This window comes from Enhydra lutris, unplaced genomic scaffold, assembly GCF_002288905.1.
Source record: "Enhydra lutris kenyoni isolate GAN:26980312 unplaced genomic scaffold, ASM228890v2 scaffoldscaffold22, whole genome shotgun sequence".
NCBI classification, from domain to species: domain Eukaryota; kingdom Metazoa; phylum Chordata; class Mammalia; order Carnivora; family Mustelidae; genus Enhydra; species Enhydra lutris.
In genome coordinates, this window is record NW_019154106.1 from 18,792,295 (window position 1) to 18,862,971 (window position 70,677).

General features: G+C 54.1%; 1 protein-coding gene across 1 annotated transcript; it reads right to left on the reverse strand.

Moving 5' to 3' along the window:
• Positions 1-4,999: 4,999 nt before the first annotated feature.
• Positions 5,000-54,325, reverse strand: LOC111150116 (CD82 molecule). Its single transcript, XM_022507481.1, has 9 exons — positions 54,172-54,325; positions 27,943-28,025; positions 23,580-23,652; positions 19,206-19,330; positions 19,005-19,079; positions 10,004-10,105; positions 6,697-6,903; positions 6,186-6,269; positions 5,000-5,932 (listed from the first exon to the last, which is right to left on the reverse strand). Exons 2-9 carry the CDS (start codon positions 28,003-28,005, stop codon positions 5,855-5,857), a joined length of 807 nt encoding a protein of 268 aa, XP_022363189.1. The 5' UTR covers positions 28,006-28,025; positions 54,172-54,325; the 3' UTR covers positions 5,000-5,854.
• Positions 54,326-70,677: the final 16,352 nt, after the last annotated feature.

The following is a 70,677-nucleotide window of genomic DNA, read 5'->3' on the forward strand; positions in this document are numbered from 1 at the left end:
CATCTGAGGTGACATTGGAGGGGGAGGGAGGAATTTGCTTCTGGGACTGACATCGCCCCAGTCCTGAAGGCAGGTGTGTGGGGGGGGCGGTGGGAGAGGTGGGAAATGACTTCAGAGGGGGCAGCTGGGAGTGGGGGTGGGTACTTCCAGCTCAGATGGCCTCCAACGGCCCCTCCCACCTCCCACGACCTGCACCTGCCCCAGAAGCAAGGAGGTCCCCCCGCCTTCCCCGCCCCGCCGTGGTGCTCCAGCTGGCCGCAGATTGCTTCCTGCCCCAGTCCCAGCCTCTTGGACCCATCCACAGTTTGCCTTGGCGGCACCGACATTCTCCACTGGCCTGTTTCTATCCAGGGAGGGCCAGTGCCGAGGGATGCGGGGTTCCGCTGAAGCTCGGAGCCGTCACGGGAAGAGGCTGCCCAGGGAAGCAGATCACTGTGTCTGTTACCTCATGTGACCACCACAGTTAACACCGGGAGTTTGGCATGACAGCCTCCATGTCATGGATGAGTCCGAGAGGTTGCTTGCCCAGGAGCAGGAGCTGCCCAATTTGTTTCCATGGGGAAGGGCTGTCTGGGGGTGGCAGGGGGCGAGGGTGTGATTCCTGCGGGAGTGTGGCCAGAGGGGAAGGGGGCTGAATGTGAGAACTTCCGCACCCTTTCCTGTTTGTCCACTCGCTGTTCATTATGCTACTTCCTTCCACAGGACGACAGAGCCTCTGGATGGGCCCCAGGGGGTCCCTCAGCAGCAGTCAGCACTGACCAAGCTGGGGGTAGTGATGGTGGCTCCTTGTGTGAGCGGCATGTGTGCACACATCTAGGGGTATAGGTGTACGAGATCCCTTATATTCACCAGAACACAGGTGCCATACAGTCCAGGATCTGCTTTTCTTCACTGCTGTGTTCTTGGGAGACTAGAACAGTACCTGGCACAGATGAGGTGCCCATTTAAGTATTCATGGAATGAATGAATGAATGAATGAATGAATGAATAAACAAACGAATGAATGAACAAATGAGTGAACGAACAAATGACTGAACGAATGAACGAACAGTGACCAAACGAAGCTTAGCCCACAGGTTCCAGAAATTCCGGAGAGCAGCCAGATACCTGACCAGAGGCAGTGTGGCAAGTTGGGGAGGAAGTGGTGGCAGTCCTGGCCTGGGAGAGGCCCTGGGGGCTGGACTGTCACTAGGGACACTAGCCACCCTCAGCACCTGGCTCCTTGGCCCAGGAAACCTGCTCACTTGGAAGACCCCAGGGACGGGACTGGAGGAGACTCTGCCAGGAAACAGGCAGGATGGGGGTCTGCCAGGGCAGGTCTGGAACATTCCAGGCTGGCAGACATTTGACCTTTCCTGCCTGCCCAACGCTGGCCACAGCTTAGTCGGAGGAGATGATCTGGGTTCCCTCACAGCTAAGAATGGACTGAGCCTTCAGGGGGTGACAAGGCCTGTGGTTGGGTGTGTATGTGTGTGTGTGTATGCACACACTGGGCTGACATCCGGCAGTACTTGCCTATACAGCCATAACAGTTACAAAAGTACTGGAATATTTGTCTACCCCAGGCCACCCTCTGGTCTCCCCCACACCTCCTGCCTATCCACAGAGAAGGAACTTATTCCGGTTCCAGTCTGGCTCCCATGCCCATAGTCAGTGTCCGTACCAGACCAAGCCCCTTCCTGGACACTGCCATTGACCTTCCAAAGGACCCAGAGAGCAAGCAGTACCCTGACCCCATGCTTCCTGCCTGGTCCCAGGGAGCCATGGGTGGGCTCTACCCAGGGGCACCCTTGCACCTTCCCGCCCTCTGTCCCAGCAACCAGGCCATCATGGGGCCCCTGTGGCCATCATCTGAGCCACATGTCTCTTGGCTAGGACATTCATGGCAGAGATGACAGCCTAGGGGTGCCCCCTACCCCCACAGAAGGCCTCACAGCCCCTCAGCTGGTCCAGCAGCCCATGGAGGGAGGCAAGAAGGATGGAAGCCCCAGGTGGGGTCGGGATGGAGGAGCCAACTTGGGAATTGGAGAAGCCGGACTCTGCTCCTTCCCTACAGAATCTCACAGGCCTGGGGGCAATGGTGGGGAGTAGGGGGTGGTGGAAAGGAAGGCGGTAGAAACTGCCCACCCCCCCGGCCCGGGAGGTAGGAGTGAGGGTCCCGGCAGACTCAGTGCTCGCAATGACCAGATGTCACTGAAGTCATGCCGCGGTCTGGGTCTGACAACACAGCCCAGCCTGGGGGTGGTCCCAGGAAGCCTGGGAGGCAGTGGAGGCAGGAGGAAGTCTAGAGTCATGTCCATGGAGTCCCAGGGCAGGCTCTGGTACTTTCCAGCTGCAAGGCACAGGGGAGATGCCTCAGGAGGAAGCTGGCTGGGGGTTTAGCCCATCTTCTTAATAACTTCTGACATTTTCTCAGCCTTCTTTAAAGTAGTTTGCAAACACAGATTTGAGCTCACCCCTGCTCTCTGTGGACCAGGGTCACACGGGAAGACTGAGGAACAGCTAGATCCGACCCAGGTCCCTGGACTCCCTGCTCTTCTGAAGAGCCAACCTGAGAAGCAACGTGGACCCTCCCCAAGGGTGGAGATACGAGGCCACCACTAAGATGGCAGGACCCTCAACCAAAGGCTGGGTAGAACCTTCTACCTTCTCTCCCACCTGCCCACCTGGAGGGAGGCAACCCAAGGCCACAGAGGGGAATCTGCTGCTGACACCCACAGCTGGTCCCATTTAATTTGGGGGCCAGCAGGTAGCCTGGGACAATGGTCCCCCTTGCCTCCTCCCTGCTGCCCCACCCCCATCCTTGAGACTCCCAGCCTCAGCCCCAAACCCCTGGGCATCTTGGCCAGCCGACACCCGCCCGCCCCTGCTCTTTGGGTGGAGCTCTCAGCTTTCTGGGCCATCCCAGCATCCCCTTCTTCCCCCCACCCCGGCCTAGAGGGAGTAAGGAGGAGACACACACATGGGGGAAGGGGCCCCCAGTTTCTCTGTGTTCATGATTGCTAGCCCCACCCTGGGTACTGTCCCTAACACCAGGGGCCTGCTGGAGACCACAGTTTGGAACACACAAGCCCCCTGGTGCCTGCTTCTCCCCAGGTCTCATGCCTGGAGCTCCCCACAGCAGGCATCATGGAACAACAGGAAAACCCCACCATCTGGTAGCCTACACTCTCCTTCCCCATCACGGCCCAAGCCATTCTCAGAGAAGCCCTCCCCGAGACCTGCTAATGGGGAATGGTCACGTGGGCACCAAGGGACCTCCAAGCTGAACTGGACTGTGTCCCCACCCCACGCAGCTCCTCATCTAGCTGAAGCCCCGGAGTCTCCTTATCTGACTGGGGAGCCTGGCCTATAGCGAGGGACCAGGCTTGTCTCTTAACTCAGCCTTTCTCCCTCTGGAAGGCCATCACTGGTGCAAGGGTGGCATGTGGGTCCCTTCCCTGTGCAAGAGGAGGAAGACAATAAATGTGGGATGGCTCCCAACTCCCCAGGCAGCAGCAGAATGTGGAGGAAATTACTTAACCATGTGTTCTTCATTGTCCTCATCTGTAAGTTGGGGATAATGAACATGGGCCTCCCAGGATTATAGGGAGTCCGTCAGTTGACAGTCAAGGGCACTAGAACTGAGCAAATGCTCTTCAGGCCCCAATAACTATGTACAATTGTCATCCAATCGCTTTGCAGGCATTTGCTGGGTCTTCCTGCTTCTTCATTGGCAGATGCACAGCTTCTGTCCTCACTGCCCTTAACCAGCACAAGGTCAGGCACAGGGGGCTTGTTTATGCTTTCTGCTCCAGTCATGAAGAGATATCAAAGTTTGTGTGTTTGAGGGCGGGCTTGAATGCTAGATTCCAGCCAGCCACAATCTTCCTAGTAGCTAAGCTATGGAAGCACTGGGAAATGAGAGCTATAGAACTAACAAAGTTTCCCTTTTTGCTTTGGCCTCCAGGAAGTTCAGAGAGAAAATTACTTCAATTCAACTGAACAACTAGAGCTCAAAGATGGCAACTGCTTTCATGTCCCAGGCCAACTGGATTGATGGACAGTACTGAACTGGTAAGGATCCTGAGGCTACTTGGAGCGTGGCCAGGGGGCCTCTGGGCTAACGAAATGAGAACGGTGATCAACTAGTGATGTCTGCTGCGAGTACAGCAGTGAAGAACACAGGATGTGCACAGCGTGGATTCGCCATCACCAGGTTGGCCAAGTCGGCTGGCCTCATTTCACCCGTGTCTGCACTTCCTCGTAAGCTCATATTTTCCCTGTTACGGTTCATGTTTTATTACACGTACTTGCCTACAGAATGAGGCAGGTTATAAAGGAAATAGGCTGGGATGGCTTCCCTCCGAGCCCTCAGCCCTCTGTGCAGGCTGAGAGCCCCGGGGAGAGCCTCTGATTGCAGCAGAGACCAGGCTCTGTGCAGCTTAAGGGTTCTTCAGCCCCCTGGGGCTGACCCCGCGTCCTCCACAGGCCAGAGCGTCAGCCACAGAAAGTCTCTTGCAAGAAATTAATTAGGTTCAGATCAACAGTTGCACTGTCCCTAAGATGCACCTCCTCAGTGAAGTCAAGGCGGTCTGGCTTGCATACCCCTCCTCTGCCCTGCCCATCTCTCTTGGGGGAGCCTCTGTAGCTACGACTTATTGGGACCAGAGAATCTAAAAGCAACACGATTCAGGAGTCACTTGCGGGAGCTGCTGAAAATGCAGATTCTTTGTCCCCAGCCCAGATCTGCTGTATCAGAATCCCCCGGGGCCCAGAACCTGCATTTTCACCAGCGCTCCCGTTGGAGTGAGAGACCCTCAGGGCTGGGGCTGGTGAGGAGCCTGGGGAAGCCAGTGACTTTGGGCTCTGCCAGGCTCCAAGGCTGGGCAGCAGCGCCACCTGGTGGGCCCTGCGGAAACACCTCCCAACCAGTGCCCCTCCCAGCCCCACTTGAGGGTAGACCCCCTCTTACCAGTTTGTCCTCCGGACTCCAAAAGCAGCATCTCCAGGCGGCAAGCTGGATCATTACAAATCCTCTTTAATGTTACTTGTCAAATCTTGGACGTGTTTTATAGAACTGTGCACAGAGCCCCTTCCCACTCCCTTACAAGGCACAGTCTCACCCACCCATTCCCTCGGGGGCAAAGGACAGGCCCGCCTAGCTTCTAGCTTCTCCGGGGAAAGCGTCCTCCCCTCACCCTTCCCTGGACAACTCAGGATCCTGGCAAATGCAGGACCAGCTCTGTGTCAGGCCCCCGGGGTTCATCCCCCTGATTCCCTAAGCAGCCCAGAACCAGTCCAGATTCCCCGGCCCAGGGGGCCCCTTCTTTGGCCCAGCTCAGAGCCTCATCCTCAGTTGATCTGAGCTGGCCTGAGGATGGGCTGCTGCTCCTAAGAATGTGAGGTAAAGCCCACCTTCTCCCACTACCTTCGATGAAAATGTGAAAACCAAAGATAGAAGCCTTATAGTGGAAAAAAAAAGTTTACCCACGCAGTGGGCAGCCCCGGTGCCTTCTCCAAATCCCACCCCCATCCCCAATGTTGAATACACCTTTCCCCATGCCATGTACACAGCTCCCAAGGGGGGCAGAGACCCCGTGCCCCTGTGCAGGGACGCCACGGGAGCGTTCTCTCCGGGGGCCTACGCGGATCCCAGCAGGCAAGAAGCGAAGCAGCCACGGAGCCGCTGGGGCTCAAGTCTGGAGGCAGAAAGGTAGGGAGATGGGTCCAGGCCCCAGAAAGCCTCCTCTCTCCAGCCAGCACAGGACGGGCACAGGGAGTGAGGTGGGCGGTGAGCCTAGAGCAGAGCCTGGAGACCCTGAGGAGCCTGGAGGCTGGGGGACTGGCAGGGAGGTGGGGGACAGCAGTCGCCTCAGTACTTGGGGACCTTGCTGTAGTCTTCAGAGCGGACGTGCCGGCATAAGCAGATGGACAGGAGCATCCCCAGGAGCTGTGGGGGCAGAGGGCAGGAGTCAGAGGGAGGACCCAGGGCAGCATTTCACTGTGAAGGCTGGCGAGGGTCCCGGGGCTTGACGGGATGGAGCGGACCCACAACTGAAGCCTGAGGACCAGCCTGTGGCTCCAGCGGCGGAGGCGCCCAGGGAGGGGACAGTGGTCAGGCCGGCCTGGCCTCCCTGAGGCCATCAGCGGGGATGGTAGGGCTGGGGGCGGGGCGGAGGTACTGGAGGGGAAGGGATTCAGACCTCGATGACAGCGACGCCCACACAGATGCCTAGGATGACGCCCACGTTCTCCTGCAGCCAGGCCTGGACCTTCTTCATGCAGCCCTACGAGGGGAAAACACGACCACGTCACCCCACCACGCAGCCTCCCCCCGCCATGCACAATGGCCAGGAGGCCCCCCCCTTGACCTGGCCCAGAGGGCCGGCAGAGCGGGGTCTGTGTGTTCCCTGACTGCATAAATCAACAAATATGTTGATGCAGGTACAAATGACAAGCAAACAGGTGAATCAAAGGCAGGAACAGCTAAGTGAAGGAAGGGAGGGGAGAGGGAAGGAGGGAGGGAGGAGGAGGGAGGGAAAGAAAGAAGGAGGGAAGGAGGAGGGAGGGAAGGAAGGAAGAGGGAAGCAAGGGAGGGAGGGAGGCTGGAAAGAAATCGGAGCTAAGGTGCGGCCCAGGCAAGCCTGAGTGGCCTGAGTACCCAGACCCCAGGGTGCCCCAAGTCCAGCCTGGGACCCACAACCGTCCACACACCTCATGGTACACAGGCCAGTACTCGGGGCTGTTCCTGCTCTCAGTCCTGTTGCTGTCGAAAGCCTCACAGAAGCCCTTCCTCACCACGAAGTTGTCCTCCTCCTCCCTCCTGGCCTCGCAGGAGCAGGGGTAGGTGATGTTGGTGCGGTTCATGAGCTCCGCGTTTTCCGTCCAGTTGTAGAAGCTGACCCAGCCGCAGCACTTCACCTGCGGGGAGACCGGCTGCTCACGCCCACAGCTCTCAGGCAGGCGGCCCTCCAGGGGGAGGGGGCATCTCCCAGGACGGAGGCTCAGATCAACCACTTTCAGGCCCCACCCTGGGCCAGGCAAACCACCAGGATCAGAGTTTAGGCTTCACTCTGGCTTCTGGGAGCCGCAGGGAATTTAAAGGGGCTTTCAGGAAACATACATCATAAACATTAAAACAGCAAGAGACAAAAACTCAGGGACAGTAGAAATACAAAGCAGCACAGGAGGGACATTCAAGTTGAAAGACAGGACACAGATAAGTGGGACAGAGCAGGGCAAACAACACACAGTTAAGAGTGGGGGGTCTCGGGGAGCTTGGCAGGCTCAGTCCGTAGAGCGCGCAACTCTTGATCTCTGGGTCATGAGTTCAAGCCCCACATTGTGTATGGAGCCTAGTTGAAATAATTTTTTTAAAAAGAGCGTGGGGTCTAGAGTCCAAATCCCAGCTTTGCCAGGTATCAGCAGCTTAACTTTGGTTAAAGTGCTTTCCTCAGTCTCCTCATCTGCGAAATGGTTCTAAGTTCTAAGTACTAAGTTCCTAAGTTCCTAAGTCAAAGGGCTGCTGGGAGGACTCCCCAGGACGAGGCAGGCCAAGGGTCCAGCTCTGATCTGGACGGCTCGGGAAAGGCCAGCTCCACTTTCAGCTGCTGTGTACATGTTAGAATTGAGATCTGGCTGTGAGCTTCCTGGTGGTCAAGGTAAAAAAGGAGATATGGCCAATTCTGCATTTTGGAAGAGAAAATGTTCTAGCTCCAGAGGGGAAGAAGGCCTTTCGAGGCTCCCTGGGCCAGAAGGGGCCTCCGTGGGGCTCGTGAAGGGACCCTGAGGGGCTGTGGATCACATCTGGACTTGAATTCCTGACAGGGCTGGGATGTGAGGAGCTAGGCCTGTGCTAGAAAGGCCCATGGGAAGGTGGAACCAAGTCGGGGAGGGCCTGTGCCAGCCGCCAGTCCCGGCTTCCTCATGGAAAAGGGTTAGCGAGAGCCACTCTGCCAGGGTCCCTGGGAAGATTAAGTGGACTCGCAGGGTGAGCTTCATGTCCCCCCCGCTGGGTGCGTGGGTGGTCCCCCCTGCTTCCCTCCCAGCTCGGGGTGGCGGTCCCTGACCAGCAGCCCGGTGACCAGCAGGGGGCGAGCCAAGCTCTGGCAGTGGCTGGGACAGCTTCCTTCCTTCTGTCCTCTCATACCGATGCTTGGCCGCTTCCAGCCTGGGCCAGAGGCCAGCACCGCTGAGGGGCGCACCCAGGCCCTCATACCCTCATCAGAAGGCGACAGCACTCCTTGGCCACCACACCAGGCAGAGTCCCCAACCCTGCCTCTTGCCGAGATCTGTCCCTGGCCACCACGTGCCCTGCGTCTCAGGGGTTGCGCGGGACCAATAAACCCTCATCACCGACAGGCCACCAAAGCGTTGTGTAAGCGCCACGGGCTTCACACACTCCTCTCATACGAGCACGGGTCCAAGGCCCTGTTTGCCAGACGGGCACCCAGGCTCCGCAAGCAGCAGAGCTGGTAGTCCCAGCCTCAGGGGCCTGACTCAGTCAGCTTTCTTAACCACCGTGCCAAGCGGCATCTGACAGACATCAGAATGATCTAGAGGCCTCACGGGCTGCAGAAATCCCCCAACCGGTCAAGTGCTTCCCACGGCAGGGTGCGCACCATCTCTCAAGGGACCCGCCTCTCCCCCAGGCTCCTCGAAGGAGGGACGTGTTCATCCTGGGACATGAGGGTCCCCCCAACCTCAGCAACTGTGGGTCAAACTGAATGTGTGAGGAAAACATCTTCCCACAGGCACTGAGCCCCACAGCGGACACAGGCCCCCCGTCCCGGCTCTATCTGGTCCTCCTCACCAAACACTGTGAGGCAGGAAACACTACCCTCCGCTCTTCACGGCCCAGAAAAGGGATGCACCCATGTGGTTTGGACAGAGTCCCGTCTCCAGACACCCTGCTCTCCTGGTGCTGTGGAGTCCGCCTACTCCCGCTGCCCCCACCCCTGCCCCTCACACCCCACAGCCCCCTGCCAGGCAGCAGGCAGAGCTGCAGGCAGGCCCTGAGTGACCGCTGTGGCCGGTGCCTCCTCGGGAGACAGGAGGCCGCTGCGGCAGCCCAGAGATGCTGGGTCCCCACCAAGGGCATACAGCCTCTGGGACCTGATCCCCGAGGTCCGTTCATGTGTGCGGTGACTGGCTCGCCATCAGGGCATGCTGGGAACCCAGTGGGCCAGTCAGTTATTCTGTCTGTCAGTCAGTCAGCCGGCCCGCCATTCATTCATTCATTCATTCATTCATTCATACAGTCAGTCATTCTGTCTGCCAGTCAGTCCATCATTCATGCATGCATTCATTCATTCCGTCATTCATTCATTCAGTCAGTCAGTCAATCTGGCAGCCAGTCCATCGTTCGTTCAGTCAGTCAGCCAGTCACTTTGTCGCCAGTCCATCATTCATTCATGCATTCATTCATTCAGCCTGTCAGTCACGGAATCTGTCAGTCATTCTCTCATTCCTTTATTCAGTCAGTCTGCCTCTCTCACTTACCTGAGGTGGAACACACGCACACGCACACGCACACGCACACGCACAGCTTGACGAAATTTTACACATAGACTGACATGACTGCCAGTTGGATCGGGATTTGGATAGAACATTCCTTTCACTCCAGAAGGTTCCCACGGGCACATCCCATACCAATACCCTCCCAGAGGTAGCCTCCACTCAGACTCGTGTCAGCACGTCAGCTTTGGCACCCAGTTCCTTAACCCCTCGAAGGGACTCCTGATACTCCCCAGCCTGGCTTGAGAGGAGGGCCCTCCCGCTCTGACCATAGACTGGGGGCACCGGGAGCCCCAGGCAGCCTCCAAGACCCTGGGCCCCCTGAGAGGCTGTGGTGGTAGCTGGGGTGCTAGGCAGGGGTACGACTCAGAGGCCCCTTGCTCCCAACAGATACACACTCATACACAAACTCTCTGGAATATTCAGTCAGGCAGACGACACCCAGACTCAGACACACTGGGCCAGGACCCTCATGCCACCCTGACCCCTGCCACCGTCGCCTTACCTGGGCCTGCACGTAGTCCCAGGCCTCCTGCAGTCTGTCCTCGTGACTGTCCTTGTAGTTCTGAATGAGGTTGGTCACGATGTTGCCCATCTCCTGTTTTAGCTGCAGACAGAGGGGAGAATAAGGGTCAAGGTCGGATTTCCTGAAACCCATTCTCCACCTTTGGTCACATCTATTTAAACGGCCTCTCTCCTCACCCACCCTAGCCCTGTGGACATGCTCACACTCAAAAGCATCCTACTGTTCATGCTAAGCTGCTTTTCTAGTGCTTCTAGGGTGCCAGGCCCCTGCTGGCCATCACAGGAAGCCCGGGGCAGTCGGGGCCTACCACAGCTGTGCTGTAGTCTGTTCGGCACTCAGAGCCCTCCGGTGGCCTGTCATCCCTCTCAGGAAGAAAGCCGCCATCCTGTCAGTGGCCCACAAGGCCCATCCTTGTTTGGCCCCCGCTCTTCTCAAACCACTGTCTGTTTTTTACCTTCTTCTGCTTCAATTACCCAGATCTCCTTTGCTGTCTTTCTGCTAAGCATGCCTCAGGGACTTTGTACTTCCTCTTCCACCTGTCATCCTCTTCCCCCACATATTAACATTGCTCACCGGTCCACTTCCTCCAGGGCTCTGTTTAAAGGTCTCCTCCTCAGAAAGGCCCTCCTGGACCATCCTACAGAATATATCCCTTCCCTGTCCCCTCCAGCACCCCCTCCCAGGCCCTCCTCAACCTGCAAGGGTGGGCCTGCTGTTTCATAGGATTGTCATTACGAGCTCATTCCTTTTCAGGATGTACAGTGTCTCCCCTCCACTAGCATGTCAGAGTCATGGGAGCAAGGACCATACCTGGTGAAGCCTGGCCAGGTCAGACGTGAGCTGTACTTGAATAACAGACGGCTGTACGTTCACCGCCTAATGCCGCACCCCAGGGCAGTACTCACACACTCTCCCCATTAGTCCTCATGCCTGCCCCGCAGCCCTGCGAACTCCAAATCCTGACTATGTGGGGGAATTCAGGGTCCGCTGGTGAGGGAGAGAAGCATCTGCTTTTCTCAATGCCACCAAGGAAACAATGATTTACAAAGAAGGCAGATGAGGGGCACAAGGAACAAAAGGACTCAGCCCCAAAGGCCCCCCCAGGGGCGGCTCTCAACAGAGGATCGCACCCAGGCAGCTTTTCAGGAACAAGTCAGCCGTGCAAAGGGAGGCAAACCCGAAACCAACCTTGAGAACTGAGAACAGGGCCCCGCGCCCCAGGTAGGAACAAGGCACCCGCGCCACCCCCGCCCCCCGTTCCCCTCCACCCCGAGAGCCGGACCAAGCCTGGCCCCGCCTGGCCTCTCCTGTGGACCTTGTCCAGGGGCCTCCCTGGCATGCCAGACAAATAAGCGAGTCACAGCCACCTGCTGTCACCACAGAAGCCCAGGGTGAGAGGCCAGGGTACCGAGGGGACGGCCACAAACCTGTCCCTGGGTTCCGGGGAAAGGGGAATTAGGATATAGGACAGATACTTCCTGGCAGGGGTTTTCAGAGCCCGGCTCGCAAGGCGGTGAGTGGCCTGCCTCAGCTCTCCGTAGGCAGCTCAGAAAACCCACATCCTCGGGAGGGACCCGCAGCCCTGGCTCCTTGCCCCCTCCCTTCACGGCCCTGGGAAACCAGCCCCGCTCCCCAGGCCCGCTCTCTGCCCCTCTCCCTCTTGACAGAACACCCAGTGTGGTACTCTTCGGTTCGCTCACACTGAGCTTTACAATTTACAAAGCCTTCCTACCAGCAACGAATCACAGCGGCTAAGTTTTATCAAACACTTGTTAGAAACCAGCCATGCTAAGTACTTTTTGTGCATTAATTCATTTCTATCCTCAGAGCGGACCTAGGGATTTACCTCGTTCCCTCATTTTAGAGATGCAGGAAATGAGGCTCAGAGAGAGTGATTATGCAGCAACATGGGTCACATGGCCAACATGTGAAGAGCTGGGATTTGGACCTGGAACCCGAGTTTTGACCCGTGAAGCTCTATCAGCACTGAAACCACTTGGCCACAGCCTGAAGGAGGTCAGAGCGTGTGAAGGAGTGGCCTGGAGAAGCTAAGCGGCTAGCTCCCGTCCTACAGCTGGGGCTGGCTCCTGCAGGCTTGGGTCTTTCTGCCCTGACCCTTCTCTGCTCTGCCTCTTCTCCCCGGGGTGGGGGGTGGTGGATGATCCGGAAAGAAGGGGGCTGTCCCCAGGGGCATTTGCATGGACAGCTGCTTCTCCCACAGCTGTCCTACCTGCCCTCCCCGCACCCCACCACCGACCTTGTCTTTATTTATACCCCAGCCCATACTTCCCTATTTCGGGTCCCCTGACATGAGAAAAGTAATGGAAGCCCAGTGGTTTCCACTGAGGCTGGGTGGTTTCCATGGAAATACCACCTCATCCTGCAGCCCAGAAGGGAGCTGAGAGACCCAGCAAGGCCACAGGGACGACGGCTGCCACAGGGGCTGGCTCAGCTCTCAGCAGATGCCTTGGGATCCCTATGCCCAGGAGGCCAAGTCAGGAGCTCAGGGGCGGTCACCCTGGCAACCAGGTCATGCCTGAGACAAGAGCAAGCGGGGAGGGGAAGGGGTAAGATGCCCACTCTCTTCCTTCGTCCGGGGTTTCTCCCTGCGCTGCACCCAATTCTCCCTTCTAGAAGCAGCACTTCCTTTCCTTAGGGGTAACCCCCCCAATCCCTTCATGAGCCCGGAAGCCCTGCCCCTCTCATTGCCACGGGCAAATCCCAGGCTGCCATTGGCCACCTCCCCAACACTGGGCACAGGGAGTGCTTCAAGGATGGGCATGTCACCCAAGGTGACCTTCTCTTTCTGCTCATTGGGCAACATGAGGGCCTGCGGGGACTGCCTGCCTGAGAAGGGAGCTGACAGAGAAGAGCCAGAGCCAGATCAAGGGGCGGAGACTGACAGAGTCCCACAGGCAGCCTTCAGAAATCTAGATCCCGCAGAGCCTCCAGCCAGCTCTGGCCCATCGTGTTACTATCTATGCAATGAAGAGTCGTGCCCAGGATTTAAAACAAACAAACAAAACAACCAGTCCTTCCCAGGACCAGCAGCATTAATTACAGCCCAGAGCAAAATGAAAATGCAGGGTCCCTTGCTTAAAAAGGATTACGAATTTCAACACAGCAGCATCAGAGTGTAAACCAAGCATGGACCCTTTGAAGCAGAGGGCCCTGTGTAACCACTCAGGTCACACGCCTAGGAGGCCAGTCCTGGAAAGCTGCCCGGTCCCTCCTCCCCATTTCCCAGAACAGAGAACAGATCCAGAGGCTCGACTTGCCAAGATCACACAGCTAGCGAGCAGCAGAGACGGACTGTAACCCTAATTGGGGGGCCCCAGAAGCCTGCGATCTTAACCGCGGCCAACCCCCACTGTTTCCACACACCCCCCCCAGATCCCACTGTCCCCTCTGGGGCGGCTCCCCACTACCACCGGGCTGGGCTCGCACTCCACCTTGCAGCCTGCTGTTTCACACAGAGGCAGGATTAAAAGAGACCTCAGTAAGAGCCCTTCCCATACCTTCCTGGGCTCTGCTTAAATTCTCCCCGTATGGGGAACTCAGGACCCCACAGAATGGCACATTGCAGGGGTTGGGAGGCTCCTGATACAAGCAATTCAGTTTAAGTTCCAGAGGGGACCAGTTGAAACAAATCGGATCACTCTCTCCCAGGAGAAACCATTCGGATATTCAAGACCAGACTGCGTCTCCCTCCACCCCCTCTCCTCTCTGGCTCCTCCAACCACTCCTTGGGATGGTGTCCTGACCACTCTCCATGCTCTTTATTCGAAGTATCAAATTGCCCTCGAGAACGAGGTGCCCAAGCAATGAAACGGACCCACATCTTCCTGTCCTCTCCCGGGGATCCCACAGGACATGTTGCCAGGTGCTTTGCCAGAATGCAGACACAGCGGGTCTGAGGCTTCAGCCTGGGATCCCAGTAAGAAATGAGGGCCCTTGTTGGTAGTGGTGGATGCAGAGGGGGTGGTGTGTTTAGTCCTAGTCACCGCACCTGGGTCTTTCCTGAAAGTGGGCAGCAAAGTACATAACCAGCAACCCAGAACTCCCCAGGCTCCAGTTAGCTCCTTGAGGGCGGGGTCTGAGTCACGCTCCACCTTCCACTGCCACGGAGCCAAGGATCCACACAGGCACCCAGCACCTTAAGAATTTTCATCCCAGGGCACCTGGGTGGCTCAGTCGGTTAAGCATCTGCCTTCAGCTCAGGTCATAATCTGGGGGTCCTGGGATGGAGACCCAAATCGGGCTCCCTGCTCAGCCAGAAGCCTGCTTCTTCCTCACCCTCTGCTGTTCCCCCTCTTATCCTCTCTCACTCTGTCAAATAAAATATTTAAAAAAAAAAAAAAAAAGAATCTCCATCCTGCTGCTCTCCATGATCCCCTTCCAAAAGGAACGCCTGGAGGCCTTCTTCCCCTTCCCCAAAGGGAAGACAAAGGTCACATGTCTCTGTCCTAGCTCCAGCTGTCCACCCCCAAGGCTGGTAGCAACCCGGGCCAGGGGATCAGGAGGTTTCCATCACAGGGAGCAGGCATCTCACAGAATGGCATTGTCCTCGGGGAACCCGTCTTACCACCTATAGGTTAGGGCACTGGGACGCATGCACACTGGCTCCTCTGAGCTTCTCCAGTAGGAAAGGGAAAGAGCGGGGAGGGCATCACCGTGCTCCTGACCTCCCCCAGGGTGAGGAAAGGCACAGGAGTGTGGCTGGGCCACTACCCCCAACCCCAATCCCCAGCACCCACCCAGCCCCACTTGAGGTCCTTCCCCTCCAAGCCCTCAGCCCCCCGCTGTTCTGCTCAGCCCCCTGACATCATCCACTGAAGCCTCAGCGGCCTCACCCCTGTGCGCCATTGGGCAGGGGAGCAGCAGGGCCTGCGTGAGTGTGCCAAGGCCAGTGCCTGGCACGTCCCAGCAGAGAGTGCTCCCTTTCTTCCTCGTGACCCTCTCCCACTCTTCTCTACCTGGAGAGGACAAGCCAGAATCCCAGAGCGTCAAAGCTGGGAAAGGCCCCCGAGATGTCAGCTGGCACTCTGAGAGGCTGGGCAAGTTGTCCAAGCCCCTAGGGCAGCCAGAGGCAGACGCCAGCCTAGAACACAGGGCCCTGGAAGCCCAGACTTGGGCCGGGCCCACCGAACTTGGGCTGGATATACGTGGTCAGATGAGGAAAGAGCTAAAGGAATCCCCACTCCCAAATCCTGGCCCACAGCTCTCGCTAAAACTAACATCAAAGACAACAGGAACAGCTGCCGTTTACTGAGCCCTTACTAAGCGTTAATGAAGTTAGTGATGGTGACCACCAGTGAGCCCTCCCAAGGAGTCCAGGAGGTGTCTGCTCCGGGCCAGGTGCTACTCAGGCCCTTCCCATTGGCAGGGCTCTCAAATCCACAGCAAAGAGCTAGGAGATGGGCTTGGGGAGACGGGCCTTGGGGCCCGGGTGCTTTGGCACTGAGCAGTGTTCCAATTTTAGAAAGGGATTGGGGTCTGGGTCACACCCCACACTCGTTCCCATTCATAATTCCTGAGGGCCCCCTGAATGGGGTACACAGAGGCCACGAATAGCCTGGCTTCTCTTCAGGTTTGATTCTGCCACTGAACGAGCTGCAAAGGGCATTTTTGCTTTTCCGAGTAGTTCTCGGATTTCAGAACTGCGGCTAAGGGGAGCGGACCTTTATTATTACCGCTGTCTGACCAGTGACATGCGTGGAGCACAGAGAGGTTGAGTAACTTGCCGAGGGCCTCAGAGCAGCGATTCTAACACGGGTGGTTGAGTCCTGGAGTTGAGGCCTTGGCCCCTTCCCTATCTTATACAAGTGTTGCGGTCTGTGCTCTCTTCAACTCTGGGTGGGAGTGGGGGCCCAGCCACTTTTCCCTTCAATTTAGAGACACAGAAGCCCGGGCTCAAGAGGCCATGTGCCTTGCCCCAGGCCCCCAGCCTCCCCTGTTGCTGCCCCGGGAACCGTGGCTGCTGGGAACTCAGGGCAGGAGGGACAAACGGCACCCCCAGAGACCACTTTGGGCAGGGGCAGGGCGGAACCCCAGTGGCTTGGTCCCTTCCACCTGCCCAGGAGGCCTGGAGGATGAGAGAAAGGACAGCCCATTGCCTCTAGAAGTTCTCTTCCTCTAGGCTCAACAAGGCCCACCTCCCCAGCTGGACCTCATCGGCAGGAAAAACATCATCAAGGACATGTTTAGTCTTCCACCGGGATTTACAATGTGCTGGGAGAGAAAAAATAAATCATTCATTCTAACTTGAGTGAGAGAGCACTGCCAGAACATCCCCAGCAGAGCCAGGAAATGCCCCTCTGCCTTGCAGGAGAGGTGGGCCAAGGTGAGGTGGGCTGGGACCAGGGGGCAAGGGGTATGGAGCCTGGTGGGGAGGAGGAGCGTGGGAGGCAGGGGAGGGAATCACGGGGTAGGACGGACAGTTTGGACTGGAGTCAAGAGTCCTGATTCTCCAAACAAGCCTTGCTCTGGGGCCGTGGGACGCCACTGAGGCGTAGCTGCTGGTTGTCAGCCAAGCGGAGATCATACCAGCCCACAGGGAGGCAGGGTGCTGGGAAGGGAGGCATGGGCCTTGGGTCAGAGGGATGGGGATGGAATTCTCCACTCTGAAGCATCTGAGCTATGCGTGGCTGTGGCCAAGTCATTTTGCTGCTCTCTGCCTCAGTTTCTTAAAACTGGAAAATGCTTGTAAAACTGAAGTGTGTATCAAGTTACTAGCTCAGCTCCTGGCATGTGGTTGGCATTCAACAGGGGCCAGAGATGGGGGCCATCGTTATTACTATGAGATGGGGAAATCAGACGGTGAGAAGGCAGACGGCCCGAGACCCCTACAGAGCCGACCGCCTTCTGAGTCATGGAACCCAACTCACCAGGGCCCAGTTCTTATCCACCCTGATTATGACCTACCACCAACTGAGTCCCAGAGAAGCCCCAGGTGGCACAGGGAAGAAATAAAGACCAGATCCTACAATCCTTTTACTGAGAAAAGAGTTGCCCTCCTTTAAATGCTGCCTCCCCATCTGGTAGCCAAGCGAGCTCCTTTTCATCTGCTGAAATCACTATTTCCCCTTTTGCCTTGGCTTCCAGGAAGCTCAGTATTCAAGTTAGCCCTCAGCTACTGTGTCTAGTGTCCTGGCGTCAGGGCCACTGCTTCTCCTCTTCCAGTGTGCATTCCAGTCCCTCTCGTTTTGACTTTAGTTACCCGGTGCCTATGTTGGAACTCAACTCTACTTCTGGGAAAGAGGCTAGGAGTGGATTATAAAGGAGGAAAACAGACTCAGGTGGGAGCCACTGCGATGAAAATCACACCAGTATGAACCAGGAGCCGCCTGGGTTCAAAGCCTGGCCCTACCGCTTACTCGCCGTGTGACCTTTGATCAAGGGGCCTCATTTCTGCGTTCTGCTTCCACATCTGAAAATGAGGGTGTCATGCTCATGACCACACAGGACCCCAGGGGGAAAAACTGAGGGAGCACAGTCTGCCCACCACAGGGGGTGGCAGCCTTGTTCTAGGCTTCACAAAGTGTTAGTTGTTGATGTTGGTGTAATGTTTTCTTGCCTCCATTCTAAGAAGTGATCTGAAGCAACTGGACCTTCGAGTGGTAAAATTAGGAGCCCACAAGCCACCAGCTCCGCCTCCCCGATCTCTAGGTAAGAACTGTAGTGCCGGAGGAAAGCGGTGTCCCCCAGGGGCATCCGGGGCATGGCCATGTGCAGTGGGTCTGGGGTGAGCTCTGGGCCCTCGCGTGGCCCAGCCACTGGCTGACTGGGTGCCCCAGCCCCTCACCTGTCGGATGGGGATTCTCATGCTACCCTGAGAGGGAAGGCATGCGGAGCATGTGAGAGAATGAAAGCAAAGTGGCCAGCATCATACAGTAGTACATGGTGTGCACTGAACCAACCGCAGGGATGCCGGGGGTTCTAGTCCCTGTATTACTGACAGTATTGTTCGACACCTCTCTGAACACCTGTCTCCCCTGTCTATGAAACACAGCGCCCAGCTGCCGGAAGGATAAGACAGTGTGTGTAAAGCTTCTAGAAGATACTGTGTGCACACAGTAGGTGCTCCATAAGTGCTAACTTTGATAGTCACAATCAACTGGCTCACCCAACAGCTATTCCTGGCTTCCCTTCTCCCTTGTGCCTGTGTCTCTAGAGTCCCCTTGAAGCCAGGGTACCTTTGTGACCCAATCTGGAGAAGACTGTTGGAGGACTTGCTTTTCTGATCAAAGGGATGGCCCGGGGCTGGCACTGCCCATTTCCCTCTGTTCTGGCTACAGCAGCACAGATGGTGCTCTGACAGCCATCTTGGAACCATGAGGTGAGTGGAGTGATCTAGTGAGTGGCATAGTGAGGATGATGAACAGACAACCAGAAGCATTGTCTCTGATTCCAGCCTGACTTCTGATTAAGTCAATAGTGAATGTCAGCCTGATAGCCTTTCTATTCCTTAAAGCTGAGTGCCTTCCCTGTGACGCAAAACTAATTTTTTTTTTTTTTGACAGTCTCCTCCCTGTGCCCCATCTATGGATGAGTGGCATGGATTTAGTACTTGCTGAGCTGCTTAAATAAAAACAAGATGAACAACATCTATTGGGCGTTGACCATGCCAAGCACTGTGCTGTGTTTTTACTAAGATAATCCCCCTGAATCCTCATCAGAACCAGAAGCTAAATTTATTATTGCCCTCCATTTGCAGAAGGGGAGACAGGCCCCAAGAGGCAAGCGGCTTTCCTACCGTACCCCAGCTACAAGGTGCTGGGGTAGAGCTGCGTTTAGGCCCATGGCAACCCTGCCCAGAATGCTGCCCCCCTCGCATCTCACTAGGAGATCGAAGGGACCGGACCTTCTGGGTTTGTCTGAGACAGCTGAGAGGCCCCTGGTCTCTCCTCTACCCCCTGGGACCAATCCCCCTGCAGGCCCAGCCCAGCCCAGCCCAGTCAGGGGCCAGGAGAGTGCTTACCTTGCCCATGTTGAAATAGAAGAGGGCTCCTGCAGCCACCTGGACGATAAGGATCAGGAGGAGGAAGGCAAAGTACTGGGGACACAGAGGAGCAAGGAGTCAGCCGCACGCCCAGTCCCCTAGGGTGCACCCACCCTGCTCACCCCCGCAGTTGGAACCAGGGCAAACGCAGGTGCCCCTCAGCTGGCCAGCAGCACTCACCAGCCCCAGCAGGCAGCGGACCTCCTTGATGGCACCAATGCAGCCCAGGAAGCCCATGAACATGGTGACGGCCCCCACGCCGATAAAGACGCAGGCCCCCACCTTGAGTGAGCTGGAGGAGGTCTCTGGGGATGGAGAGAAGGACATTCAGTCGGGCCCAGCTGTCTCACCCTCATTAAGCACACCATCAGGGGGAAGGCCGAAGGTCGAGCACTGCTCCTCTTGGGCTCAGCCCCCACCAGACGCTGTGTTAGCTGCTGGGGAGACAGGAGTCAGAATACTGAGGTCCCCAAGGCCAGGAGCTGCCACCCAGTGGGGCGGGATGTAGGGACAATACACAGCATAGATCCCCCAGTTGTGGGGAGAGCCACAGGGACACGGAGGCTAGCTCCAGTAGACAACCATGGGGCAGGGAGTGGGCTGGGTGGCTGGGAAAGGCTGGTTTGAGCAGAGGAGAACCTAGAAGCAGCCTAGTGAAGCTCTGAGAGGGGAAGGCATTGCAGGTGGGTGGAGGAGGGTAGGGGGGGGGGGGGAGGGGGGAATAGCAAGGAGGAAGGAGCTAGGATGTACTTAAAGAAGGCGAGACAGAGTGGGCCCGTGTGAGTCTGACCTGTGATATGCCTGAGACATAGAGAGGTGCCTGATGACAAGAGACCCTCTCTGGGGCCGCCCCTGTGGGCAAAGGTCTGGGTTCCGTCAGAGCACTTGGCCAGCAGTTCCCAAGAAGCCCAGCACATCGCCTGCCAGAACACGGCGCAACGCACGCCCACCTCCAGTTGCCCTGTACCCAGAGGCTGTCAGACACAGAAGAGCCAGGGCAGATGGGCCTCCCCCTGGCAGGGGGCGGCAGACTCCCCCAACAAAAGCCCTTGTACTCTCTGGGAGGCGGCGGGGGCAGGATGTTTCCAGAAGCTGGCGAGCAGCCTGGAGTGCATTACCGGATCAGGGGAACCTGTTAGGGAAGTAGATTCCTCGGTCCATCATAACTGGACAGACTTTCCTGGGAGGCCACCAGGGACCTGCAATTTTAATGTGCCAGGCAAGGCATGGCCAGAGCTGGCACAGTGGCTGTCAGCAGGGAGGACATGGGCCAGCTCCCTGAGGGGGCCTGAGAGAAGCTGAGATCCCCACCCCAGCCACCGAGGGCCCCTGAGCACCCTTAAGCAATCATTACAAAGCTCAAGTGTGGATGGACAGGAGGGCCGGTTTCAGCCCCACTTTCTGGTCACAGACAGAAATGTTCTGGAGCTCGGGAGGAGCCCTGGCCAGCCCACCCCGCTCTCAGGGTGCAGGGTAGGGCTGCCTACCCCCCAGCTCCACACAGGAGCCCCCAGGCAGGTTGGGTAGGGAGGGGAGTGGGGAAGCAGTGCCCCTGCTGGGGTGAGCGTGGGGGGCTCCTGGCACTGAGCTCCCATTTTCATTCTAGGTCCTCAGGGCCCTGCTCTCAGCAATTGGCATAGTCAGGAGGAGGCCATCCAACGCCACTTTTTCTAAGCTTCCTGGGTTTGGGTTCCTCCCAGGGATGATTCCCAGAGAAAAGAAATTTGGCAGAGTCTGGAATCCACTGCGTGCCTGCCAAAACAAGGCTCTCTCTCCGGACCATCCCTTCACTTCCACATCGCTTCATGTCCACGCCAGGCCCATGAGGGTGGATTTACATCCTGATTTGTCCCTAAGGGCCCTGACGCCCAGCCAGGCTAAGAGGCCACCCACATGCCCAGCAGGCAAGACCCAGGGCTGAGACCTCCCCAACTCAGCTTCTCCCCCCGGAGGCCAGCCCAGCTGCAGGGTCTCAGCTTCTCAGAACATCCAGTGGACACCAGTCCCTGACCGCACCCAGGATCTCAGGCTGGCCCCGATCTGAGCACCCTGACTTAGGAAGGGGCCAAGTGGACATTCTGGGGAGGCCCTCCACTGTGCATGGCAGAAACGTCTGGGTCTTGCCGGGCCTGGCGGGTGCCAGAGAGGCAGAAGTGGCCCCAAATGAAAGGGACCGGAAGCAACAAGAAAGGGGTTCCCATCCCAGCTCTCCTGCGAACAGGGTCTGAGCCTGGGCAGCCCATCCTTTGGCTTCTGTTTCTTTCTCTGTGAAATGGAACTAAATCCTACTTCTTCAAGATGTTCTTACCAACTCCATCACTTCCGTAGGGTTGACTAGTTACTAGGAGCTGTTCTAAACACTTTTCATTTCTTACAACCACCTTATAACATAGATTTGATGATTATCCCCATTTTCCAGATGAAGAGGCCCAGAGAGGTGAAGTAACTTGCCCACGACCACTCAGCTAGGAGGTAGCAGGGCCAGGATTTGAACCGTAGCAGCCTGGCTCCAGAGTCTGTGCTCCTGACCACAGAGCAAGATCTGATTAAGGCAGGACTGTGTAGCGAGTGTGAAAACCCTGCAGTATATTGGGGCTCCGGGTATGGGGGCTCAGGAGCCATGCCCCTGTTCACACCCCAGCTCCCACTCCTGGCTGAGTGTCCTGGGACAAGTTAACTTCCCTTCCTGTGCTTCCGTTTCCTCCACTGTGAAACGGGGACAGACACACTTCACCCCATGGACTCCCAGTTAGGGAGTCCTCACCAGTTAGGTTGAGGGGAGAGCTGTGTCATGTGGGCCTGGAACGTCCGTAGTAGGTCAGAGCCCTGGGTCCCAGCCCTGTGTGATTCTTAGCAAGTCTTCTCTCTCTGCTGGATCAGTGCTTCAGAACCCTGGCTGCCTGGAAAATCACCCGGGGAGCTTTTTAAAAACCACAATGCTCCAGGCCCCCCGCCCGCACACCAATGGAGTCTGATCCCCTGGGGTGGGCCCGGGACTCTTGTATTTGTGAAAACATTCTGGGTGCATCTACCAGTGTATCTAGGGGACCTCTGCTTTCTAGCAGCTGGAGAGTCTTCCAACTGAACAGGGAGGAGGCAGGAGGAGCAGGAAGAGGTTCCTGGAGCCTGGGGCAAGGTGCAGGGGACAGATATGCAGAGGGTGAGCAGGGAATCTAGACTTTGCCCCCTGGCGCAGTGCCTGCTGGGTGTAGCCCAGGACAGGAAGTGGGGAGCTGGGGCCTAATCAGGGCAGAGAAGGGTGCATCCCAGGCTGGGAAGGCGTGGGGAGCATGGGCATCCCACTGGGGTGGGAAATGCAGAGCCTCACCCCGGAACAGGGGAACAGTCTGCAGCCCCCCAACCCCCAGCAGGAGGCAGGGCCAAGAGCCCCAGGCTGCATCGGATGTGGCTGGAGGGTGGCTCATCCTTGCTTCCTTTCAGGTCCGAGGGGAGGCCTAGCCCCCTTGGGGCCACAGTGACAGGTGTGGCCTCTCCATCACCCATCCCAGCCTGGTTCCGCTTTATTCAAATCAAGCAGCTGTCATGGGCCTGAGTCCAAACCTGCTGCCTCAGCGGCAGCTGGGAGGGAACTGAGCCAAGGATGCACTCACTGAGGGCAGTGGCATCACTGTGCTCCTTGGGGCCCTCAGCTGTGCCTCCTGTCCACCTCAGGGCATCCATGAGGTCAGTGCAGCAAGCCTGGCAGGCTTCCTGGAGGAGGCTGGAGGTAGATCGGGAAGGGCTCTTACCATCTGTGCAGGAATGCCCTGGGCTTCTTTCCTCCTTCTTCAAGAGTGAGAGAAGGGGCTTCCATGCTATGGTTCCCTTACCACGGGCAGCATTTAGGACCAAAGGTCTGGGGGTTTAAGTCTCATACCTATCACTGGAAGCTCTGGGAACGTGAGCCAGGGACATCACTTCTCTGAGCCCTGTCTCTTCATTTGTCAGGCAGGTCAGGAACAGTTCCTACCTCACAGGGCGGCCGAGGGATCAAGGCAATTTTCATGGGCAAAATGCTTGGCCCCTTGCCAGACCCATAATGAGCCCAGACTGTGGGTGCTATGTCCAGCGTCTTCTTCCTCAGTCCAGAGGCCCAAAGAACCTAGCTGGTGTCAGGCACAGAGCAGACACAGCTTGCACTTCTGACAATTTGTCTTTCCCAGCCTTTCCTACATTTCTCTAAACTGACCGGGGACCAAGTGTGGCCCACATCTTGCTGAGCTGGCAAATGGAGGGACAGAGACTCTAAGAGGCTTTCTCAAGGTCAGGGCTGAGGGAAGGGGTCTGGGCTGGGACAGCAAGCCTCCCTCAACCCCCAGTGTTCTCCAGACAACAGCATATTTGTGTGGGGAGGGAGAGAAAATTCCTCCCAAAAATCCCTGCAGAGGGGGCGCCCCGGGGCAGAGTAGTCAGCACAGGACCTGGGCGAGGCCCCAAGGACGGCTAGAAAAGCGACCTGCTTTCAGGTTCAAGTTCTTGTGAGGAGCCTGAGGGCCGCCCTGGCCCACTGCTCCAGGGCCAGCCAGGCAGGGGGATCAGGGGAGGGACCCTTACGTAGCACAGAGATGAAACTGCTCTTGTCGGCCAGGATCCACACCCCGAAACCCAGGATCACCGCGCCCAGGATCTGGAAAGAGAAGGTGCAGTCAGTGGGGGCCTGTGGGGGCCCCTGCCCAGCTGCCCCTGCACCAGGCCAGGAGGACCTGGGGGTGGGGGGGGTGCACCACCTCCATCCTCAGGCCCCACACCCCAAGTTCCAGCCATCCAGACAGCAAAGCCGTGTGTAGGGAGTCCTTCGTGCTTCCCATCTCACCTACCCCACCCCCATACATAGTCAGACCAAACTTATTAGCTTTGAGGGGTGCAGCCTCCTCCCAGGGGTGCCCCACGACTTTACCTCCTGGCCCTGTCCTGTGCTCACCCGCTCCACTCCAGGACCCAAGCCCTAATAGGCACATTGCAATGCTGTTCCTCATCCCCAAGCGAGGACCTCACTCACCCTACCCTACCCTAGTCGGGCCCCCTTAAAGACAACAGCGGCTGCTGATGACCCTACATTCTTCCCCAGTGTCTCCCAGCAGGCCACCTGTCCCCTCCTCCCTCCTTGCCAGGTGGGCCCTATTATCGTCCTCACGTTACAGATGGGGACACAGAGGCCCCAACCTTGCCAAGGGTCACCCATTCCATCCTTCTGGGGCTTGCAGTCAGGTCTGACTACTACCCTGGGCCAGACAGTGGCTCACACTAGCTGCAGGATACTTGGACCTGTCCTGGGACGTCACCTGGAAAGCCAGTCTCTGGGGACAGGGAGGCTACCGAGGAGCCATTGAGGGGATGGGTCTGCCCTTGGGTGGGCGTGTCTCAGATGACGCAGCTTGCCGGGATGAAGGGGGACTTCATAGAACAGGGGAGTTTGGTTCCCAGATTCCTGAGGCCCTGCGCACCCCCAGCCTGCGCCTCACGGCACAGCTGGCCAGTGGCCAGGCGTTGGGCCCACAGTCTGCTCTGTGCCCCCAGAGCCCTGCAGCAGAGCGCCTGACCTGCTCACCTCCTGCAAGGGCGGGACAGAAAATTCCCTCTGGGCAAGCAGAACTCCAAGGAGATAGAAATCCAGGACTGCCCAGCTAACCTCCTCAGCTCATCTCCAAGCACCCACGAAGGAAGTCCCCAGCAAGAACCCAGGGGGGCCTCTGCAGTTTTCCCAACCAGAGACTGCCATCTGGAGTGGCTGGACCAGCCCTGAGGCGATGGGCCAGCCAGGAAGAGGCCCAGTCAGGCGGCCAGCCAGAACTGGGGAGGCACATGGCCCCCTCTTTCTCTGTGAACCCAGACTGGAACTATGGGGCACCACCCTGCCCCCCGCACTGCCCACAAACCGCCTCAGAGCTCCGCCAGAATCTCTGGACAGGGCTCTGCCAGGAGCCGGGACCCTCACACTGGCGTCCTTCCCCTGGAACAGCAGAGCCTCAGTAGCTCCTGGATTTCTGTGAACCTCAGAAAAGCTGACGAGGTAATTTTCTGGAGCGTCTGGGGCCAGGAGTTTGCAGGCAAGGATGTACACGTGTGCATGTGAGCATATGCGAGCACGCGCGGCCGCCAGAGCAAACTTTCCAAACCACAAGTCTGATCACGTAACCGCTTCCCGATGTGCGTAGAATAGAGAGCAGGATTCTTCCTGGAAGGCCGGCGCTGCAGGCACCCCAGAGCCCCACACTCCGCCCCACTCCCCCACACTGGACTTCGATGCTTCTGCTGGAACTCCCCCCACCGCCATTGCCTCTAGCCCCAGGGAGCTTCTGCGGACCATCCCGACAAGGTCGCCTTATAACCCGCTCTCCTGGGGGCCATAACCTTCATGCCCAGCACCGTGCACAGCTGCCGGAACCCATCCCCTGCCCCGCACAGAGCCCCCAGAGCAGAAAGCACGACTCCCCTGTTGGTGAGTATCCGCCTGGCACCCACAACTGGGGTCTGCACACACAGAGGGGTCAAATACCCACTTGGTGGATGAGTGGTGAGTGAACAAGGAGACGAACCAACCAAGGTACACTGTCCCTGCTCCCCTCTCCCTGCACCCTCCTGTGATAAGAGCTCCCCCTCGCCCTGCCCACCCCTCCCCGTATTCTGGTGGGCCGTCTCCGGCCCCAGCACACAGGGAGTTAACACCGGACTCTAGCCAGCCCCCAAAGCTCTGGCCAGGGACCAGCTTTTCCAATCTCTGGCTCCACAGAGGAGAAGGGACCCCCTGGGCCAAAACCATCAACCCTGGTTCCTTTCTCCATGAAGTCTCCACCCCTCCCTCCCACTGCATGCGGTGAGCTGGCTGTCTGGGCCTCTGGACTGCAAAGCCGCCTCTCTCCAATCCTAGGGTCCCTGGGAACAGAAGCACGGCACTGTGACCCTCCTGTTCCCCAGTCCCGGCCAGCTGGCCCTGGAAGCCTGGTGGAGGCCCAGGAGCCAAGCACTTGCCAAGAAAGTCTTGGCTCTGGCTGTATGGCCACTGTTTTCTAGAGCCCTGGTCCAGCCAGGAGGGACCTGACTATCTGGCTGGTAAAGCCCAGGTGCCCTGCCCCCAGCAGAGCTTCCAGACCCGGCTGCAGTCCACAGAGGACGAGAGCAGCAGCAAGGCCTTGGCATGGTCCTCAAGGAGGGTACCAGGGCTAGAGCCAGGGTTGGACAGCGGCAGGGCAGGGGCACCTCAGCGGTCCATAGGAGTGCCGGGAACACACTCATGTCTGTGTGTTGGGGCACAGTTAGAAGGGGGAATTGAGAATGATTATTTCCCAAACTGTCTACGACCCTATGTAACTTGCAACGTAGAACAGCTTTTCCCCAGGAATCCGTGTCCGCTGTAGAAAATTTGGAAAAGGGGCAGGAAAGCATAAAGAATAAAATCCAAATTCTCAGGAATCCCAAAATGAACATTCAGAGGGACTTTCTTCTCTCAAAAATATCCATGGATGTGTGCACTTTTTAAGAGTAAATCTGAATCATAATAAACATCCTATTTCTCAGCCTGATTTTCTAACAGTAGGGGGTAAACCGGTCACCCAGAGGAGACAGCCCCCAGCAGCACCCTGTACCCAGGAAGGCCTCTCAGGACTCTCCCCCCCGCCCCGTCTCTCTCACACATACACACACACACTCATGCACACACACACACACACACACACACACATGTGCAGACTCACACATGTATCACACGCTCTCCAGCCCCATCACACACACATTCATGCACATACACATTCACACATGTGCACACACACCCTGCCCCATCACACACTTGCACACACATACATTCACGCACATGCATACTCATACATGCATCACACGCTCCCCCTGCCATCACGTACATTCACGAACACTCACATGCACACACGTGCACTCACACATGCATCACATGCTCCCCCTGCCCCATCACACACTCAAGCACCCACAGATACATTGACACATGTGCACACTCACACGTGCATCACACACTCCCCCTGCCCCATCACACATACACTCATGCACACATATTCACACATGTGCACACTCACACATGCACCACTCTCCCCTTGCCCCATCACATACACACACATACATTCACACGCATGCACACTTGCACATACATCACATTCTCCCCCCCTCCCCCAACACATGCATACGCTTATGCACACACATACATTCACACTTGCACTGACACACGCATCACACCCTTCCCCTGCCCCATCATGCACACACTCATACACACACACTCACTCACATACACAACCATACATACACACACATACACACACACTCCAAGCAAGAGGAGTCAGTGTCAGGCCTGAGAGGAAAATTGAGGTCCCAGGAAAACCAGTTTCAGATGTGCACCGGCCTTACACATCTGGGCAGCCCTATGCTCAGGGACCTAAGGAGGGGCCTGCCAGGGTGGGTCTGGGGGCGGGGGGGTGTGTCCCCACTCTGGCCCCAAGCCTGCGGGTCTCTTGCACACCCTCTGGGGGGTGTGGGTACATCCCCCACGGGGGGTGTGAGGGTGGGGGAGGGGTGGCAGCTGTAACAACAAGATCTTCAGAGGGGATGCAGGAGGGTCGGGGGCCAGCACAGAGAAGTCTCTGCTGATGAGTTAGGGGACACCCGGGGGGCTCTTTCCCACCCATGCCTACCTCCAACCCGGACCAGCCCAGCCCTCAGCGCCCCAGAAGAGGGGACAGCGAGGATGGGCATCCAGCATTCTGCCACAGAACCAGCTGGAATGCAGGCCATCTCCTGGCTGGCCCCTCCCAGTTCCATTCACTGTGGTCTGTCCTCAGCCCCCACCCACCACCCCTGACCACCACCCTGCGGGGCCTGGAGTCTCTGGGGGGTCTGAGCCTGGGCAGCCCCAGGGGAGGGTCTCTGTGGGAGGCGGTGGGCTGGTGCAGGTCATACTTACGAAGAAGAGCAAGTTGAAGAGGAAGAGAAAGTATTTGGTGACTTTGATACAGGCTGACCCCATCCTGATGGTCCTGGAGCTCCCTGGCAGGAAGAAGAGAAGGCAGGTGGGTCAAGGCCAGGAGGGAAGAGGAACAAAGCTGACAGGCACCCGGGACCCGCCGACCACAGATCATCCCAGAGGGAGGGACTAACATGAGGTCCCATTTTACAGCACCCTGAGTCCCAGAGAGGTTAGATGACTGGCCCAAAGCCACACAGCTAGGCAGTGTAGGCCTACAGGCCATCTCGGTTGCTTGATGTTTGACAGCTGGGAGTATGGACAGGCCCCTCGACTGGGCAGGGCCTGGAGGGAAATGACATAAGACCTTTTCGGGCTTTGGAAATACCCAGATGGATGCTGGTCAAAGCCAGGAGGCCAGGAAGTTAGCGGGTGACTGCTGGAGACCCAGAGGGGAGACAGTGGCTTGTGGCACAGATCCGTAGCCCTCTCTGGGGCCAGGGGCCTGCTGGGGGAGGAGGAGAGTTCCAGCCTTTCAGAAAAGGGACCGAGAGCTCCCTCCACCATCTCTTCACAAAGGGCACAAGTGTGCATTGTCGAACATCCAATGAACAGAACATTCAACAGAGTTAACACAAATTAAAAAAAAATTTTTCTCACCCCAGAAATAAAAACTGTCCTCATTTTAGTAGCTCAGCTTGCAGCATGTGTGTTTCACAGATGGTTTAAAAAAAACTGGGCTCTTAGCGTATGGAGGGATCCGTAACCTGCTTTGTTCATTCGACAATACACTCTGCGTGTACTGGTAAAATGCCCCACAATGTAGCTTCACCTGCTGCGTAGGATTCCATCCTGTTGATCGTTTCACATTTTGGAGGGTCAGCTTCCTCCAGAAAATTCAGGTATGGGCACATTTTACATATAATGTCCGAGGGTTCAGAAGCCCCATTAAGCCCATTCAGGAGCCCCCAAGGATCCCAGGGTTAAAGTCCCAGATACAGATTTGTCCCAAAGCATGTAGTCAGTACTCTACATTAGACACACGGCTGTTGCCCATTTTTCACTGTCATCCTGGGTGACACACTCGTGCTTTTGAAACGGCGCAGATCAGGCTGGAGCACGCTGGTGTGTCTCTCCACACTGACGGACCTCAGGCCAGGGCAGGACTCAGGGAGGAAGAGGGAAGCTGGCTGCCCTCATCCCTTCCCCGAAGCCACACAATCCTGGAATGACAGCAGCCAGCTCTCGGGCCCTGTGGGGTGACAGGAGCCAGTGCGGGGCAGCTGGGGACGGGACAGCTGCATGGGACAGCTGCTCAGGCAGAGTGGGGCTTGGGGGCAGGGAAGTAGGCATCGGGCCCAGTCCTGTTCCCACAGGCCCTATGTCAGGGGGAGGGGGAGAGCAGGGCACAAAGCAGAGTGAAGGAGAGCTAATGGGTTGGTTTCACCCCTTCTTCCTCCTGCAAGGGTAGAAGGCTGGCCTAAGCCTTGTGAATCTCCCCACTCCATAAGGAAATCCCCTCTGCCTTTTTCTGAAAGTAACCACCTTCTATTATCCTTGCCAGGAGGAGCTCAGCTATGACTCCCTATACCTCCAGGGAGAGGAGAGAGGGCCGAAGGGGGGAGGCCTCACTAACTCCCAGGGGGTCCATTTCAGGGTTCTGACATCTCAATTCGGGAGAATTTTCTCTAGCTGCCTTGCTGGGGTTCAGACTGGGGCACAACATGAAGCAACGCTGTCCAAAGAAGGAAAAGGCTGTCTGGGATGGTAGTGAGCACCTGTCACAAGCGGCATGGAAGCAAAGTGTGAGTTAATACTTTTGGGATTCAAGTGCTACCTGGGGACGTTAGACTAAATGACTCTTCCAGTCTACCGGGGTCCAAGGCTTGGGTCCAAGAAACGGAGGGACACCAGGGACTCTGGGAGCCAGGGAAGTCTGCCCTCGGCAAGTCCACCTGGGGCTGACCCCAGACCCAGGGTGGGGCAAACAAGGGCAATGCTGTGTCAGGAGATCCCGAACCCAGGCTGGCCTGAGGGAGCCCTGCAGCGAATGGTCCGCATAAAAAGGAGCGTTTCTGGTCTCCCCCAACACAGCTCTGGACAGACCACAGGCTCTGTGGACACTTGCACAGAACAGAACAGCCGCAGAGGAGAGATCCTCTCACCGAGGGGGCACGCTTCTCATGCCTACCTGGACCGGCTTTCCTCGCTGGGTCTCCTCCCAGTAAGTGACACAGGAGGCCCCAAGGGGGTGACCCAGGCTGCACCCCAGTCTACACAAAGGTCACCCCTTTACTGGGAAGAACCTCACTGACTATACTCTAGGGGCAACCAAGGCCCTGACGTCGTGAGCTGGGTTCTTGAGCAACTGGAAAAGTACGCAAGCGGTCTTTGGCAACCGTTGCCTGCTTCTAGAAAGTACGGGAAGGGAGTTTCTACAGGTTCCGCTCCCACATCCTCTGCTCAGGCTGGCCAGCCAGGGCAGCCTCGCAGGGTTGGGGGTGCTCAGAAACGGGCAGTTTGTGGACGAAAGTAGATTCAGTTGGAGCCCCTGAGGGAGGAGTAGCTGCCGGTGAACGGGAGGGACCCCAGGCAGCCACCAAAATCTGTCTGTCATCCCCTTCAATCCCCCCAGGCCCAGGAGGTGAAATAACTCATCCAAGCCACACAGCTCGCAAGCAGGGGTGGGCTCCAGAGCCCAAGGACTGTCCACTGGGAAGTGCCTCCTTCCAGAGAGTGATCTTGACCATATAAAGGGATCTTCGGGGATGGCTGGGATTCCCTAGTGGGAAAGAAGGAGGCAGAGGCTGCTGAGCGGTTGGTTATTCCTTGATGCTCCAAGACTCTGAGCAACCTCTCTGGTCTCGGGCACTCACACAAACTGTCCTAGACGTTGGGCAAAGCCCTTCAGTGTCCTACGAGCAAACTGAGGCACCGAGGGCTGAAGGAGCTCGCCCCAGATCACCAGTACATGGACCAGCGAGGACAGACCCAGGCTGCCTAGCCCCTCGGGCTCCCCGAGCCTCTCCAGGAGGCATCTGGGTGAGCTCCGAGGCCAGAACGGGAATCGAGGCAGCCCCATGCCTGGCAGACAGTCCAGCCGATCCGGGCAGGCCCAGAGGCCACCTGGGAACCACCTGCAGGGGGAGAAGGTGCTGAGAACCAGAGCCCGGGGTGGCAGCTCCTGGGCATGTTGGCCAACATCCAAGGATTTACAGTCTCTCTTCCCTCCAAGTGCAGATGTTTCCCCCTCAAAGCAACACGGAGAAGACGATGGGCAGTTCCAAGAAGGCTGGGGGGTCAGCTCAGGCTGAGAACATGCCCAGGTGGCATCACGATGGGGCGTGGTGTCAACTTCAGGGACCCTACCCCCACCCAAAGTTGGACTCAGATGGCCTGGGGGATCTGAGCCTCAGTCTTCTCATCCATGAGGTGGCAATAAGCGCTGGTGTAGGGCAGGGGTTGGCCAACGGGGTCTTTAAATCAAATCTAACCTGCCACCTACTTTTTGTACCACTTGTGAGCTAAGAACAGATTTTACATTTTTAAACCGTCAGAAAAAAAATATTTTTTAGCACAAGAAATTCACTTTTTAATGGCCCTAACTGAAGTTGCACAGCCATGCTCCCCCCAGCTTAGGTCTTGTCCCCAGCTGCTCTGGCATTGAGGTGGCAGAGTGGACATCACGATAGAGGCCACTGGACCCACAAAGCCTGGAACATTTACTCCCTGGCCCGTTCTGGAACAAGTCTGCCAGCCCGCAGTGCAGGGATCCAATGACGTACACCCGCACGTCTGTAAGAGGCAGCAAGGGTTAGGACCGCCGTTAGCTTGAGATCTGGGGGGGTGAGTGATCTGGTGGCAAGAAGTGAATGTAAGGAATTGCAGTGAGGAGAGAGAAGACAAAGGACCCCCGGATAAGGGTCCAAACACTGGCTCTGCCAGCACATGACAGGGGAGGGCCTTGAACGTCTTTGATCCCCTCACCTGTAGAGTGACGGTCCTAACCAAACCCGCCGCTATGAACAGAGTAAGGTCGGTAGCTGGTGCGGTCAGGGTGCAGTGGGCAGGGGGTGGGGCAGACCCTTCTCAGCACTTGTGGAACCAGTAAGGGCTGAGGGTTTCATCCGCAGACAAAATTAAACAAAAGGAATGTCTCCAACGTTATGCTTCCGGGTATACACTTTCTGTAAACACCGGAGCGTCAGCCTGTACTTTCCTGTGAGCTATATAGACCGCCAACAACACAAGGGAATGACACGCATGCATATCTAAGTGGAAAATTCCAGAGCAGCTGCTGGCAGCCGTCTGAGCAGAAGGAAGGAGGTCCTGATTTTATGTTATACTTTACAGTAGGGAAATTGATAATTTCTAAGCAGCTACAATTTAAATTGACCAAATATATAATTTAACGCCAAATCAATTCGTACAATGAAATTACTGCGCTGGTATTTTACTAACTCCTACTCATCCCTCGGGACTGACTTCAGAGATCACCTCCAGGAAGCCTCCTTTTCCAGCCAGCCTCATCCCCATCACCCTGGCCCTGCCCACAGGCATGCTGGTTAGCCACACTCCCTCTCTGCTTCCTTACAGTAGCTTTGGATACTGGATCAGTTCTCAGAACAGGCTAGGGCATTGGGCTGCCTGGGTATGAATGTAATTCTCTCACCTCCTAGCTCTGTGATCTTGGACAAACGACTTACCCTCTCTGAGCTTCACCTTACTCATCTGTGAAAGGAGGAAAAGAAAATCTATTTGGAAGATCTGTCCGGAGATTAAATTAGATAATATGGATAAAATGCCTGGCATGTGGTAGGCTTTCAATAAATGGAGGTTACTATCCTCGTCCCTGATGCTGTACAGTAATTCTCTACTTAAATTGTCCCATCTTCCCTGTGAACCATGATACTTTGAGAGGAAAGACTATGTATTATTTATGAGAACAAAGAAGGCTCCCAGCAACGTTGCCTAGTGAAAGATGGGATGGTTGGCTGGTTGAAGCAATGGGTGGGGGGAGCGGGGGATGGAGGGATAACTGGATGGATAGAGGGAGGGAGGGGTGCTGGACAGATAGATGGAAGAATGGAGGAATGAGCAGAGGAATGAAGAGATAGAGGAATGGAGGAGTGGAGGAAGGCTGGAAGGAGGGATGGATGGACAGGAGAACAGAGAGATGGAAGGATGAAGGGAGGAGAGACTTCCACATAAAATACCAGGACTGTCATATGCTCGAGCCACCTGAAACGGGTCTGACACTCACAACTGAGCCCTTTCAGGCCTCTTCTGTCTTCATCCAAGGGGTGGGGGCGAGGGGCGTTCTGGGGGGTGAGCACCCTGAGCCAGCTCTGAGTGCCCAGAGCCGCTGCCAAGGCTCCTTCACCTTCCCCGAAGCCTGAGTACAGGACGTGGGTCTAGGGAAGAGATGGAACCTTCAAGAAAACCCCTTGTCTGCAGCGGGTGCCTGTGAATTCGCACCTGCAGGGTAGGAGGGTTGGTCTGTCCCTCCCCTGAGAATGGGGTAGGAGCCCTCCGGCCTGATCCTAGAACCCGCGCATGGGTTAACCCTGAGCCTGGGATAAGGGAGCTACATGAAGGCCTGGGACATGCGGGCCCAGAGTAGGGAGATGCAGGCTCAGACCCCTGCTCCGGCAGAACACAAGGGATGAGACCCAGCCCAGTGACCGCCCTCCCCGGGCCAAGGACGGGCTGGGGCCAGAGCAGTGTTTTCAGGAGTGGCTCCTCAGAATAGGAGTCCTAGAAGACGCGCTGTTGAGGACAGGAGGGTTTGCGGTCACCTGCCCTGTGGAGGGTCACTTCTCCCCAAGAGCCACCTGCACATCAGGCCATTGACCTCTCCACTCGCCCGGCAGCAAGCATGGCCGAGCTGAAGCCACTGTTCCCTTAACAGCCCTCAGCACCGCATGGAGCACCTCTTAGGAAAAGCCTGACTAGAGGCTCTCAAGGGTACCTAGGGGCCAGTACTAAGGAGTCTCAGTGCCGCAGGGTTTCCAGCTGGGGACAGGGACAGGTGGGGGATGGCCCTTCCCCTCCCCCTCCTGCCCCAGACCAGACATCTAGGAGAACCTGCTCACCCACGTCCCCTCTCCTTCCTCCCTCTCATCCCACAGCCCAAAAGTGCCTCCTCCAGTCCGCCACCTCACCCGGCCCAAATCTCACCTCCTGCCTGGCCCAGTACAGCTCCCTGCTGGTCACGGGTTCCCCTTCCATCCTTCCCAAGCCCTTATCCACACTGCAGGAAGAGGTTTGAAAGCTGTAAGCCAGACCTTGTCACTCCCCTACATACAATCCTGTAACCATGATATAGCCACACAAGTCCCTACAAAATCCAGGCTCTTCTGGAGCTGATGCAGCCCTGCCCGCATTGCCCTGCCCCTCCTCTGTCCCTGGCACACCCCCTGCTTCCTGTACACACACTCATTCCCAAGGCCACGCTTCTGTGTCATGCCAGTATCCCAGGCCCTTGACCCGGCTCAGTGCCTCTGCCCTGGCGGTCCCCTCAGACCCATCCACTGGCTCGTTCCCTTCCCATGGGCCAAGTTCTCTCCTCCCAGGGACCTTCCCAGAATACCTGATCTACACAACAGGCCCAGCCTCCAGCTGCACAGTAGAATCAAAGCCTGCCAACACCCAGCTCCCATCCCTGCCCCGACCAAGTCATCCATCAGAATCTCGGGGGTAGTGGGGAGGTTCCCCTGTTAACTGTCAGAACAGCACCCTTGATGGGGGGCGGTGGGGGTCAGGGGGGCGTACCTGCCACATGGTCCACTCACTGCAGTTAGCTCACTGGTTCATGAGTGCCTCTAGAGCCCGGTTTGAACTTGACTCCATCGGGCAAGGGCTGTCTGTGTCTCATTCACCCTAGATCCCAGAGCCCAGAGCAGTGTCGAGCACATGCTCAGCACATGGTGTGTATTTGCAGAAAGAAGGACTGGGAAGGAGGTGTCTGGGGAGATCAGGAAGGAATTCTTAGAGGAGATGGAACAAACCAACTTTGATCCCGCAACTAGGGGTTTCTGGTCCTTAAAATGACATTGCTGGTTTACGGGAAGGGGTGGCTGCTTACTCCCAAGAATGGATTTTGTTCTCCTCTGTGTCAGAAAAGCTGGTGGGAGCTGTGGGCCCTCTCCCTAGATGCAGACGGGCAGGCACATGCCTCCATTGGGTTGCAGGGGAATCACTAACCCTAGAATGCCAAGACGTTCCTACTTCTCCCACCCCAACTGCCTTCAAGTAGTGGTCCCCAATCTCAGCGATGTCAGAATTACCCTGGGAGTTATACAACCTGCTCATGCCCAGGTCCCCCTCCCAGGGATCCTGAGTAAGTTGGTCTGGGGCACAGTCTAGGCATTAGGATCTTTTTAAAGTTTTCCAGCGGATTCTAATGTGTTGAGATCCACTGCCTTAGGCCTGTTCATCAGCACGGCCTGGCCCCTCTGTTCCAAGGGGGAGGCAGGCAGGTTTGGGGTCCCTGGGCCCGGCTGGAGAGAATCTCACACGCAGCTCCCAGCACCTCTGCTCCAATCTCAGCTTCCCAGAGGCTCATGCCCTCCAGGGTTCTTTACTCCAGGAGCAATATCTACTCCGAAGACCTTCGAGATCACTGCATTTCTCAGAGGGGGTGGCGAGAGCAAGAGTCTGCAAGTCACACAGTACAATCAGGGCGGAACACACAGCGGAAGACTTGGCCATCCCCGGTGCACCTGCTGCCCTGCCCTGGCTCCCCGGGCCTTTCTTCTGCACAGAGACATACAAAAGAATCACACAGCAACCTTTCCTTCCCACCCGCAGAGCGGCCCCATAACCCGGGGAGACACTGTGGAACTGCCTTTCTCAGCAGATGAGGGCACTAACCACCCCACCCCCAACCAGCCCACACAGGTATGAAGAGGAACCACGATCAGGATAGTGCGGAGTAGGGCTCAATCCACGCTGGGCCCCTTGGCCACTCCTCCCACTCTCCCTGCCCGAAGATGCCAAATCCGCCCCATCTTTACCAGCTGTGTGGCCTTGAGCAATCACTTCCTTACCGTGCCTCAGCGTCCCCACCTGTAAAATGGACTTACTAATGGATGACGGCAAGACGCACACGAGCTTGTCTCTGCAAAGTGCCTGGCACCCAGGAAGTGTCAAATATGTGCTACCAATCATAAGAACAACAATTACTATCCAGAAGTCGTTGACTGCCCGACCAACAGTCTAAAGCCCTCGGGGACAGGGGGTGTTAATTTAGTCTCCTAACGAATGCCAGGCCTGGAGGCCTCCATGCCAGACAGTGATGACTGCCACTCCCTGGCAAGAGGGTGGGGGTTAAGCAGGGCAGGGACGGGCCAGAGAGTAGGGTTAAGCAGGGCGAGGCCTGGGCAGCCTAAGGAACAGGGCCTCTGCCCTGCACATGGGCAGAGCCTCTGTCTCTGGGCCTCTGGCTGTGCCCCAGGGGCCTGCCCGAGGCCTGGAGATCGAGCCGGTTTGGTGAGTTGACAACTGATCTCACCACGTGGGCTCAGTCGCCTGCTCGGGCAGAAAGTAGAATGAGAAAGTCTGGCCCAAATGTTCTGCTCTGGAAGCCTGCCTATCTGGGGGCTCTGCATGGGCAAGCTCGTTCTTAGCTGCTCAGCTCTCCAGGTCTCTGGACTTTGTCCTGGTCATCCATAAAAAGAGGCTGGTCACAGGTGGCTGTGTTTGTTTTCACGTGTGACAGGTGATATGTTTCCTGAACCCTCAGCTAGCTCTGGGGGCTGGCTTTTTGACCTCATCATGATCTTATTTCCCATTCTCGTCTCTTAACTTTTGCTGCTGTTGTTTAAAACAGAAAAGAAAAGAAAAAGTAAAAGGCAGTTTCTCTGGGTGACGGGAAGATCACGAGGCCATAGAACAGGATTAGGCTCAAGTTTTCTTCAAGACCTAGGTTTGAATCCCGGCTCCACTTCCTACTAGCTGTGTGACCTTGAGCAAGGAAGTTACGGAATCTCTTTGAGCCCCCAAATCTCATCTCTTACACAGGGCCACCACCTCTGCCAACCTGGGTCAGTAAACATTCACCCAGATCAGACTCTCTGAGGAATCATAGGATTTTGAAGCCCCAAGTCCTGCTGTTTGTCTTACAAATGCAGAACCCGAGGCCCAGTAAGAAACACTCCTGCCACACGATCCCACGAGCCAGGGTGAGAGACTCTGGTTCTCCTGCAGACCTTACCTACTACCTGAAGTTGGGACTGACATCTGGCATTTGAGGGAAGATGGCCAGGGGTACCCAGGAACATAGGCAGCAGCCGACCCCCTCCTGGTCTGACTGTGGCAGAGGAATAACAGGACTTTATAGTTTGGAGCACACCATTTCCACTGTCTCTTATCTAATCTCTCTAACAACCCCCCAAGATACCGTTATCCCTATTTAACAGATAAAGAAACCGAGACTCAGAGGTTCAGTGACTTGCCTAAGGTCACACAGGTAAGTGGCTAAGCCTTGATTAAAATTCAGCTGGGACCTGAGACCAGAGCTCCCCCCACCCTCACCTACCCTCTCAGTGAAGGAGGGAGATGGCAGAGACAGCTCAGCCCACCCTTCCGCACTTTTGCCTGCCTGCCTGCTCCTCATCCTGCCCTAGCTCTGAGGCTGACTCTTGGCTTCACGTCAGGAAAGAAAAGATGAACCTCACCAATCCGGGCCAGTATGTTCTTCCATGGGGCCCTTCCTAGGAGGCTCTGCTCCAAAACCAAGCAACAGGCCTGGGAGGCCGTCGGCACGAAGAAGGGGCCACTCCTACAGAGGGTGCAGTGTCGGGAAGAGCCGGTACCTTGAGCTTTCCAGCCAAAGACTCAAACTAAGGCTGAACCATAGCCTCAGACATCTCCCTCTCCATGGCCCCTTGCAGACCCTACTCCCTCCCAACACCGGTTCTAGGGCTTACAAACTCCATAGCTCCAAAAGGATGCTTTTGACATCACTGACTTCATCCCCATTTCTCCTTTGAAGAGACTGAGGCCCCACCCTTTTGGGGAAGGTATGTGCTAAGTATGTATGGTGGGGGCAGGGAGGGGACTGGTTAAAGCCATTCATGTTTCACCTCGAGATATATGTAGAGAAGCATATCTGTTTGTTTGGTACGGAGGTGGACAGACAGAATCCCACCTGGTCTACAGTGACCAGCCCAGGGCTCTCTCTGTCCCCAGGGGCTGAGAAGATAACCAACCATCCTAACGTGTTGGGCACATTCAGCATCTCAGTTGGGAAGCCCTAAGTTAGAGGACTATTTAGAACTGGCTAAGAGGCTGTCCAGGAGCCCCAGATTCCTGGGGCTTCAGCAGGAAGACCCTGATTCCCAGGTGGGCCCTCAGAATTTAGCCCCCTTCCCCAGACCCCTCCCCAGCCCCACAGCAGGGGAAACAATGATGAACTGGGTCATTGTGCAGCCTTTGGATTGAGAGAGACCTAAATGCCAATCCCATTTCACAGAGCTGTGTGACTTTTGTCAAGTTGCCTACCCACTCCGAGCCTCAGCATCAAATGGGGATATGGAGGCTTGGTCAGGAAGAAGGTGGAATCAGCTTGCCATGCCCTTGGGGGCAGGCATACAGAGACACGAGACTGTGGGGGGAGGAGTCGGGCAAAACGATGACCCACTCACAGGACAGGAGGTCCCTTAAGATGCAGGACACACACAGGTTCCTACAAACTGTCCCTGGAAGGTTGCTGTCCCCAAGAACTTGAAACTGACGTTGGGCAGAGGGAGGACTGATGAATGGGAGCATTCATGGAAGTTTATGTAAATTTATGGAAGCATCCCCATTCTAGCATGGCTTCATGAATCTGGCCTCATTGAACCCCACACCATTCTGTGAGGTAGAGAGCTGGGCTTCAACGTCCCTGTTTTATAAGCAGGATCTCCGGGGCTCAGGAACGGAGCAGCACTTGCCCTTGTCGCGTGGCAGATGGGGGCCCAACTTGTGTCCCCCAAGACCCTCTGACTCTGGAGCCCAGTGTCCCGCCTACTTTGTGACCCTGCTCCCCATTGCCAAGCCTCCTCACATGGGGTCACTGAAGCCTGGCGTGAGAGCAGCAGTTCCTGGCTCCTGAACTCATGGAATCAGAGCCACCAGGGTGGGGCCAGGCACCTACAGGTTTCACACACAAGTGTTTCAGAACCCAGACCCCACGCTAGCCTGCAGGGCCGGCCAGGACATGGACTCGGGCCTGATCAGCACAGGCGACCTCAGACAGCCTGAGGGGCTGCCCTCCCGGGGCTCCCAAGTGGTCACTTCTATTCAGGGATTCCGCCCCAAGCCAAGCCCACTGCAGTGCGTGGAATCCCCACTCCAGGCGGGCCCTGAGCCGGACATGGGAACAGATGAGCGCACCCCGTCCCTGCCCTCAGGGAGTGCCCCGTCTGGAGGGACAGAGCCCTGCAAGGGAGCAATTACACACCAACATCATGTTCAAGTAGCACCCAGCCTCCCGCTCTCCTTCCGGGACGAGACAGTCACTTGAGAACACAGTCCCCGGTACTGGACAGGAACAATAGCCAGCGCTTGGCCATGACTACTGGCCGGATCGTGTAAGTGCTTCACGTGGCTTGGTTCATCCTTGCAATGAGCCAACGAGAGGACGACTGCTTTGATCTCCAGTTTATGGGTGAATGGGTGAAGAAAGTGAGGCTCAGGGTGGGAAAGGGACTTGCCCAAGGTCACACAGATCATAAAACTAGGAGCTGAACCCCACAGTCCGACCCTCTGCTGTCAGGCGACGTGGCCCACAGAAACCAGTTTACAAATGGTCAGGTACTAAAATAGCTTCACCAAGGCCCAGCCTGCGTTTATTGGGTTCTACAGCCCAGTCTCTAAGCCCAGCCCACTGAAGACCTCTGGAACCACACGGGGCACCAGGGGCCAGCCTGCACACCCATCGCAGAGCCTGGCAGTGGGTGGTTAATAAAGGGTTAACGTCTGGGCCAGGGCTGCGGTTCCCAAGACTGAGGGTGGGTGCTAAATGTGGGCCCCAGGGAGGCAACTGGGGATGAAGGAGGGGGCTCTAATCAGGGACTCCCACATGGCATTCGGCAGGCCCTTCAGTCACAGCATCCTCTTCCGAGGCATTGGGTTCAAGAAGAAAGAGAATGAGCAGCTGAGAGGCCACCTCCTCCAAGCAGCCTTCCCAGGAGACTCTTCTGCACAGACTCTCTCAGAGCACTGTCTGGTGGCCCTAATTCTCTTGGCATGGGTAGTTAGGGTGGGCATCAGACAGGGTGGGCATCAGACACGTGGGGTCAAACCCTGGCTCCATCTGCCCCTGTTACTTAACTTTTCTGAGTCAGGGCTCTCTAGGGTCTCATACTCTCTCCTTCAGTCCTTCCCCCCCACCTGCGTCTTCCCTTTTGTATACGTCCCTGTCTCTGCCAGTGGCTTCCTCCCTGTGTCCAAGACCATCTCTCAAGTCTCCTCCTCTTGCATCCTGAGAGCTTCTGACATCCAGGATGTCCCACGGCAACTGGCCAGCACACAGGCCCCCGGCTCCAGCCTAGCCAGCCTTCCCCAGGGCCGGCACCCAGCTCCAGGGAGGAGTGGCCTGGAGAAATCCATTTCCACAGCTGGCTGTGGACATCCAAGGCCTAGATTCCCAGGCAGGGTAGGGGACACTGAAGCAGCCCAGACACCTGACAGCTGGGGCACAGCCTGATGGGTTTCCATCCCCAGGGAAAAAGGGTTCCAGGCCTATCAGGTCCTCTGGGATTGCCCAGGAGCAGGGCTGGGCAGCCTCAGCCAGGGTGCCCTTGGGTCTTGGCACTTCTGGAGACATTCTGGCTTCAGAGGTACTTGGAGGGAAGGCAAAGGTTGACTGGTGGGAGGCTGTTGTTGGGTGGGGAGTAAAAAGAGTGGCAGGAAAGGGCAGTGACCCAGACATAAGGAAAGAGAGACAGAATGACAGGGGTGGGCAACACAGAGAGAGATCCCAGGTGAAGGGAGCCTCCTATGCATCCCCCACTCCAACCCACGGGCCTTTGGCCCTCTCAGGTCTGCACAGGAAGCCCCCAGGGGAGCCTAAGGCAAAAGCCACCCAGGAATGCAGGCCCTGCTCACCAAGGCAGGATCTGTTCCTGGGAGCTCCGCCTCCCCCTTGCTCACCCCTCGCCTTCTTCCGTAGCCAGGAGAGCCTGCCTTCCCTGTGCTCTCCCTGAGAGACTGGCACCCTCCCATTCTTACCCACACTGTCCTCCCCCCACCAGTCATCAACAATGGCCCAGCCCCTCCCCCAGCACATTCACCACAGCCTTGGCCTCCCCCAGATTCTGGGAGCACCAGGCAGAGCCCTGGGTGGAAACTGCCCCCTCTGATAACCCCTTCTGAGCAGGCTGGGTCTGAATCACCCAAAGGAGCACTGCAGCCACTCATGGACCCCTCAGACTGCCGACGGAGGCAGAGGACTTGACCTTGCCAGCAGCAGCTCAGCCCAAATGGGCACCCAGGTCCCAAACAGCCCCATGGGGTCCCATAACTTGAGTCCCCAGGGCCCTTGGGAGGCAGAAGAAGAGAGCAACAGAGCCCAGCTTGCTCTATTCCGTAATCACTGCCCTTTCCTAAGCCTTAGTTTCCTTATCTGTGCAACGGGACAGGCCCTATGCCAGCTTCCAGAGCTCCTGGGGCCAGAATCTAGGACCGTTCACCCTGGAGACCTAGGGCTCTGCCATTTCCACCTCCTCTCAACCTGCTTCCCACTCCCATGCTGGGGCATGCCGCTGCAAGGCAAAATTTAGCCAGGAATGTGAGCACGGCCAAGAGGTGGGGAATGGGCGTGGGTGGAAAGGTCATGAGTCTCAGCCGTGGGCTTTGGCAAGCCCCCTTCCCTCTCTGGGCTAACAACAATTTGTTCCTACCTTACAGGGAGGTAGGAGACTTGAGGAATCAAAATGCTCTAGCACAATGAAGGGAAGCATGTGATTATTATCACCGTGAGAAGGTTCCGGGCCACAGGAAACTGGGAGGAGGGGTATCTCAGTACAGATAGACAGACATGGAAAGGAAAGGTGCTTGGCACTACAGGAAAGGGTGTCCCCAGTGGGCCCTAGGGGCCCCTGGCATTCCAAGAGTTCTCAGCATAAGGACCTGCAGTGATACCACCTTGGTCTCAGGCAGTCAGGCAGGGCCTCAGGCCTGCCCCCCCCCCCACCAGGCATGCTGCTTCCCCCAGGCAACCAGCACACCAACACCAGAGCCAAGGGCTTAATGGCCTGGTGAGCCTCCAGGTGGCCAGAGAGAGAAGGGCCTGTTTGTGATGCAGTAGGAAAGCAGACAAATAAATCAGCCACGGCAGGCTGGACTCAAAGCTCCTAGGAGGCAGCCCCTGGGGCTTCAGGCCACTGGGATTCCCACCCCTACCCCACCTCTACTGGGATCCCAAGAACAGAGAAGGTAGGAGTATCCCCCTTCTACAGATTGGGAAACTGAGGCTCAGGGAGGTACTATGCCTGGGGTCACAACTTGGAACCAGCAGAGCCTGTTTAAACACACTTGTTTGCAGCTGATTCTGTCCTTCTGCGCAATCTGTCCCCTTTTATCAGTCTAGAACACCACCCAGGCTAGAGCAGATATAACGCAAGCCTTAGACCAAAGCCCAGCCAGACACCTGCTCTAGGGTGTCAGGTGGGTGGAGGCAGAATGAAGCCTGAGCTGACTGCAGGGGAGAGAGGGACAGGCATTTCCTGAGTGCCTCAAACCCACCAGACGTCAGGGGTTGGTGTTTTGCACGCTTTATCTCATGCAAGGCTCGCAAGTGGTCAGTGAGGAAAGTTGTGTTCTTATTTTTAGGAGGTGGAAGCCAGGGGACAGAGAAGAGAGGGGACTTGCTCGAGGTCACAAAATGTGAAAGCCACAGGTCTGAGGCTGACCCTGAGGGCGTCAGGCGCCCCCAGCCCACACAGACCCAGCACCCTGAGCCCTACAAGCCTGGCAGACCCTTGCGGGGCTCAGACCCACAGCAGCCACAGCCTCTGCTCTGGGAGCTGGTTAACTAGCTCACCCAATGGACAGACCCCGAGACAGTTGAGTCGGCTTGGCCAATGAGCCACAGCTGGCCCCAGGGAAGATGGTGGCCAGAGCCGGGCCTCAGAGAATGAGGAAGACTCAGGTCAGGGGACAGGGGAGGAGGTGAGGGCATTCAGACGGAGCTTTGGGGCCCAGGCACCTCGGTCTGGGAGTCTGGAAAATTCTGTACTGTTCAGGAGTACAGGAGGGCAGACACAATCCAGAGGGGAAGACAGGGGCTAGGGAGGAGGCATAGCTGGGCCTGACCCCCACTCCCTGGGCATTTGGGGCCCATCACCACCAGGGGCCCCAAATGCCCAGGCAGGAGCTCGTAACAGGGATGGCCCGAACCACCCTATCTTCCCTCCACAGGTTCCTGGCCCAGAGCAAGGATCCCAGTGCAGTCCTTTTCTGGAGTCCCTTGCACCCAAAATCCACCAGGCCCTGGGACCTCCAAAGCAGAGGCTGAGAATAGAGAGGAGGCTAGAGGTCCCCTTCCTCTCTAAGGAGGCAGCTTGGCGGCGATGGGCCAGGCTCAGGACAGAGAGAAAAGGTAAGAGGGGTTCCAGTCCTGGCTCCAGCACCTCCTTAGCTGTCAGAGCCCAGGCATGTCACCCATAGCCTGTCATTATCTGTAAAATGGGCTCAGAAATAACACCCTTGCTGTCTACTTCACAAGGTGTGGGGAGGCCTGTGGGGAAGAAGTACGTGAGAAAATGTCCACAGCTAAAAGCTATAAAGTGTAAGGTATCATTAGCAGAAATAAGAACTCCCAACACCCTGAGGAGGGGAGTGACTTCCCCACGGTCACACAGCCAGGTGGCAGCACAGCACTGTGTGACCTGGGTCTCCAGATGGGTAGGCCAGGGCCCTCCCCCAGCGAGACTGAGAGTCCCAGAGTAGCCATACCCCTCCAGCGGACCCTCTTTGATGGGTGCAGCCCACCCCCACCAACCCTAGCTCCTTTGGTCCAGGACCTGCTGCCACTCTAGACCAGGGAATCTGGGAACGGAAGCCCAGCTCTGAGCCCTGCAGCTGTGGCTTTGGGCACGTTGCTACAGCCCTGGTACCCTCCACGTCCTCATCTGTAAATGGGGGCCACTCGGTCACTGACACCATGGCTGCAAAGTGCCCCGGGTGGGGCCTGGCACATCTTAGCTGTCCAACAGAGGAGGGCTCTCTCCTCTTCCTCTGCTGTGCCTGCCTGACCACAGCCAGGCTTAGGAACATGTTTCCACGGCTTCCCAGAAAAATGCCCTGAACAGTAACTGGGAATATAAATGGGCTGGAAACATTAGATCTTAGAAGAAGGGCACGTTACTGAATGGCAAGTAGGCGGGGGGGGGGGGGGGGGGGAAAAAAAGCAGAGCAAGACCCTGGTTCAGAGACAGTGTGGGGGACCCTGCCTCCCCAGCCCCCTCACCTGGGGTCCTCTGGGTCGCCCTCAGTATTCACGGAATGCACCTCTGCCCCCGCACCGGACCCATAAGACGGAAGCCCAGAGTATGTGATATAGTTCGGGGTAGGGGGTGTTGTTGAAGGGGGGCATGGAAAGGTATCAAGGTTGGGGTTTCTGTAGTGCTCCTGATGGCTTTCAGGGCTAACTGGGACATATTAGGTTCCCTGTCAGAGCCTCGGTTCTCCTTCCTACAAAATGGGGATGGTGATAAGCATCTTATCCTCTTGCACATAAATATATAATTGCACATCCTGGAAAAGCTGATGAGGTGGAGGCAGGGGAAAGGTGAGTTTCGGCCTCATGCAAGCCTTTACCAGATGGGACCAAAGGGTTCCTACTGGGAGCTAAGATTCACCACACAGTCTCCAGTGGCCCATTCTACGACTCCATTGGTTCTCCAGTTGTAGTTCCCAGACCAGCAGCAACAGTATCTCCTAGAAACCTATTAGCCATCCACTTTCCTGGGCTGCCCCCTACAACTCCATTGGTTCTTCTGACCAATGGAATCAGAAGACTTAGGGGCATGAACCATGCGTTAACAAACCCTCCAGGAGACTCTGCCATATGTCAGAGTTTGGGAACTACCTCCCCCCTCCATGACCCACCTCCTACTCCAGACAAACTTCCTCCCACAGACTCATCTTCTCATTCCCTGGCTCCCAGAAGGCTGCTGAGAAGGAAGGAGTCACCATGGAGAAAGGTCATTAAATACTAAAGAGATCTCATAATTAGTTAATGACACCACAGGCTCCTGGAAGGGAGACAGGAGAAGGGTCAAAAGTCAGATTCAGACTCTAGTTGAAGAGGAACAGCTCCCCGTATCTGTCTTTTTCCTTCTGTCTCTTACCCACCACCTTCACCCCCAACACAGACCCCAAGCACTGGCCCCTTTCCTTCTATGTGCTTGCTACCTAGCTCCTAGGGACACAGTGCCCTCTCTCCCTAGTGGGGCTAGAGCTAAGTTTGGGGATACATTCTGGTGGGTATGGGGGAGAGGATTTTTCCCTGAGAACTGGTCCCTCGGACCACAAGTTTAAAAACCAGCTGGCTAGAAAGCCACTTCTAGGAATCTACTCCGTGGAGAGTATTAGATGTGAGCACAAGACATATGTATGGACAAGGCAGTCACTCTAGCGACGTGGGAGCTAATGAAAAATTCAAAATGGCCAAAACGTGCAACAGTAGGAGAATGCGAAACTGGGTCATGGTGGATCCACACAGTGTGATACTACAGGGCTGGGAAATGTGCTGAGGAAGAATATTGAGTAACATGGAACAATCCTCCCTTTACTATGTTAACCCACCGCGGCGGCAGAGGAAGTGGTTCATGTGGTATAATCCCAACCACGTGTGTGTGTGTGTGTGTGTGTGTGTGTGTGTGTGCGCGCCCGCCCATTTGGTTCGGATGGAGAAGATGTTTCTAAACAGTTGAGAGAGATAGCCTTCCTACCTCAGAACCACTGGTCTGGGTGGCCTCTGCTACAAGGGGGACATGGCCTCTCCCAGGGAATGCCCACATTCCATGTGGACGTCATCCCAGTGCACATGATCAGGACTGTAAGTGGAAGCTAAGGGAGGATAGGTTTGCTTAAATTCTATAGCATATATTTTTTTTAAGAGTCAGATCTGGGGCACCTGGAGTCCCTTGCACCCAAAGGGTGGCTCAGTTGGTTGAGCGACTACCTTTGGCTCAGGTCATGATCCTGGAGTCCTGGGATGGAGTCCCGCCCGCATCAGGCTCCCTGCTCAGCAGGGAATCTGCTTCTCCCTCTGACTCTCCCCCTTCTCATGCTTTCTCTCTCTCTCAAATAAATAGGTAAAATCTTAAAAAAAAAAAAAAAAAGTCAGATCTGTGCAGGGGAGGACTCTTTATTTCTCCATAGCAGTGGCAGGCGCAGCCTTCATGTACCATTCTCTGGCTTTTACTGAGGGGGATTCCTGCGCTGGGCCGCCGCTAAGCGGTTCACCCACACCCATTACCTCATGTAACACCCCCACCCGCAAGCCACGGGAGAGGTACCGCTATCATTCCCCAGTTCATGGATAAGGAAACCAAGGTTCTGGGCGGTTGAGAAACTTGCCCAAAGGTGAGCAGATGCTGGGAGGAAGAGCTGGCCCACACCTAGGTCCCCTACTTGCCCCCAGGGGACTTCTGACCCGCAGGGTTTGAAAAGCACGCTCTACAGTGTCACGGCAAAAGAGGAGCCTGCCGCTCACCCCGCCAGGAGCAGGCGTGGGCAGAGAGGAAGGGGATCGGGGGGGGCCTTGCCCAGAGCTTCTAAATGTTCAGTGCAAGTAGACTCACACATCCTGCCTGCCTCCGTTACTCCCCCGCTGTGTGGTCAGGAAAGATCGGGGAGGTGAGCTGTCGACGTGACCCATAGGGACCCAAGGACGAGCCGCCCACTCACTCACGCAGGACCTCAGACAAACCAATCCTCCCCTAGCCCCACTGACTTTTTATTTCCAGCATCTCATCGGGTCCCACAGCAACAACATTCCAATAACCCATCTCCTAAACCAGTGACTGTGAAAGTGATTTTCCAACCGTAGTAGAATTATTCATTGTTACCATTATTATTAGCAATGACAAATCAACATTGAGTGCTTACTGCTTACCTGACATCATTCAAAGTGCCTTCTACTTATCAGTGGAACGCATATTGCCCTCTCCACTTGTTTCCCTAAAGAGGGACCTCTACCAGGAGAACACCTCTAGTCTCGCTCTGCCTCCTCCCTTACTTCCTGGACTCCAACAGAGGCTTCTGTGATTGGCTCGTCTCGAAGACACACTGGGCATGCTCGGTGGGGCATGCAGCTTTCCATCCCGGCTGCCCTCCGCTCCTACCACCTGCTCCTGCAGAGAGGCTGGCCCCTGTCCAGCGCTGCTTGTGACCTGACAGGTAACTCTGCCAGTTCGACGGCAGACGGTTGGAGAGCCCTCTGGGCCCCGGATCTAAAGCCGTGTTCTCAGGCCAGCTTTCTCAGTGTTGATGCTTCCTGTCCGAGCCCCATCTCTGTCATCTGTTTCCATTTGGTTCCAAATTCAGAAGACGGGGTCTCTCTAAAACCTCAGCATATGTTAAGATCCTTCAATCCTTATAGCGCGGCCCCGAATTAGAGATTATTATCATCGCTATTCTTAAGCCCTCTGGTGTCAAGGACTGTTGAAAGCTTTCTAGGCAGGCAGCGCTCCGGGTGTATTCCCCGGGGATGGAAGTTGGGATGACATTCCCAACGATATCTGACTCTTGTCTCCCAGGCTCTGAGGCCAGTGGACATAGCCACTGCTTCCACAGACACTCCCTCTGTCTTTTGATAAAAGGCTTGGCAATTGATACATCAAACCAACACCCAATCCCTTTGGGAACAAATATGATTGATCAACAACAAAAACCAGACTGTGATCCCAAGTTCAAATAGTATCTTTCTGTTTAAATATGTATAGTAAGTTTCTCCATAGCTTTACTGTATAAGTCCATTCCTTCTTTCGTGAGCATAAGACTATGGACTCATTGCAGGAGATTCAGAAAATTGAGGAAGGAGGAAAAAATAAAGGTCTGCAATCTGATCTGTATAATCCCATTATTGTGTATTTAAATGTACTTATTCATCTACTTTTCAGCCTGGAGTACAGTTGTGGGGTGGGGGAAGCTCTGCTCTTCTGTGTCTACAGAGCCTCCATGGGGGAACCAGGACCTGCCCACCTACAGTGGCTGTCTGTCTCGGTGCAGGAGAATGGACTGGGCACCCAGAGTCCTCTTTCTGAATAAATCCCTGAGACTGCCGGCTGTGATGTCATGTGTGCCTCATTTACAAAAGTCAATTGCCACAAATGCAGGATAACAGTTTCTAGTTCTGCAGCCCAAGAAAGGCTGTGACTTGTCCAAGGTCACAAGGCAAGTAAAGGACAGGCTAGGGTCTCCTGATCCCCACTCTCAGGCTATTCACCAAGCTTTTCCCCAAAGACTCACCCCCCAAGGACTGAAATCCTGCTTCCTCTTAATAATAGCAGCACTACCAAAACCAGCTGAAATACGTATGTATGTAGCACTCACCACGTGCTAAGCACATGTCATAAGTGCTTCATATATATTAATTCACATCATTCTTGGGGCGCCTGGGTGACTCAGTCGTTAAGTGTCTGGCTTCAGCTCTGGTCATGATCCCAGGGTCCTGGAATTGAGCCCCGCATTGGGCTCCCTGTCCCTTTCCCACTCCCACTGCTTGTGTTCCCTTGCTCACTGTGTCTCTGTCAAATAAATAAATAAAATCTTAAAAAAAAATCACATCATTCTCAATAGCCCTATGAGGTAAATAGTATTATGATCCCCATTGTAGATGCCGAAATGGATGTACAAACGGGCTAAGACACTTGCCCAAGGTCTCACCCAGCAGGCAAGTAGCAGAGGCAAGAATCACTTTTAGGCAGTTAGGTTTGGGACATCACTCGTGGTTCCTTCCCAACTTGGGCCAACCCCAGCTGGTCCCCAGGCCGGCTTCTGGAGCACTGACTGCCTGGAGAAGAAAACCAACCTAGAGGCTCACCTCCCTAGAAAAAGTCACCCTGCAGCTTCCCATCAGATCCAGGATGTGAACCCAGACTTCCAGCGCTTCATCCACTTTCCTACATTGGTTCTAGAAGCCTAGGTTCAGAAACAACCACTTCTTTCCCGGATCCCCTGTCAGCACAACAAAGAAAGTCAGGCACAGGGCCCGAAGAAGAGTCAGAAGCCCCCACTGTGGGGAAAGAAGGCAGAAGGGACAGTGAGGGGCCTCCCAAAGTGACACACCTAGTGGCCTGCAAAGAGACTGTCAGGGATGGGCCTCCCAGAGGGCACTTTCCCATGCCCCCAGCCTGGAGCCTGTGCCCTCACAGGACAGTAGCACCTTCCACAAATAACACAAACCAAGCTAGGGATCCTTCACCAGGCTGGAGCCAGAGGAAGTTGAGCTGTTCCCCTCTCAGGAGGGGAAAGGCCAGGCCTCACAAGGGAAGCTGAAGCCCTGACCGAAGCAGTCCCAGGCCAGCCAAACCATTCTCGCCTCCCTGGTCCCAGGTTCCAGGAGCAGGACAGGCAGGCCCGAAGGGCAAGGCATGGGCATCCAGACCTGGCCTCCCAGCTCCACCTTTGCCAAGGAGTCGCCAAGGATCTGGCACCGAGCTGGGTCCTGCTGGGACACCCCGAAGAGAAACACTTACTTATTCATTCAAACATCATTTCCTGAGAGCCTCCTGTGTGCCAGGTCTTGTGCCAGGAATCAAGGATACAGAGATGGACAGGACAATCCCTGCCTGCGAGGGTTCATGGAGTCACTCCATATGCCACCAAAGAGCAGCGGGAGAGTAAAGTACTCAGTGCAGACAAGCACAGAGGAAGGGGGAGGGCAAGGAAGGGTTTAGAGAAAAGCTGCCATCCACGTTCAGACCTCCTGGCCCTCAGAAAGCCTGGGGTTGCACTGGGGAGGCACATGCCCCGGGGAATGCACTTTTTGTTCTATGCTCATGTCATCCTATGAGGCTGCTCCCGTTACCCAATTTACAGATTCAGAAACTGAGACTCAGAGAGGGTCACAAACCTGGGAAGGACAGAGCCAAGATTCTAGCTCCAGAGTCCAGCCCTCGCCATGCTCTACCATCTCCCTGATCTGGCAGATAGGCAGAAGGTAGGCAGGGCGGCTTCAGGTGGAGTAAGCAAAGGTAAGGTAAGGAGGTGGTCCAATTCTTGCCTGTGTGAGAGGAATCACGCAGTTCACCTGATGTGTGTGTGTGTGTGTGTGTGTGTGTGTGTGTGTGTGCACGCATGTGCTCTACTTTACAAGCAACAGATTCCAGGCCACAGAACTTCCTAAAAGCCAAGGAAAGGAACGAAGCACCACAGAGAAGGGAAGCCCAGAGAGGAGAAGGAACTTACCCGAGGTCACACAACCTATAAACAAAGGAGCCGGAACTAATTCCAAGAACCAGAACCCAAGGCCTCTTCTCTCCCGCTCAGCTGCTTCTCTGTGTCAGCACAGAGTGAATCAGCTGCTGACAGGAAAACCAACGTGTAGGGGGAACCCCAGGGGTGAGTCAGGAACCAGCCAGCCCCCAGACACCAACTGGGCCCATGACAGAGGCCCTGAGCCTGTGGTTGGCCTCCTCACAGGCAGCATTGGGATGGGGTGAGGGGAGGAGGGAAGCAACACATACCACAGCGCTCATTGTGTTTACCTCTGGGCTTCCCTCCTGGCTCCTTGGATCCAGGCTTAGAGAGGGGAAACCGGTGGGCAGGGCAGCTCCTGCTGAGATGAAACAGGCCCCCCAGCCCTGGCCCCATCCTGTCCCACAGAGGGGCCCAGGCTCTTGCCTCCCTCCCACCTCTCGCTGAGCCAACTCCTGACTGTTTGATGCTCTTGATTAAACCCTAACCGCCCCCTCTCAGCTTCCCCTGGGGTGGAAGAAGTGGTTATAACGGTCTGGAGTAAAGGGTCAGGGCCAAGCCAAAACCAGGGGGCGCCAGCTGGCCCCAGATGCTCCAAATCCACGGGAATGTTCGAGGCTTGGGTCTGCTCAGCCTCAGGCCAGGAGGGGGCTATGTGGTCTTCAGGTGGAACAGAGTTGGGTCCTCAGGCTGGGGAGGTATGGGGCGGGGGAGAGCTAGGCAGTGGCTCAAAAGTCTGAGGCTGAGGGAGAGAGAGAGAGAGAGAAGGGAAGAGAGAGAAGGGAAGAGAGAGAGAGAGACGGGACTGCCCCACATTGCAGAAACTTGAGAAGAGCAAACTAAAATCCACACCCCCACACGTGGGAAATTTGTGTCCCCACCGCCTAACCTTTCACCCCAGCCCTCCCTGGACTGTAGCCAGGAAGGGGAGAGCCCCAGGCACTTCTCCCCATCCACCCTGCTCTCAAACCCACCGCTGGCTGGTGCAAGCTCCCACCACTTGCCCAGATGTCTCCCTGACAACCCCTTGCCCCGTAGGGCCTGTGACAGAGGCCCTGAGCCTGTGGTTGGCCTCCTCACAGGCAACATACTGGGCCTACTGGGCGGCTTCCTCCCTATCACTCCATAGCACGCCTCACCCTCCCCAGCACCTCTGAGCCCCTGCTAGGCACCAGGGTCAAGGCTGGGTGGGGGAATACGAAGAAAAACAGGGCACACATGGGGATCCTTCCTCTTCTCCCCAAGTCACCCTGGCTCTCCTCCCACCCCTCTGATGGCACCTCTTCCTTCACTCCCAGCAGCAGACACCCCAAAGGTCCGCAGATTCCTCCTTCCCCATCATCACAGCCCTGGGATCCTTCTCCCTTGACCACTGAGTCCCTCACCCCAGCACATCTGGCAAGCTGGTTTCCTAAAGCGCCCCTCTGCATATGTCACTCCCCGGCTCAACAACCTTCAGTGGCTCTCACTTTCTGCAAATCAGATCCAAACATCTCATCTTGGCATTGAAGGCCCTCCATGAGTTGATCCAACTTACCATTCCCCCCTTCACAGCCCTGCTGAGTCCCAGTTCTTTGGCCAGACTGATTAAACTAGCAGTTTCTTAGAAAGTCCCTGAACACAGTGACCTCCTGCTTTTGCCTAGGTATTTTCCTCTGCCCAAAACTCTCACTGCAGCAGGGGAAACCTTCCCAATTCTTAAGACCCACCCCAAATTCCACCTCTTCCATGAAAGTTCCCTGTAATACTTTTTTCATTGATCTCCTGTCAGGGTCACTGGTATCCCTTCCCAGACAGTAAGCAACTGAGGATGGGGGCAGTGTGTCATCCTTTGTCATGCATCATGTGGGCTGGAGGGGTGGAGGGGAAGACTTCCAGTATTTGCTTCCTAAGTACTCTTTGAAATGAACATCTTCTCCTTCCCCAACCCCCTACCCCCCCATCCCCCACCATGGGCCCCACTTAGTGACCCTCTTCCTCCCCCACAACACCACACTCTAATCTTGGGCTGTTCACATGCTTGGACAGGGGAGATTGAGGCCCCAAGCTGATCCAAGCCCAATCGGGACTGGCTCCTGGGAGCCCAGGAGCCCCTCACCCTCTGCCCTGGTTTCTCTAGGATCTCACTGCTTCTAAGCACCCTCCCCTCTGAAAGGCACACACACTGTCTCCTCCCTATAGAGCAGCCTTCACTCTGTCCCATACTACTTTCTAGCTGGTTCCAGAGTGTTCCAGGGTTCATCTCCCCAGGACATTCAGGGAACCGACATGCAGCACCCCTGGTCTCCTTCGGTGCCCAGCCTTGACTGAACAGGTTAACAAGTGCCCACATTGACCCTCACCTTCACCCCAAGCCAAGTGTTCAGTGGAATAGCTAGGCTCCAAACACCAGAGCAGTACAGACCCATGAAATCTCATCTGGCTCCAGGCCCTGGGTGTGTGTTATCTTCCCCAGCAGGGGCATGGTGGGAGTGGGGGAGCCTTACTGTCAGCAGCCCCAAATGAGGGCAGAGCCCAGGTCTGTCTAGGTCGTCTCTGTATTCCCTAGCTCCATTTCATATATAGTAGGTGCTCATAAACATTGTAACTGGACAACCATCAGCTCCAAGCGCTATGACAGAAAACTCAGCCACTTTTTGGTCCAGATGATACACTCCCCAAACGTGAAATGGACAAAGTAATGCAGGTGGCAGGTGGCAATTTCTGGCACTCACAGGGTCAAGAATGGCTGCAGCCTGCTCTCCAAAAAACAGGCTCATTCCCAGGCAGGAAGCCAGTCCATCACCTGCCTGCCTGCCTCAGAGCAGCTGTCATATAGCGAGGGCTCACTGGGTGCCTGACGCCTTGCTAAACACTATATATGAATTACTCTGTTTAGTCCTCGCCACCGCCCTTGGATTCTGCCAGGACTCCCATTTTACAGACGCGGAAACTGAAGCTTGGAGGGAAGTGCAATCCTAATCAGTTTGGTCCCAGAGCTTCAGATCGTGCCCATTGAATGAGGCCACCCAGTTGCTATGGCCCTGGCACAGAGCACCCACTAGCACCAGGAACAGAAACCTCCAGGCCAATGAACTAACCCTGAGCATGCAGCAAGAGGCCCGGGCCCCAGGCTTGACTCTGGACCCAAAGTTTGTCAGGGTTTTCCCCTTCTCTCCCCGCCCCACCAAGAACTTGTCCCCTGGTTTCCAACCACGGCCTCCCAGGCCAGGTCACCTGGAAATGCCCCAGGAAGGGGACAAAAGCCCCTGCTGAGGATGTGGTCTGAAGTATTACTGGGATCTCAGTGTTAGGGGGAAGGCGAGACTGATGTTTCCTTGCTTTACGCTTCTTCCCCGGGGCTTGTGGGTTCAAGCCCCATCGGAGAAACTAGTGTGAACTTTAAAGTACTTCGCTTAACTCTAGGGGAACGTTCCCTTGGCCCAGCGCCACCAGGCAGGGAGAGCCAGCCAGCGCGCTGTGAACACCGGCGGCTGAACTGCAGTCCACTCTCACCTGCCAGCCCTCGCCTTCCAGGGCTTTCGTGAGAAAGGGCAACCGGAGCATGGAGTTCACCTGGTTCAACCTACTCCGTTTACGGAACCCAAGAAGCCCAGAGCAGGGTGGGGGAGTCGGGCCCAGAGCCACACAGCTGGTAGACGACACAGCCGGAAAACTGGGGGTCAGGACTCGGGGACTTAGGCTCCTTTTCACCCACCAGCTGCTGCTGTCACTTGCTCCGAGAAAGCTGCCCAGGCGGGCTCTGGAAGTGGAGACTAAAACTAACTTAGCTGCTGTTGGTCCGGCCGGCCTCCCCCCCGCCCCTCTCACCTTCTGGCTTTGCTTTCTGCTCAGCGCCGCAAGCCCGGCGTCGCCCGCTCGCGCCCGCCTGCGTCCGACTGCGCAGCTCTGGGCTCAGTCACTCTGCAGTTCTCCCGGCGACCGTCGGGGAACGCAGGGGCTGAAGCAGGCCCCGCCCCTGGAGGACACGCCCTGGACACGCCCCCTGCCCTGCGGGAATGTTGCTGCCTCCGAGGAACCCAGCTCCGCCCACCAGGCCTCCCTAGGAGATACCCGTAAGCCCCGCCCCCGGCCTGGGGTGGGAGGGGCTCCTCTTGCCCCGCCCCGCTCGTTGTGGCCTCCCTAATTCACCCGCCAGCCCCGCCCCCGTGCCCGCCTCCTCGCCACGCCTCCTCAGATATGTACTCTGCGCCGCTCCCGCCACCCGGCCCCTCAAGGCTGGATCCTGGCTCCTAGTCCTACCCGGGTCGCGCTCGAGCCCTGCTGGTGGAGGGGAAACCCTACTCACTGCTCTGCCTAGCGGCCCCGCCCCTTCTGGGCCCTCTTTGTCCGTCCCAGACTCCCCCCAGACTCTCTCGCCACCGCTCCCGGGTCACGTTCTCCTTTCACCCTGGCCCAGCCGCCTCGGGCGAACCCCCGCCCCAGGCTCGCCCTTCCCTGCCTCAGTGCCTCCCTAATCCTGTTCTGCCCTGCCAGCCCCAACTCGGGGCGGGCCGGCCTCGGCCCCCAAGCTGGCATTCCAGGGCGGGTGTATCCGGGTGCGGCCGGGGACGGCGTGGGAGCGGTTTGCGTTCCAAGTTGGAGCCCTTATCAGCAGGCGCCCTGGGCCCAGGCGCTTTTTGAAAATACTAACAACCACTGATTGGACCCTTGCCAGGAGCCGAGCTCAACGCCAAGCCATGTTGAAAGGACTGGCCCTTAAATTCACACAACTCTATGCGATGGTACTCTTGTTGCGCCCATTTCACGTGTGAACGGCCTGAGGCTGAGAGAAGGGTAGTCGTGGCCTCTGAGTCTCACGCTGGAGAGGAGCCGGATCCGGCCCCAAGCCCTGAATCACAAGCTCAATGCTACCCGGGCTTGCCTGGACCGGCTCCTGAAAAGTGACCCAGGCCAGCCAATTGTTGGGGCTGTGCTCAGCAGGCTGCCAGGGGTGAGGGAGGAGGGGTGGGCTGAGGAGGCAGGTAGCAGGAGGGGCTGCTGGCCTGAGCCCCAGAAGCTGGCTTTCTCCCTTAAGAAGTGACCCAGAATTAAGATGGACTGCAAAGATCTCCAGACAGCTGTGGTGCCTGAACCTGTGTCCCAGCCCTACACACTCCCAGGCCCAGGGATCAGCCCCAGGCAGGTTTCCTCGCTATGACCAGGACCATTCACCTTGCAGCTGACAAAGCTCTCTAACTCCCATTATCTCATTGGCATCTCACAAGGACGCCATTGTGGGGAGGGTATGATTATGCCCGTTGTGCCTGGGTGGAGTAGGGCAGGGAGCTGGATCCCAGCCCAGCACCGTGGTTCCCAAAGCGTGGTGCCTTGGAACAGCAGCGGCCTCAGCAGCATCTGGGAACGTGTTAGGAAACTGTGTTTTGGAGCCCCATCCCCGACCGACTGAATGAGAAACTCTGGGGTAGAAGCCTAGCGATTTGTTTTAACAAGGTCTCTAGGTGATTCTGAATCACAAGCAAGTCTGAGAACCACCGTCAGGCATAATGGCAAAGAAGGTGGGGTGGTCTGAGAATCAGGAAGACAGGGAGCATCCCAGGAGCCTTGTGACCCAAGGCAAGGCAAGGCAAGGCAAGGCAAGGTACTGAACTTCTCTGGGAGAAACCCATACAAGGGGAATAATTACACCACCAATCTCGAGGGTGGCTGTTGAGAATTAAGTGCGATAATGTTCATGAAATGTTCGCCCGCTCTTGCACACTGTGCACGTTCAGTAAATGTTCTCTTTCCAGTAAAAAGTCCCCTTTATAGAATCTCCACACCAAGTCGGGAGAGCGGGGCTGGGGTCGGGGGAGTGGGGCTGGGGGGTCTTTAAGCCCAGCAGGGTCCACTCTGTTGTCCTTCCCACAGAGGGATGCCATCTTTCCTGCAAGCAGCCAGCAGCGTAATCTCTCAGATGATGTTGACCCCGGTGGTCCCATGGCCACTTTCAGAACCACTGTGCTATTCCATCTTGGACCAACTTCCTAGCCAACTCATGCAAAATGGGCATAAAAATACCCTCCTCTTCTACCCTGTTCCATGCCCCTCCCTTCAGCCTGGGGGTGTGTAATGGTGATTGGCAGTTAGCAAAACAGCTGGATCCCATCAGTCCCTCCTTCCCTACCAGGCAGACTTTCAGTCACATGAGTCCCATCTGCTACCCCTTCTGGTCTGTCACTCCAGATTAGAGATAGTGGCAGCTGTGGCAACACGGAGGGGCCAGTCGCAGGCAGATTCTAGAATCTCTGCCATACTCCCCTACCACCCTCTAGAGCCCCCTAGAAAAGGGTCCTTCTAGAGGAGCTCAGAGTCTATGGATCCTATGCCACAGAACTCCCCTAACATGTTGATAGGAAAATTGAGGCCCATACAAATAAAATGTTTAAGAAATATTCTTTATCATGACCAAGAGGGTCATGTTTGAATTTAGAATTCTTGGACTCTTTAGAATTCTCTGTAGGAACATTGCAGTGTAGAGTGGGTTAGCCTCTCAAACCTCAGCCCATCTGCTCAGATTCTCTTCCCAGCCCCCTGTCTGTCCTGTGCACACAAGTGGCCTAGGGCTTGGGCACATACACACCCTAGCCCATGTGCCCAAACTCTGTCCACACTTCTTATCTACAACTGTCCCTCACTCACCCCTCTAGGAGTGCCCCTGTACCCTCGGAAGGATGGACCTGGGGAATTTGCTTATGTGGACCATTTAGGCAGAGGTTTCTAGGGTTTTGGCTATCTGAAGCATGACTGTGGAAGGCAGTGAGGTGTAGGTTCTGAGTGGACACAGGTGGCCCTCTTGCCTGGGTCTGTGAGTGGCCCCGATATTTGTCCCTGTCTTCCCAGCACTTAGCACACTGCCTGCTACATATTGGAAGCTTAAGTCATTGAGGAGATGTGTGTCTGAAGTATTACTAAAATATCAGATTGGCTTGGCTCCCCCCAGTGTTTCCTCTCTTCCAGCCAAAGTCAGGTTTTGTCATGATTAACCCTGGGCATTTTGCTGGGCAGCCTCTAGTGAGAGAGATGACTTCCTTCTTTCGGGAAACTCTTCAGGCCATTCCAGAAGTGAAGCCTGGATTTTGGGAGCTGGGAAAAGGAACAGGAAGAACTACTCTAGAAAGACTTGAGAGAAGATGCCAGATGGAAAGCTTGGAAGTAGGGGAGATGGTGGTGTGGCAAGACTTTAAAAGGCTAAGGGCGCCTGCATGGCTCAGTCAGTCAAGTGTCCAACTTTTAATTTTAGCCCAGGTCATGATCTCTGTGATCATGACATCGAGCCCCACATCAGCCTCCATGCTGAGCATAGAACCTGTTTGAGATTCTCTCTCTCCCTCTCCCCCTGCCCTCCATCTCTACCCCTCTTGTGCTCTCTCTTTTAAAAAGGGGGAGTATGGTATGGCTATGGGATTCCCAGTCTCTCAGATGAATCCCCCACCTCAAAGGGGCACAGGAGCTGCAGAGCAGGAGACCTGAAGGTCCTTATGGTCAAAAACATAGGTGTCAGAGTCTTGTTGGTACCTAGGTACCTAGGCCTAGGTAAGACCTTAAGACTTTGACACAACTCTGGGAGGAGGGAGGGAGGGAGAGTGGTGTATGTTTCCTATTGCTATGTAGCAAACCACCCAATCATTTATGTAGCTCATAAATCTGCAATTTGGGGTGGGTTCATCGGGGAAGACTTATCTCTGTTCTATGCAACATCTGCTGTTTCGTCGGAGGTCCAGGATGCTTCACAAGATGGTGCACTCACATGGTTAGTCAGTTGGTGCTGGATGCTAGCTGGGAGGTGCTAGATGCTAGCTGGGAACTCAGAGAGAGCTGCGGACCAAGACCTCACTTCCTCTACACGAGGACTCTCTACAGGCTGCTGGGGCTTCCTCACTGCCAGACAGCTGGGTTTTAAGAGCAACCAGAGAACAAGGTAGAAGCACATGGTATCTTGGGACCTCAGTCCGAAGCCATGTGGCATCACTTCCTTTGTATTCTCTTCATGCAGGCAACCGCAGAGGCCCCCGGGGTTCAAGGGGAGGAGACATAGTCTCCCTCTCTTGAGGACAGGGTGGCAAAGTTCTAGAAGAGATTGCAGAAGAGAAGAGGCTGTCACAGCCATCTTTGGAAAACACGGTCTGCACCAAGTGGGTCCTCAGAATAAGTGGAGAAGTTCCTCTCATGGGAACTGAGTGTCTTAATTAAGCCGATTTAAAGAGAAAGGTATATGAGGTCTCTTGCGCAGATGGATAAGAAGGCTGGAGGACGTTGAGTCTGGTGCACTTGGGTTACTTAGGATCTTCCTTCTTCCGAGAGTCCTCAGAAGAGAGTTAAGACTCCTCACCATCTACACTGTCTCTTTAAAGCCGTACATGTAAACACCATTCATCTGATCCTCTTAACAATGGCTTCCACAATCTTTTCAGAGATCGGATGCCCATTTCCAAGATGTGGAAATAGAGAAGGTAAGTAACTTGCCCAAGGTCATACAGCTAGTCAGTGATGAAGGAGAGAGAAATGAGTTTGTCACCAACCCAGTTTGCTGTTGTAGACACTGAGCCCTGGGGAGAAGCCCAAGTTGGGCAGAACCCAGATACCCAGATTCTAAGAACCCAACCCTGAGCCACGCAGGCCATCCCTAAAGGCTCACAGTGAGTTAAACAACAACAACAACAACAACAACTCCCTCTAGGGCCTTGAAGGGACCCCACTTCCTGCCTAAGAAGCAGAAAGGATGCCAGTCCCCGCTCCCCGGAACACTGGGCTGTAGCCCTCACTTGACACAAGTCTTGCTCTAATATCTGTGCTTACAAGTAGTCAACAGCAGTTTTTGAAACCTGAGCTCATTTGAATGCATTCAGCAGGGCCACGGACCTTTACTAGCTTCTCCAAAGGACTCTGCGAGGATCTGAACTGCAAGCCCCTGATAGCTGTTTGTAGCTGGGGAGGGCCCGTCTTCCCACCAGAGACACTGACCCACGGATTCCTTCCCAGCTCAGCCATTTCACAAAAAACATTTAGACCCCTGCTCTGATCCCCACCTCCGGCCCCCTGCTACAACTCAGAGTCTAAAGGTTAAAGCCACCCAGCCCTGGTCTCAGGGCCTTTTGGCACGGTGGGGAAGCTGAGGCATAAACAGGGGTGCACGGTAGGCTTACAATGTGAACTGCAAGGGGAAACCAGTAAGAACAACCTTCATGGGCGCCTGGGTGGCTCAGTGGGTTGCGCCTCTGCCTTCGGCTCGGGTAATGATCTCAGGGTCCTGGGATCGAGTCCTTTGTTGGGCTCTCTGCTTGGCGGGGAGCCTGCTTTCCTCTCTCTCTCTGCCTGCCTCTCTATCTACTTGTGATCTCTCTCTCTGTCAAATAAATAAATAAAATCTTAAAAAAAAAAGAAAAAGAAAAAGAACAACCTTCATTTTCCAGGTAAGCTGTCACATTGCACCAGACGTTTAAAAAATGACTTCGAATATATTTAACTAATTTGATGGCTAGCATTTGCGAAGCACTTCATATATTATAAAGCTTTTTTTTTTTTTTAACTGTTGGAAATGATTCAGTGATGTCTCCCCATCCACAATTCCCTGGATACCTGTTTTTCCTCCCTTTCAGGCTTCAGCTCAACCCTGTGGCAGGGCACCCCAAACAGTCCTGAGCCCATGCCCCAACATATGTTAGTTTATGGATTTATTATTGAGACATATTACGATTTCACTAGCCATTTTGGATATTTCGAACCATACACAGAAACAAAACTTAAACATATGAGACAAAAAATATTTAAAATATTAAATACGTACAAAAATAAAAATAAAGAATGATAAGCCTCTCTCAATTATATTTCCCTTGCGAGCCAGTAGCTCACACTGGAGTCCAGCTATCACAGCCTCCTTGCCCACTCACGCCCAGGTAAGAGTTGCTGGAGCAGAAAACAGAGAATGTTGCTCAGGGCGACCCTTAACTTCGGTATCTCCAGATACTTACGAGTCCCTCAGGTGGATGGGGAGATGCTTTAGGAAGGGGAACTGCATTTTACACCTACCACTGGGTAGAGCTGCACCAAACCCTTGTGAGATCCCTCTCCAAGTCAGGCTGAGGTCAAAGAGAACACTCCTGGGCCCACGACGCCAGTAGGGTAGACACACTCCCGCTGGTAGGATTGAGAATACCAAAGCTCAGAGTGGTGAGTTGAAAAAGCTTTGAATTTGTCACCAGCATTTCAAAATTGGGAAATTTCACATAACATGTAGATTGGCAGCTTCTGTTGAAAAATAAGAAATCCAAACACCCTGATATACCTTCTGACAGGGGGACAACTGGCTGGGCCTGAGGGTGGCCACCCCCTTCACGTATAATCTATACCCTAGAGCTGACCACAGTCCCCACCACTCCCTGTTGCCCACCCAACCCGTTTCTCCTGTTTCTGTGAGCTCTGTGGGCAGCTGGGTTTGCAATCCCTGGTGGGACAGATGCTGGTTAAACTGGTGTTCACACTGAGAGCTTCCTGAGTAGGGGCAGCACAGAGACCTTTGAGGAAGACCAGGACACCCTGTTCTGTTTTCCCCTCCTCTCCACCATCCTCCTGAGGACAGCTACAGGATTCGCGCAAGCCCCCCTGGGAGAGATGGCACAGGCTCCAGTGCCCCTCTCTGCTAACTTCCTAGCCCTGAGACCCGAGGCACACTGCCCCCCTCCACCTCTCCCGGTCTGTTTCCCGGCCTGTAAGATGCACACACAGCATTTAGCTACCTTAGCGCTGTAACATGGACTTGCTAGTTATCTTCAAGTCATTGCTGTCCCCCACAGAAGTGGAGAGAAAAAAAACAAACAAAACGTCACCACACCCTTCCCTCCAAGATGAGCATGTATTGCCCTCTGGTGTCCACACTGCTCAGTGCAGCCAATCCGGAGAGGCAGGAGAGAGACCTGGAGAGGGAAGGGGTGGGGGAGTGGGGTATATGTCCCAACCTGCTTCCCACCTGGTCTTGGCTTCGGTTCAGTCAGGCCTCCAGGAGCAGAGTGGGGCCCTGGCATGAGGGACAGGCTAGGGTAGACATGAAATTAGGTCCCCTCAGCAGACCCCAGCTACAGACTCCCTACCCATCCCACCAAAGGAAATGGGGTGTGGGATTCAGGAGGGGGTTCTTGGGGGCTTACAGTACCCCTGGTGTCTGGAGGCCTCGAGAACCTGGTGACTCCGGTTTAACAATGGTGACAAAATAATATTAACCACAGTAGGCACTGTAAGCACAAGAAGTGGGATCTAGTTGACGTAGAAAACTTGACGTAGAAAACTTCACTTGAAGGCACTCGCCAAGCCCCCTAATTGTTATAGGGAGGGGTGGGGTTGGCTGGAGAGTCAGGCTCAAACCCCACTGCAGAACCGGCCTAATAGGACAACTGTCACTGTCACCATGCTCTATCCGATGCCCCCCAGGCTCTAGGAAGTCAACTTCGCTGCCCTTGGGAGGACTGCCCCTCAACGCCCCTGCAGGAGTTTACCCCAGTCAGTCCAATAAAGCACGCGAGCCCCTGGCAGAGCCCGGAGTTCTGATGCTCACTTTGGGAGGTAGAACTTGTCCAGTGGGAATTTCCTTAAATATAGAAAGACTACTCAAAAGACACAGGGCAGGGCAGCTGTTAGAGTAATAGACCGCTCTGCCCAATGCTCTGCCCAACGGAAGGTCTGGGCGTGGTCCGGGCCCTGGGCCTAGCCTCTTCTCATCCACACTCCGTCCCCCTGAGGTGGGAACATCATCACATCCCTTTCGTGGAGAAGAAAGCTAAGGCTTAGTGAGTTTAAATTCATTCAAATAAGATCCCACAGCTGGTAAACGGCAAAGCTGGTGGCAAGCCAGGGACTGCCTGATTCCAAAACTTAAAAAATATGCTATATAGCCCCCTTTCAGTGCCTTCTTTTTCAGGACCCATGTCCATTTACTGAGAATGAACCAGGGAGTCTAGAATGAGGGCCTAGAAGGGTCTTCAACCTAAATATTTCTCTAACATCCCCCACCCCTGTATTAGTCAGCTTTTCTGAGGTTATGGTTATAGGAACAAAGAACCCAGAACATCTCATTGACTTACAACAGCAAAAATCTGTTTCTCTTGTATGTGAATGACTGCTGAAGGTTTCTGTGGGTCAGGTGGCCCCTGCTGCCTGTGTCTTTGTCATTCCTAGGTTCAAGATGAAAAAATTGGCCCTTATTTGGGACAGGCTCTTTTCATGGCCAAGCCCCAGGATGGATCCCATAACTTGTGCTCGGATGTCGCGTATGTCCCTTCTGCCCATATTCCACCGGTTAAAGCAAGTCACACAGCAGAACTCTTCATCGACTCCTGCAGGGGAGCCCCAAACTGACCACACTTTAGCCCCTGCAATGCTGGAAATAGAGAAAGAACTGGGGTCAGTGCTTTCCAGAGCAAGCTTTATGGTGATGATCAGCTTTATGTCTTTGACGATGTACCTGGAGTCCACTATGGTGGTTCAGTGGGGAGGGGCTTTGGGCCCACTTGCCCTCTCCCTCCGGCCCTGCTCTCCACTCCTGTAGATACCAGAATAAGATTTCTTCTGAAGAGAGGGCAGCGCACGCGCACATGTGTGCGCATGCGCACACACAGACTTGAAAAAATGTTTATCCCAAATTTATTCTCTGCCTAGTGAGCAAACAGCCTGCTCTAATGAGTCTGCAGGATCGTGGCATCGGGATGCGTATGCTGTGTGGATCAGTGAGAAGACTCATGTGAGTCCCCACAGCATCTCCGCAGTTCTTCCCAGAGATCCATAGCCAGTGTCTACACTGTCCAAGGGGTCACGAGCCACCAGGATCCTCGACCCTGCCTTATTAAGTGTAAATGTCTTCCCCGAGCGAGGAAAAGCCTGTGAAGAGAGGAGGTGAGCCAAGGGACCTAGAAAATCTAATCTACTAATAGAAAAGTCTGATAGTGAAGGAAACAAGAGGCTGAAACCATTCCTTTGGCCACACATCTGCCTCCATCTACTGCATCTACTTTTTTTCATTTTTAAGAAAGTAAAAGACAATTATAAAAGTGTAGTTGGTTCTGAAATGCATTACCACATTTCCTGAGTATAACATGGTGTTTCTGAAAAACCTTGAGTGATAGACCCACAGCCTCCAACCAGCGCGGAGCCCCTGGGTAGCAGGTGGGCATCGCGCCTGCCGTGTGGACAAACAGACCGACTAATGGACCCACTGGAGGTTGAACAATTAGGCAATAGGTGTTTTAGCTGATTTAAGTTATACAGATTACTATGTATCTTCACATCACTTTTGGTGAGCTGGTTAGGAATTTTGGATGGGTAAGGAATGCATTCTTTTTCCCACTTAAAAAGAGTGTAGTGTCTCACTTTGCAAAATTTACTATCTAACACTTCAGGGATGGATCAGATTTTTACACTGAGGCATACCTCTCTGTACAAAACTATAGACCTGGTCGTAGCGATAATGAGTATTATGAGTATTATGAGTACTTCCCTTGTCCAGGGCACTGTGCCAAGCTTTTATCATGTAATTTATTTCATGTTTGAAACAGGCATGTAGGTGAGACTTTTTTCTTTATCCTGATTGATGGTAGGTGACACAAGAAGAAAGTGAAGGGAGAGGTTGAGTCATTATCCCAAGGTCACAAGTCCTGGCTTGGGTAGACAGACAGTGGTTTTTAACATTGTCCTTATAATGAACATATGCAGTTTTATATTCATTGGTGTGTGCTCTAAATTTAGCCATGAATAAAAATAAAAGAAAGTAGAAACAGAGGGAATACATCCTAACTCATGCTATGAGGCCAGCATAAACCTAATACCAAAACCAGACAAAGACATTACAGGAAAGGAAAGCTGCAGATTACATAGATCGATGGAAGAGAATAGAGAGTCCAGGATTAAACCCATGTGTGTATGGCCAATTAATTTATAACAAAAGATCAAGAATATGCAGTGGGGGAGGGACGATCTCTTCAGTCAGTGGTGCCTGGAAAATTGGACAGCCACAGGCAAAAGAAAGAATCTGTCTTATGCATACATAAAAATTAACTCAAAATAGATTAAAGACTTGAATGTAAGACCTGAAACCATAAAACTCTTACATGAAAGCGTAGGTGATACACTCCTTGACATTGGCCTTACAATGATTTTTTTAATCTGACACCAAAAGCAAAAGGAACAAAAGCAAAAATAAATGAGACCACATCAAACTAATAAAAACTTCTGCACAGCAAAGGAAACCAGGCAACAAAATGAGACGGCAACCTGATGAATGAGAGAAAATAATTGCAAATCACATATCTGATAAGGGACTAATACCCAAAATAAATAAAGAATTCAGACAACTCAATAGCAAATATATATATATATATAACTGATTTATGTGCATATAGGATTGCAATATATATAGATTGGATGCAATCCAATCTATTTATTTATTTTTTGCTGTTTTATAATTTAAATCAAATTAATTAACATATAATTGATTATTAGTTTCAGAGGTAGAGTTAAGTGATTCATCGATCTTATATAACACCCAGTGCTCATTATATTATGTGCCCTCCTTTATGTCTGTCACCCAATTACCTCACCCCCACCCCCGTTCCCTCCAGCAACCTTAGTTTGCTCTTATGGTTTGTCTCCCTCTCTGATTTCCTCTTGAGTCTCTTTTTGTGTGTGGTGTAAGAAATGGTCCAGTTTCATTCTTCTGCATGTGGCTGTCCAATTTTCCCAATGCCATTTGTTGAAGAGACTGTTTTTTTTCCATTGGATATTCTTTCCTGCTTTGTTGAAGATTAGTTGACCATAGAGTTGAGGGTCCTTTTCTGTATTCTCTATTCTGTTCCATTGATCTATGTGTCTGTTTTTGTGCCAGTATCATACTGTCTTGATAATTACAGCTTTGTAATAGAGCTTGAAGTCTGGAATTGTGATGTCACCAACTTTGGTTTTCTTTTTCAATATTCCTTTAGCTATTCAGGGTCTTTTCTGGTTCCATAGAAATTTTGGGGTTATTTGTTTCACGTCCGTTAAAAAAGTGAAAAAAAGTTAATGGTATTTTGATAGGGATTGCATTGAATGTGTAGATTGTTCTGGGTAGCATAGGCATTTTAACATTATTTGTTCTTCTGATCCATGAGCGTGGAATGTTTTTCCATCTCTTTGTGTATTCCTCCATTTCTTTCAGGAATGTTCTGTAGTTTTCACCATACAGATCCTTTGCCTCTTTGGTTAGGTTTATTCCTAGATATCTTATGGTTTTTGGTGCAGTTGTAAATGGGACCAACTCCTTAATTTCTCTTTCTTTTGTCTCAATTTTAGTGTATAGAAATGCAACTGATTTATGTGCATTGATTTTATATCCTGCCTCTTTGATGAAGTCCTGTATGAGTTCCAGCAGTTTTGGGGTGGAGTCTTTTGGCTTTTCCATATAGGGTATCATGTCATCTGTGAAGAGTGAGTTTGACATCCTGATTCAGATGCCTTTTATTTCTTGTTGTTGTCTGATTTCTGAGGCTAGGACTTCTAGTACTATGTTGAACAACAGTGATGAGAGTGGACAGCCCTGCCGTGTTCCTGACCTTAGGGGAAAAGCTCTCAGTTTTTCCCCATTGAGGATGATATTCACTGTGGGCTTTTCGTATGTTGGTTTTATGATATTGAGGTATGTACCCTCTATCCGTATACTGTGAAGAGTTTTAATCAAGAAAGGATGCTGTACTTTGTGAAATGCTTTTTCTGCATCTATTGGGAGGATCATATGGTTCTTGTCCTTTCTTTTATTAATATAGTGTATCACATTGCTTGATTTGTGGATGTTGAGCCACTCTTGCATCCCAGGAATAAATCCCATTTTGTCATGGTGAATAATCCTTTTAACATACTGTTGGATCCTATTGGCTAGTGTCTTGGTGAGAATTTTTGCAACCATATTCATCAGGGATATTGATCTGTAATTCTCCTTTTTGGTGGGGTCTTTGTCTGGTTTTGGGATCAAGGTAAAGCTGGCCTCATTAAGGAAAGAGTTTGGAAGCTTTCCTTCTGTTTCTATTCTTTGAAACAGCTTCAGAAGAATAGGTATTAATTCTTCTTTTAATGTTTGATAGAATTTCCCTGGGAAGCCATCTGGCCCTGGCCTCTAGTTTGTTGGGAGATTTTTTTTTATTACTGCTTCCATTTCCTTGCTGGTTATGGGTCTGTTCAGGTTTTCTATTTCTTCCTGTTTCAATTTTGGTAGTTTATACTTTCTAGGAATGCATCCATTTCTTCCACTTTGCCCAATTCATTGGCAGATAGTTGCTCATAATATGTTATTATAATTTAACAATCTGATTTTTAAATGAGCAGATCTGAATAGACTTTTTTTTCTGAAGAGAACATACATATGGCCAACAGGTACATGAAAAGATGCTCAACATCACTGATCACCAGAGAAATGCAAAACAAACCACAATGAAATAGCACTTCACACCTGTCAGAATGGCTATCATTAAAAAAGCAAGAGCTAACAGGCTGCTGGCAAAGATGTGGAGAAAAGGGAACCCTCTTGCATTGTTGGGGGGAATGCAAACTGGTGCAGCCACTGTGGAAAACTGTGGAGGTAATTCAAAAATTAAAAACAGAACTACCATATGATCTAGAAATTCCACTTCTGGACATTTATCAGAAGAAAATGAAAACACTGACTCCAAAAGATATATGCATCCCTATGTTTATCATGGCATTATTTACAATAGCCATGATATGGAAACAACCTAAGTGTCCATTGAAGGATGAATGGATAAAGAAGATGTGATACAATTACACAATGGTATAGTATTTAGCCATAAAAATGAATTAAAATTTGTCATTTCAGTAGTGACAGCATAGATGGACCCTGAGGGCATTATGCTAAATAAAATAAGTCAGATAGAGAAAGACATATATTGTATGATCTCTCTTATATGTTGGAATCTAAAAACAAACAAAGCAAAACAAAACAAGCTTTAAATACTTTTTTTCTGAATCTGAGAGGAATTCGTTTGCAAGTCTTTATGCATAGGGAGATAGCTATTTATAAACTTTATCCATAATTGCTATATTTAAAAGAATGTTTTCTGAGTTCTATTTCAAAAATTTCCAAGTTGTGCCCTTAAAAGGCCAGAAGACCAACTTTTCCTCCTCCCCCATCTCTGCTCCTTGCATTCCCATTGGCTAGAATACAGATGTGATGGCTGAAGAGGCAGCAGCCATCTTAGACCTCAAAATAACAGTTGAATGTTGAGGGGGCTGAATAATAAGACAGAAAGCACTAGTGTTTCAACTCTGTACTCAGCTGGGCCCACCTACCTGAACATTCACATAAAAGAGAAATCTGTTTTAGCAGCAGCATCACTAGGACCACCACCACCACTATCACCACCCACAGCATCACCACTAATGTCATCAATGTTAATACCAACACCATCACCTCTCACCCACACCGTGACAATCCACTACCACACCTTCCCAACCACCACTACCCTCCCATCACCTTTATCATCATCACTACTGTCATCAAATTAGCATTTGAATCCAGGCTTTCTGAACTCAGTTTGATGGATGAGTGAATAGACAAGGTAGTTGATGTCTTACTGTCAGCCTGCTCCCTGATCCAGAGAAGAGCCTGGAAGGTATGTCAGAGACCAACGGCCTAAGCTTTCGAAACAACGTTTTTCTCACACATAAAAAACAGTCGTATCTATTGCATGAGATTAGAAAGGGTGTGTGTGACATTCTTGGCATTAACTGTAACATTTAGTAGTTACCAGATAAGCAACAGATTTTATTAATATGATAACTAGTATTAAAGTATTAGTAGAATCCAAATTATGTTCTGGGTGGACGGAGACCCCTCTCTCTGGCCAGTGGGTGTGCAGAGAAGTGATGTGTGTGTGACTTCTGCATTGTGTCTCCACAAGAGATGGGAATGCCCTTCTTGTCCCCCTTCCACTGCCTGGGATGTGGACATAGCAGTGAGAACTGGGGAAGCTTTCTTGGGCTGTAAATGGAAGCTGCAGGTTGAGGATGATGGAGAAATGAGATGGGAAGTCTGGGTCCCCCTCAACCTGGAGCAGCATGCCAGCCTGGCCCAAAACAGAGATAAATTTCCATCTTGCTGATGCCACTGGATTTTGGAGTCCTGCCAGCAGTAGATTATCTGTATCTTTGAAGTTTGTCTTAGAAAGAATTGTTCAGAGTCTATGGATTCTGAGGATAACCTTTTTCCCAAACTCATCTTCAAATTCTAGGACCCCTGGCTCAAATCCACATTGCCAGAAGCAAAACCTGTCTCTTATTTCACAGCTGGTCCTCAACAAGGTCCTTCCCCTGCTTGAGTCTCCCCTCACCCCCATCTGCAAAGTAGGAAGTGTGAGCTCAACATCACTGAGGATAGGGCAGAGGAGTGAGATCACACATGAAGGGCTTTTGGCTTAAATGGAAGAGTGAAATTCAAGAGCCAATAATGATAAGGATGACAGTGATAGTCACGGAGGGGTAATGGTGTTGGCGAAGGGGGTGATGGGGGGTATTGCTGATGGTGGGGTTGGAGGGGATAGAGAGGATGGAGGCGATGGAGGGGATGGAGGGGATGGTGGGGATGGCAGGGATGGTGCGGATGTTGGGGATGATAAGGATGGAGGTGGCAGCTGTAGGGTTATAGTAAGGATGCCAGTGGTATTGGTTGTGTTCATGGTGACACTGGTGGCAACAGAGGGGGTGATGGTGGGGACGGCAGTAATGACGGTGTAACGACACTGACAATAATGGCACTGGATATAGTGATGAGGAGGAGGATGGTGGTGGTATGGTACGAGGTCATGGGGATCATGACAGCGATGCTGGTGTTGATGGCAAGGGCAGTATGGTGATACGCTGCTGCTACTGCCGGCGAAGGTCATGTGATTGAGCAACGGTGACAGCAATAGTGGTACAGATGGGCACGCTGGAGACAGAGCTGATCATAGTCATAGTTAGAGCAATGCTGATGGCGTGGTTAGGATGTTGGTGTTGCTGGTGGTGTTAACAGTGAAATTGAAGTGGTGGTGGTGATGGTGGTGACATTGATGGTTACGACGCTGCTGATGGTGGTGACGTTATTGTAACTGTTGACGACACTGATAACCGTAATGTGCTGACATTTCCATTGATCATGGTCTAGCATTGACATTGGTGGTATTAACAGTGACATTGATAACTTTATTATGTGCCCAGACAGAATTGTGAGGATTTTCTCCCTGTCTGTGGATTCCTTTTCTTAATGACACCCAAATTTATAATTCCAGATCTGATCTGTTCAATTGTTCCCAGATTCCTGCATCTGCATGTTTATGCCTCATCTCTTCTTACGGGACCACAAGTATGCATGTTTCCCTCAGTCTCTTGCAGCACACCTGTTCCTTCTGCTTCTGTGTCTCAGCAAATCATGGCACCAGTCATCCGTAGTCCAATCTCTGAACACAACTTTGATTCCTCCCTTCCCTGTGCACACCTCATTTATAACCAATTAGTAAGCTCAGCCAAATCTATCTCCCAAAACATCTGAATCCTTTCATTTCTCTTGATATCTGCCATGTCCACTCTACTCCAGGTCACCATTCATCTCCCTTCTGGATGAAAATAGTTGCCTCTTAACTGAACTCCTTGTTTCTACTCCTACTATCCTGTAATCTTTTTCTGCTCAGCAGTCAGAGTGGTTCTTTAAAAACACAAATCAGAGCCTGTCCTGTTCCTGCCCCAAACTTTCCTATCGTATTCTGTCACCTTGGACAAGCTCCAAGCTTACTGCCATGTGTGGGATCTGACCCTTGCCTACCTCTCTGACCTCCTCCCCTCCCATGCTTCAGTCACACTTTTGTTTCTCTAAAATCCTAAGCACTTTCCCACCTCGGGGCCTTTGCATTTGCTGCTCCCTCTGCTAGAAACACTGTGTCTCCAGATCTGCAGAGTCAAGTGACAATGTGGGAATTCAGCAGGTCTGGCTCCAAAGTCTCTACTTTGAATTGCTACAAATATTGCCTTTCTGAACACACTGTCCTGCTTTATCTGACTCATCTGCATTTATCTTATTTACTTTTTAGATTATTGCTGGACTTCCCCAACTCTAGTCTCAGCTCTGGGAGAACAAGACCTAGCATCCTTGTTTCCCACTCTATCCCCCGCATCTAGAACACTGACTTACACATAGCAGGTGTTCCACACATAGTAGTGAAGGAATCGATTGGTTCATGAAGCAAACTAGAAACATACTTTCCCTCCTTCTAAGTAAAGGAAGAGCTAAACTTGTGTCCACATGATTCCATGACGAAGACAGATCACCTTCCCACC

Bases quoted from the DNA above. Each gene is read 5' to 3' on its own strand.
- LOC111150116 (XM_022507481.1), bottom strand. From the start codon at position 28,005: ATGGGGTCAGCCTGTATCAAAGTCACCAAATACTTTCTCTTCCTCTTC. The intron at 23,653-27,942 runs GTAAGTATGACC...TTCTCTTTCCAG, and splicing joins TCTTCAACTTGCTCTTCTTC to ATCCTGGGCGCGGTGATCCT. The intron at 10,106-19,004 runs GTAAGCACTCTC...CTCTGTCTGCAG, and splicing joins TCTATTTCAACATGGGCAAG to CTAAAACAGGAGATGGGCAA.